We start from the raw sequence: 69,190 nt of genomic DNA, 5'->3' as shown, positions 1-69,190 counted from the left end.
TGCACCACAATCTCTACTTTCAGCAGAAAAAAAAATATATAGAAAGTGACATTTTGGAAGAAATTTTTCCATCTGATTGTGCAGCTCTAGAGTGGAATCGTGATGAGATTTGGATATATTGGCTGTGGAACAGGAAGCGCCCCTAAAACAAAAGGCTCCTTTTTATGATGTTCCATGCAGGAGGGGCTGGGGGGGGACACCTGTCACGAGTGTTTCCAGGATTGCTGTGGCTACTTGCCTACTCACAAACAGTGTGGTTTCAATCAAGCCATCTCCTCTTTGCAATTACCTGCAAGCCTTCCCCGCCCTAGTTAATTGCAGGTTAACTCCCCATATAAGCAAGGACCTTTTCGCTTGCTACTTGGGCCTAAACCCTGGATTTAGGCCTAGATGCAAGAGCTCTTGCTGGAAGCTGCAAGCAGAGCTCAGTGCAACGTCGCAGATGGGAGAAGAAGCACAGATAAGGACTCCAGACACTGTTGCAGAGAAACTCCTATGGATGCTTGCCTTTTGCTGTTTTGAAGCACGCAAGCTATCATCGGGACTGCTGTTGCTGGACATTCTTCCTCCCACACACTTCAAGCACCGTTTGCTGTTTGAACTGTTTTTACTTCAGGTGACTTTTAGCTGTGAAGTTTGTGCTGCCCCCACTTCAATTACCTTGATGATGTATCGACACCGAAGCTGCTTACCTTCATGCTAGCTTTATTCTCTTGTGAGCTGTTTCGGTATTGTGGAGAGGAATCTAGGGAGATAGCCTTGCTTCACATACCCAGATAAGACTTTGTTTTTAATGTGCTTTCTTAAAGACATAGTGCTTTTTAAATGTTTTAAAGTAAATTATATTTTTACACAAGACGCCTCTGTCAGAATTATTTCGGTCTCAGTGTGTTTGCTCATGAGCTGGTTCACGGTCCGGGGTACCCCTCAACCCCATTTCATAACAGGGCCAAAGGCTTCGGGTGGGGGGAGGGCGATGGGGAGAGGGAGGCTCAAAGGCTGAAGGGGACCTTAGAGATCTTCTAGTCCAGCCCCCCCTGGCCGAGGCAGGAGCCCTTATCCCACCCCGGACAAATGGCTCTCCAACCTCTTGAAGACCTCCAGGGATGGAGCCCCCCTCCTCCCCCCCAATTCCAGATGGGGAGGGGCTGCTGCATTGATTAATTGGTTCTCAGGTGATGCCTCCCCATCTCCTCCCCTGGGACTTCCAAGGGGGGGGTGTCTGAGTTCAGCCATGAGGCTGCCAAGGGGGGCTCCAGGGAGAAGAGGGAAATTGTCCCTAATTGACTTAATTAGGGGGTTAATCAAAGGGGAGGCCTCCCTCCCTCCCTCCCTCCAGAGGTTTCCTATTGAGCAAGAGGAAGATGGGGCGGCCATGGGGGAGGCAGCAAAGGGGGGAGCCAGAAATGCCACAAGGAAAAGGGGGGGACAGGAAGGGCAATTTAGAGCCTGCAGTGCTCCCTCCCCCTCCCCCCCTTCCCTCCTGCAGCATCCCAGAACCTGGAGGAAGTTTTCGTGCTTTGTGTGTGTCTGTTTTGGTGTTTGAGGGCACCTCATGGTGGAGTTTTGCGTAAGGAAAATCTGAAATTTCAAGGCTTTCCTTCGTCTGGAGCAATGAGGCCAGGCAGAGTGGTTCAATTTGTTTAGAAAGAATTTTTCTTTTTTAAAAAAGGAAGAATTAAAGGATTTTTAGAAACTGGGGGGAGGGGGAGGGGTTCAGGTGAGGGAGGAAGAGGAGAAACTCACCTTCAGGAGGTTGGACGGGAGTTGCTGGAAGGAGAAAAAAGAGCCAATCAGGAGCCTTCATTGGGCTGGGGGAGTCAGGGGAGCCCCCTCCCCATCGATAGATCCCATGACGTTTCCTGATGGGAGGAAGCTCTCCAAATAGATTTCTCCCCACGGCTTCCTACCTATCCAGACAGGCTGGATCCCTCCATCATGTGAAGAAGGGATCATCCAGATCACACCCAGCCCTTCAAGATCAGACTTTGCCCTGCAGGTGTTAGAGAGCGGCTCCCCTCCAGAGGTTGTGGCTGCTCCATCCCTGGAGGCTTTGAGGGGGAAACTGGGCAGCCCTTAGACCAGGACATAAGCTCTCCTGCTTGAACAGGGGGTTGGACTGGATGACCTCCAAGGTCCCTCCCAACTCTGTTATTCTGGATCCCGTGTGTTGCATTTCCAGGTGTCAGAAAAATCCCCCAATACATTTCTCCACCCTGACCTCGACCTACCTAGGCAGGGTGGATCTCCCGGGGGTCAGACTTCCTGGCCCAACAAGACCTTCCTCCACCAGAGGACCCCCTTCCTCTCCAGCCCCACAGACTCCCCTTTCCTGCCCTTCAGGGTGAGGGTCAGGCATTGACCAAATCCCCCTCAGTCAATTGCGGAAGGCAGCTCTGCTTGCAACTGCTGAAATCCCGCCAGGAGGAGACCTTTGGCGCCATCAAACTCCCACCTCCGCCTCTCCCGGGTCCTCGGAAGGGCTCGATGGGCGGACACAAAGGCCAAATCCAGGCTGAACAGCTGAACATCCCCCGGCCCCTCCGAGAACCATCCCCTCCAACGGACCCCTCGGAGGCTCCTCTGCCTGGAGACGGATGACGCTCCCAAAGCTCCATTTTTCATTGGGTGGGACGGACGTTCGACTTTCTGGAAGTCAGAAAGAGAATTCCGCAGCGCTCCGTTCCCCCCTCTTGATTTCCCCTCCCCCTCTCCCCCCTCGCTTTTCCCCTCCCCCTCACTCTCTTCGCTCCCCCTAACTCTCCTCCCTCCCTCGGCCCTCCACTCCTCATCCCTCCCCCTCACTCTTCCCCCTGGCTCCCTCCCCACTCCCTCCCACCCCCAGTTCTCCCTCCTGCTCTGCGTGGGCAGCCTTTCCTCCCTCCTGACGAAAGACTGGGGGTCGGGCTTCCCTAACCCTAACCCTAACCCTGCACCTGAGACCGGCAGGAAAGGGGGGACGGTTCCCGGGGGAGGAGCGTAAAGAGGGGCTTGGAGACCCCCAATTTCCTCACTTGGGCCCTGAACCTTCGGAAAATGGGAAAGGCTAAAAGGCTATTGTATTTAGAGGTGGGGGCAAGGACCAAGGAAGGTGAGACCCCCACTCATTTTAACCTTGTCCCCTCTCTCTGGACAAGGGGAATTGGGTTCCCACGAGGTCTTCCAAACGGCAGGAACTGAGAAAGGGGGGAGGGGGAGAGTTCCAGGGAGAGGAAAGGGAAGTGAATCTTTTGAGGGAGGGGAGTTCGAGGAGGACCTGAAGCTTCTCCCTCCTTGTCTTGGAGGAGTTTCAGCCTATACAGCAGCCCAGAGGCTTCCTGGTGGTCTCCCATCCTAACCAGGCTGATCTCTCTCAGCTGGGTGAGGGCATCGGAGGCTGGGCAGCTGCCAGCTGTTGAGGGCTGAGGATCAAATGCCAGCTAATGGTTGGTGATGCCAGATCAGAGCCCCCACCCTCTCCCAGCTGCAGCAGGCAGACATCCCACAGGGCGCCTATCCTGAGGTGGCCTGGATCCTCTCCTGGGACGGGGGGAGGGGCTGGAGGGGTCAAACTCCACCCTGGCCCAGTACCAGCCTCAGCAGGCCAGAACTGGGTCCCTCCTGCGGCTGAAGGAGGCGGCAGAGTCCGAACCTGCCCCACAATTGTGTGTTTGGACACAGCCAGTCACACAAAATTGGCCCCAGATCCAGAGAGACTCTGGTGGGATCCCATCGCTCTCCTGATCAAAGCAGAACTTCTGGGCTCTTTTCAGGTTTCCCCTCCCCCACAAGACTTTGATTGAGTTCTTCCTGACACCCCCCCCACGCCCCTCCCCCACAGAGCAGCCCTTCCTTCTCCAGCCCCCAAGAGCTGCAGAGGCGCTTGGGCTTCGCTTCCCCAGCCTGAAGCTCTGGGCTCCTCCGAAGCGGAACTGAGGAACTGGCCAGGATCCAGCAGGCAACAAGCCTCCATTCTCCCTCAGGGCAGCTCAGGGACTCCCCTCCTCCTCCTCCTCCGCCCCATGGCTGAGTCTGCAGGTGGGGCAGCCACAAGGTCCTCTGCCCCATTGGAGGCGGCTGAAGGGGCCCTTCCCCCCACAACCTCATTATACCTCTCTAGTCCTTTTCTCCCTCAGTTAAAGCCCATTGAAGAAAGGAGTCCCTGACTTATAACGGTTCATTTAGTGACCGTTCAAAGTTACAATGGCACTGAGAAATTGACCCTTCGCCTAACATTCCTTCTTTTTAAAATATTTTTTATTTTTGAAGAGTCACTATCTCCTCGTAGATCCTCCATGGCTTCTGCCGGCCACAGCCTCCCTAGTTCTCTCCTGGGTCCTCTCTGATGAACCTTAAAGGCTTCTCTGCTGACCGGAGCCTCCCAGAGAGAGGATCGGAGGGGCCAGGAGGAGGGGGAGGGGCGGCCTCAAAGGCTCCCTGGGGGTTGGAGAAGGCCCCGTCCAGGGTCTCCCCTCCCCTGGTGGCAAAGGCCCCGTATGGGGGGAAAGGAGGGGGGGCTGCTTTCAAGGCGGCCTCTGGTCTGCTGGGTTTCCCAGGAGCCTCTTTCCTCTTCCACCAGGCGCAGAACCTGCCTCCCAGGTGAGGCCAGGGGAGTCCAAGCCCCCCAGGACTCTTGGGGGGAGCTTCCTCCGGGCCTCGGCTAAGTAACGGAAACTTCCATCTCTTTCCTCTGGTTGGTTGGGAGGCTCAGAATATTCCCCCATCCCTCTTTCCCCCCCTTTTATTTCAACCCAAATGCATTGAAGGAGGTTTTTGTCTTTCTTCTGTTGAGTTCTGTGGGTTATTTCTTACAATTATTTTTCCTGTGGTGGCCCCAAGACCCCAGATGAGGAAGGGGAGGGGGAAATTCTGCCCCGGTGATGGAGTCCACGAGTCCTGCAGAGTCAGTCTGGATGACCTCTGGAGAGGGCGAGGCTCAGTTGGAGGGCTGCCTAGGGGCATCTAGAGGTGATGAGGAGAAGGGAGGGGTCTTCCACTCAGGGCTGCCCCATTGAACTCCCCCCCCCTTTTCCCACAGAGCAGGTCTTCCCCTCCGTGGCAATGTCTTCTGCACCAGGAATGGCTTCAGATGGATTCCTTGGAGGTCATCTAGTCCAACCTCCTTCTCTTTTTTTTTATTGAAAAAGTTTTTCAAATACAAATTTTCCCCCCTTTCCCCCCCCACCCTAACCCCCCTCCCCCTCCCCTCCCCCTGTGGCTTCTCCAAAATAAAACCCAAATTAATAACAGATTATATAATACTTTACCATCCTTTTGTACCACCCCCCATATACTAACCCTTTCTTTCTAACAATATTATTATATCCCCCTTATACTATACATTTCAAAAACAACATTCAACTATAAAATTATATAATAAATTCTAATTTAGCAATTTCATCTATTCAACTGATAATCTATCCTTCTAACAATATCATTATGTCCCCCCTATACTATACATTTCAAAGCAACATTCAAAGCAACTTTTGGCTGTAAAACTATATAATAAATCCTAATTTAACAATTTCAACTCATAATCTATCCATTTCCTCCTCCCCCATACATATATCTCTTAATTCGAATCTCTTACGTATATTGATATAACATAACATCCCTTCTCCTAAACTAAACAATCAGTAAACTAATCTGTCTCCACCCACTTTCCTATAGGTCTACATACATAATATTTTCAATATCTTTATTCTTCTGCCCATTCCACTAAAAAAAAAAATTATTTACATATATATATAAAATCCTCAATTGACTTTAAGTTTGTAATCCATATGATATCTTCTGTAATGTCTCTCAACTGGATTGTTAATTCCATTACCCATGTTAGGGTAACATCACATCCTAATGTTCGGTATCTTCAATTACCATCTGCCTTCATCAATAGTAAATATTTTCATATATAAAAAAAACCACCCGAGTGACTTTATATTTATATTCCATATAGTGTCGTCTATAATGTCTTCCATCTAGATTATTAATTCCAACCACTGTGTTGGGGTAACAGCCAGATCTTCTGCATGCCCCAGTCCCATAGTTCTCTTGCCTTATAGCTTAGCATAAACGTAATCCATTTGTCAAAGAATCCAAAATAGAAAATTCCAATCCACTCAATTTATGGCCATCTTCACATCCCAAGAGTACAGCACTACAGAGATCTGTCACTCTCCTCAGGATAATATAAACCAATACTTTGCCTCAACTAAATTTCTAAATATTCAATCAGCTCTTAAGTAACTGGCATTACACTGTTGTTTGGTCTAAAAATTTTATTTTTGTAGGACCTGCTTCTTCTTTTCTTAACTTTTTGTGGCTTAAATCTCCATCCTGGTTTCCTTTCTATGAGTTGTATATCAACTGTTTGGTTTCCATGCTGGTCTGTAGCTTGATAAGTCATCACATTAGAATCCAAAGCCGCCTCTCTTGTATTTATAGGTAATCCAACTATAACCTCTGAAGGAGAATCCAGAAGCGGCTCATCCACAAAAGCCTCTGTAACTTGTTGTTTTTCCGTTACCTCCACCTCCATCTGCTTAGCCTGAATTTCAATCTCTTGTTGATTTTGCTTTTCTTTATTCCCCTTGTGTATTATACGTGGAGATGTTAAACCCATTTTGAAAACCTTATAGTAAAATTCTTCCGCTTTTTCAACAGTATTTAGTTGATATCGTTCTCCTTGATATCTCAATATTATACCAACTGGGACATCCCACCTGAATGGGATGTTTTGTTTCTTTAGTTCAGTCACCAAAAATCCAAAATCCTTTCTATGTTTTAACATCTTGGGCGGTAGTTCTTTAAATATCCAGATCTTCCTTCCATGCATTTCAAGAGTGGAGTTGAAAGACTTTTGCACAATATCATTTCTTATTTCTTTATCAGTAAAGTAAATCACCACATCTCTAGGCAGCTGCCTTTGCTTTGCCACCCAAGAATTAACTCTGTAGACTTCCGGTTTGCTGCTTGTCCCCGCTGGACGCTCCTCCGGGATCGTCGAACCCACTGCCTGTAAGAGCCGCCTTTTTCAGCGGAATGGCGGCTCGAAAAAACTCCGTTTCCATTAGGAAACGGAGATAGAGCCGGCTGGGGTGGGTAGAGTCCTCTGCCTAATCCCAAAAGTTTTTTATTTACTTTTGGGAGGGAGCGGAAGAGACTCCCCGTATCCCCAGCCGATGCTCCGGGCGCTGGGAAATCTCTGCTACACGCAGAGCTAGGGGGCAAAAGCAAGCCTGTAAATCTGTCAAATAATTAATTAAAGAAGATATGAGCTGGACCTCTGATCCTGAAGCGCAAGTATTCTTTTTATTCTATTTTGCCTAAGAAGTGAAGTGAAGGGGAAAAAGTTTTTTTTTTAAAATGGCGATTGCTGCTGCGGCTTGAAGAGAGGCTGAAAGGGAAACTCCTTCCGTTTTCAATTACAAAGTAGCGGAATGAATACTTTTGGCTGTAACTGAAGGCAAAATCTCACTCTCACTTCTGTTTTTTTTTTCTTTTTTTTTTCTCTTTGAGGATTTGATATTGATCTTGGTTGGAAAAACGTTTTTTTTTCTTTCTTTTCCAGTAAATTTTGTCTGCGTGGAAAAATGGCACTGAGACTTATAAAACTAGACAAACAGGCAGTGGGGGGGGATTCCCCCATTAATAAATTACATCAACAAGTTTTAACTCTCCAGTCTCAGAAACCTGACTTTAATATAATAGAATTTCTTCTTGAGGAGATTGTAAGAAGGGATGAGATTGTGAATCAGCAACTTGAAAAATTTAAGTTGGAAATCAAAGAAATTGGTGAATTGGTGAAATCTAAGTTTGGCTTTTTGGATCGAAAGATTTTAAAAGTAGCTAAGGGCTTAGCAGACTTTATGACTCAGTTGGAAGCAAATACTAACTCTAAAATGAAAGAAACTGAGGAGAATTTGGATGACAAGATTCAAAAAATTAAAAAGGATTTGGCAAACATTCAGGATAATAGTTCAGAAGACAAACTTAAAATGGAGGCTGATCCAAAGACTGTTAATGAAGAAAATGTACAACAGAGGATTGAAAGAGAAGTTTTAATGATCCAATACAATTTTACAGAATATGCAATTAGACTGAGAGGTTTGCAGGAAGATGACAGAGATGATTTAAGGAAGATATCTTCTGAAATTCTGGCTGGGATTTTAAAGGTTCAACCTGATGAAGTGTTTTGCAGGATTGACAGAATTTATAGAATAAACTCCTGGTTGGCAAAACAAAGGCAATTGCCTAGAGATGTGGTGATTTATTTTACAGACAAAGAAATTAGAAATAACATTGTTCAGAATTCTTATGATTCTGCTTTGCAATTTCGTGGAAGAAAGATTTGGATTTTTAAGGAACTCCCACCCAAGATGTTAATGGAGAGGAAGAAATTTGGTTTTCTAGTGAATGAGTTAAAGAAAAGGAATATTCTATTTAGGTGGGACGTCCCAGTTGGTTTAATATTGAGACACCAAGGAGTAAGATACCAACTGAATACTGTCGAAAAAGCGGAAGAATTTTATCAAAAAATTTTAAAAATAAATTTAACATCTTTAGGCATAACACAGGACAAGCAAAAGGAGTTGGAAATAAAGGGAAAACATCAAATTACAGAGGCTGTGGTAGATAAACTGTCTTTGGACTCCTTGGATACCCCAGCTGGACTGTCTATAAATTTGAGAGCAGTGTCATCTGATTCTAATGTGATGAACTATCAACTTACAGACAAGTGCGTAAATCAACCAGTTGATATACAAGTGATGGAAAAGACATACGAGATAATAAAACAAAACCAACAAGATCAACTTACAAAGCAGAATGACAACCGATCAGCTGATACACAACTTGTAGGAAGAAAATCTGGATGGAAATGCAACCCGCAAAAGAAAAAGAAAAGAAACAGATCTCGTAGAAATAGTAGTTTCTAAACCAAGCAACAGTGAAGCCAGGGATTTTTAAAAAAATAAATGAATATGTGAAAAGATATTGGAGGCGAATTATCGTTTAATACTATCTTGAGGAAAGTGGCAGATCTCTGCAATGCCGTGATTTTGGGATGTGGAATTAATAATTATAATTATATTCCATATAGTTGTAATTGTGGTTTTCATCAGGATTATAAATCCCCCCCCCCAAAAAAAAAAAAAAAATTTGGGGATTTATAATCCTGATGAAAACCACAATTACAACTATATGGAATATAATTATAATGTCACTTGGGTGGTTGTTTTTACTTTTATATATATATGAGGATATTCATTATCGATGGGGGCAGAAGATGACTGAAGATTTTGAATAAACTGTTGCACCAGGATGCTATGTTACCCTATTATGGATGATGGATTAAACAATCTAGTGGAAAGACATCAAAGAAGATACTAAATGAATTATAAATTTAAAGTTATTGTCTTTTCTCTTTTAATAAAATGGAATGTATATATAGACATATGTATATTTTAGCAGAGTGGGCAGTGGATTATATTTAGAATTGTAGTGCATGGTAATCTTGCAGGAAACTGGGTTGAAATAGGCTAGTTTAGTGATTGATTAGTTTAAGAAAAAGGATTTTTAAGTCATATATTTTGGGGAGTGGAAGAATTGGATAGAATTGAATAAATGTTAAATTTGGAGAAGGCTGCTTTGAAATGTTAAATTAATATATATAAAAGTAAAGGTTATGTTGTTGTAATAATAATAATATTTTATAAGTTTGGGGGAGGAGAAAAAGGGTAGATTGTGATAAGCGGAGAAAAGCGGAGTTATAAGAATACTATGCTAAGGGTCAGTACTTTGAGGAGTGAGTAAGGGCATGGTAAAATATTATGTAATTAATTATGAATTAGCTTATTGTTGTGAAGAAGAAGTCACAGGGGGGGATGGGTGGTGAGGGGGGGTTAGGGAAGAAGGGAGGAAAAGGGGGAAAAACTTGTATTTGAAAAACTTTTTCAATAAAAAAAAAAGAATTAACTCTGTAGGCCTTATCAATCTTGCAGGATACCTCTTCAGAACTAACCTTTAAAATCCCAGCCAAACTTCAGCAGACATCTTTCTCAAATCTTCTCTTTTATTTTCCTGTATTCCCCTAATTCTGACTGCAAATTCCATGAATCTGAATTGCATTATTGTGGCTTCATTTTCAATCCTTTGTTTTATATTATCTACATTGTGAGTCTTATAGTCAGCTTCCTTTATTTTTTTAAACTCTACTTCTGAGCTTTTTTCTTGAATCCTTATTAAATCATTTTCAATTCTTTGTATTTTATTATCCAAATTATAAATCTTATCATCAACTTCCTTAGTGTCTATTTTTGAATTTATAATTTCATCCATCTTCAGAATTATTTCTATAAAACTTTTCATATGTTGCTTCAGAATATCATACTTTTGTTGAATCAACTCTTTAATTTCCTGTCTAAAAATTTCAAGATTCAAATTCACAGTCTTATCATGTCTTGCCATCTCCTCCAGTAAAAATTTCTTTAGGTCTATGAAACCATTCTTCTGCATCTGCAAACTCTCAACTTGTTCATACGATTTATAAATGGGAGAGCCCCCCCCTCTCCCCCACCATGGCTTGGTTATCTGGCTTTGTCAGTTTTAGCGCCATCCTGCCGCACAACAGATTTTTTTTCCCTTTTTCCTTTTAAAGAAAAAGACTTCTCTCCAAACAATATCAATAACAAGTCTCTAAGAAGGAAGAAACATGAGATAAGAATTTTTTCTCTTCACTTCTAACCAGCACTTTTGCTAGATACTTTGTAACTTTGTAACGTTATAAGCTATTCAAACGGAAGGACTTTCACTTTCAGCTTTTCTCAAGCCTCAGTCAGTCGCCATTTTAAACTCTCCTTTTTCCTCCTTTCACTCTTCTTTAACTTTAAAATCAGTCTTGGGGTTAGAATACTTGCAGTTTAGGATCCCCGATCCGAATTTCATCCTGCTTATTCAGATGATCTGTTAATTTCGTTGATTGGTCCGGTCCCAGCGCCTGGCTCTGCAAAAAGGCAGAGTTCTCCCGAAGCCCGGAGCAGCGGCAAGTGGAAATAGGGAGCCACAACCTGCTTCGTCCCCAAGAGTAAAAAAAGAACTCTGGGGACTTCACAGAGGGCTCTACCTGCCCTTGCCAGCTCTGTCTCACATTTCCTTTAGGAAATGGAGTTTTTCGAGCCGCCTTTCATTTGTAAAGGCGGCTCTTTACAGGCAACGGGGCTGGCGGTCTCAGAGGACCGTCTGGCGGCAACGGAAGCCAGACCGGAAGCCTAGTCCAACCTCCTTCTCAAGCTTACACCATTTATACCATCGAGCAGGAGGCTCTATACCATTTGAATCTGAGCCCCAAAGAGGGAGGGAGCCATTGGGTGCCCAAATGGGGCAGGACCCTCCAGTTGTGAAGGGGGAAAATGGATGAAATGGCTGGGTGAATGTAGGGGAGTCTTGGGTGCCCCCCAATGGCTCCCCACAAATGCACAGGGAGGACCGTGCCTGCTGCCATTCTGCTCCTCCAAAGGGGGCTTGAGGGGAAGCAGAGCAAGGGGGCCTCTGAGCAGAAAGGGGGGTCCTGCCCCTTCGCCTCCCTGGATCTGCCCACCCTCCTCCTGAACCAGTTCTGGCTTCCGACCCAAAATAGCCTGGATGGTGGATCCAGAGGCAGCGGAGGGAGGAGCCTCCTGCGGGGGCAGCAAAGAGGAAGAGGAGGAAGAGGAAGGAAGGATTCCAGGGTTTTCTTACATCTGAAGTTTATTCTTTTATAGCAAAGCGAAGGGAAGGGAAGAGAGTGGGAGGAAGACTAATGTAGATGAAGCTGCTGTGGGTTCAAAGCCAGGAGAGTTGAGGGATCTAGAGTGACAGGTCCACCTAGCATCCGTGGGGACAGTCTAGATGGTCTCCACCCCTCCCTCACAAGGAAGAGAGGCCCTGAAAGGAAGCTGGGGTGTATATGTGTGTCTCAGCAGGAGAAGGTCCAGGCTGCCATTCTCCTCCTCCCCCCAAACTGCCACCTTCAGCCTCCATTTCTCAGAGGTTGCAAACAGGACAAAGAGTCATCAGCTGTTAAATAAAAAATATGCTTTTGCATCGGAGAGCAGGATTAATTCATGAGTGCTGTAGAAAAAGAGATGGGGGAGAAAATCAGAATATAAAGAGACACTTTTCCTGTAAATAATATATTCTTCTTCCCTTTCATCCCCCACCCCCAAGGCAGACCCACACTGCAGGGGGGTGGTTGACAGGCAGGGACACAGAGAGAGAGAATCCGCCCATTTCAGGGAGGAAAAGGCTGGGATGCTTCATAGGAAGAGAGAAGACGGGGCTACGATGGGGGTGGCAGCAAAGCGGGGAGCCTGGGCTCACTTGGCCAGAAATTGTGGGAATTCTCACAAGGAGAAGGGGGGTCAGGAAGAAGAGCCTGTCCAGGTTCCAACTAATGAACCCAAAGGAGTCTGCATGGGGTGCCAAGAAGGATCCTCTCGGACCGGAGGGTGGGGTGCAGTTCAGGGAGAAGTTTTGGAGGGAGTTCATTAAGTTGATAGGTTCATCTCAAGGACTCAGCTCCACCTCCCACCCGAGGACGAACGGAGGTATAGAACGAGCGAACGCAATGATAGAACAATACCTGAGATGCTATGTTCATTATCAGCAATTTAGCTGGGCAGATCTCCTGCCATTTGCTGAAGTGGCCTACAATATCACAGTGCACAGTAGGATGGGACTCCCCCAGTGGTGAAATGTAAAATTTGTTATTACCAGTTCTGTGGGCTTGGCTTGGGGGGGGGGGTAATGTGACTGGGTGGGCATTGCCAACTTTCTTTTTTTTAACTTTTCAAACATTTTTTGCTACAACCTCTTCGGCCGAATCAGACAACTTCCAATCAGGCAACACAGCTGGGATTGTCAGACGCTTTTCAAAGCATTCAAAACCTCTATGGCTTCGAAGAGGTGGTTTTAAAAAATGCTTTTAAAAGCCTCTGATGATCCCAGCTGAGTCACACAATCATCAGAGGCTTTTTTTTTTACTTTTAAAAGCATTTTTTCAGCCAAAGAGGTTGTAGAAAAAATGCTTTTAAAAATTAAAAAAAAGCCTCTGATGATTGCGCGGCTCAGCTGGGCATAGGGCGGGGGCAGGGATTTTTGCTACCGGTTCTCTGAACCACCCACCGTCATCGCTACAGGATTAGGCGATCCGGATCGAACCAGGAGCATTTCACCCCTGGTGACACCAATTTTCCTCATGCCTGAATACCCTCAGGAACCCCCCTCCACAGTGAGCCTAACAGAATGGGTAGGTTGCTTACAAAATACGTGTGGGAATATAAACCTGGGGTGCTCCCTCCCCAAGGAGGAAATGGGAAGGAATGGCCCCCTCCTTCCCTTCCCTTTGGCAATTTCTCAAAATGTGGAAAAATTCTGAAAAAATTCTTCAGGAAGTGAGGGGAGCCGAATGTCAAGTGGCAAATCATCCCTGGCCTGCTCTCGAGTTGCCATAAGCAAAGGGGATGAGAAACCGATGAAACGGCATGGCAGCCAAAGACAGATGCACATTCCAGACTTATCTCTCTCAAGGCTGCATCCCAGGGTTACCCACAGCGGTGGGAGGGGAGTGATCTCTACAACCCCAAAATTGCTCCGTTGGCAGATGTGATTGATGACACACCCTTGGGAGAGGGGGGAAACAGGGTCGTGATTGGGGCGTAAATTATGTAGGGTCAGAGCTGTCTTCACTTGGGAACGTGCGGACATGAAGCTCCTAATAAATAACTGGATTTCTTTGGAAGCTTGGCTCGTGGCTCATGATTTAATTGGGCATCCGTCAGAACCCTGAGACTCTCCTCTTTTGCAATTTCCCAATACTTGGAAAAATTCTGGGCAAGATTTTAGCGTTTGTGTGTGTGCTTTTGTTTTTGATTGCAATACTTTTTCAGGTCTCTGTAAGGAAAAGCTGCCCAAAATCCAAAAATTGTTTTTTTTTTTTTAAAAAAAAGAACAATTAAAGAATTTTAAAAAACCACCTATAACTCTTAAGAGAGGTTGAGATGAGGGAAGAAGAGGAGAAACTCACCTGCAGTAGGTTGGATGGGAATTGCTGGAAGGAGAAAAAGACCCAATCAGAACCCTTCATGGGCTGGAGGACACAGGGGACCCCCTCCCCATCGATAGCCCATAATAGGTTGTGTGACCTTCACTTAATAACCGCTTGAGGAACAGAAGTTCCCACAAATATTCCCCAAGGGGCCCCTCTTGGCCACTTGCTAAGCTTGATGAGAGGCCTCCCCTAGAGGGTCCCCTCCCCACAACCTCTCCTCCAGCCCCCCAGACTCACCTTTCTTGCTCTTCAGGTAGGAGAAGAGCCCCACAGCCAGGAAGGCCACTCCTATCACGGCCCCCATGATCCCCGTCCAGAGTTTGCTCCTGGCAGAGCTGGAGGAACGGGGCTCTGGGGAAGGAGAAGGAGCCTCACCTGAGCAGGAGGATCAGGCCCACCTTCCCCCACAGGGAGGGTGTTTCTCCCTTCTCAGGGCAAGATGCGGTCCACAGACCAGGAGGGGAGGGGCTTACCCCACTGGACGGTGATGGGGGCCTCCAGGCTGGCATGCCCCACCTTGCAAGTGTAGATGTCCCCCCGTTGGGGCTGGGTCTCCAACATCACCTGGAGCTGGTAGGTCCAGTCTCCGTTCTGGAGCTCCTCCCCAAAGGCCACGCCCTCCTCCTCCAGCCGCCCGTTCTTCAGCCACTGGACCTCGATCTCCATGGGGTAAAAGCCGGTCGCGGTGCAGAGGAGGATGGTGTTGGGGGAAGAGGGCTCCATCTTGGTGGGGGAGATGGAGACGGTGGGCTTGGCTGGAGGGAAGGAGGAGAAGGAGGCACATGAGAGACACAACAGGAAAGAAACGACGCAGAAGTTGGGAAGGACAGACGCAGCACGAGTCGGATGATTCTTGGGATCTCGTTGAAAATGAAACCAGACTTTTAATTAGGTGCAATACCACAACATTTGTTTGTTTGTTTAGTAAGTTTAGTTATTTATTAAATTTATTTGCCAAAGTGGCCACAACTAACCCAAAGTCTTACAGACACTCTCCTAGCCGTGACTGCCACCTGCTCTCCGGGAGTCCAGGAGAATCTCCAGAATTGCCAACTGGGTCTCTGGGACAATGCAGCTCCACCCAGAAGGAAGTTGGTTAAAGTCCCCCATCTTGCCATCTTGGGGCTCCCAACACCCAAAGCCCTTTGGCCTTTCCAGGGTTCAGCCGAAGCCCCTAATCCCCCACTCAGCCCCTCCCCCCACAGCCTCCAGGACCCTCGAGGGGGCAGCCTCAGCATCTCCTGGGTCCCCAGAGGTGGAGATGAAACCTTATCACATCAGCAGACGGAGGAGACCTCCAGCCTCCCTCAATTTTAGGCAGCCTCAACAGAAAGAGGCATTTTGAAGGAAAGGGCAAAGGAGCCCAATGGGGGGCAGCCCTTTGCTCCCCATAACTGCCAGAATCCCCTGAAGGAAAAGTTTCTCCCCCATTGAAGATGAGAGACCCTGAATCCCCCCTTCAGAGCAGGAAGGACAGAAGAGGTTTTGGGGGATCTCAAGGATCTCTCTCAAGGATCCTTCCTGGGGGGTCTTTGGGGGGATTCAGAGGGAGACCCCCCACTCAGACCAGGCTCTGCCTGCACCCAGCCGGCCTCCTTCCCAGCCGCAGGGACCGACCATTCCTGGGGAAGGAGGTGGGGAGCGGTCCCTCTGACTCCCTCAGGGAAGCTTCTGCCCTGGATGAGGGGGGCAGGGAGTGGGGAAGGGATTCAGAGGGGATCTTGGATCTTGATCTCCTCCTTCAGCAAATGCTCCAACTGGCACAACTCTTGGATGGATTAATGGGGGGGGGTTAGCCTGGATGAGCCCCCCAAGAGAGTTGACCATAGATCCATTCCAGCCCAGAGTCCTTTGCTAACCATTTTTTTTTCTTATTGAGGGATTTTCTTATTAACAGTAAATTCTATAATGCTTAAATGCTCCAAGAGGCTTTTCTCTCTTAGGATCTGGAGGTTTTCCTCTTATGGAAGAAGGATCTTATTGGATTCTATGGTGAGACGTTAATTATTGGAGAATCTCTGGAGTTACAATGGGAACATTAAACTTAACCAGTTTTTAAGTGAAGATGCTTTCAAGACTTCTCTGATTCTAAGAAATGAATATAATTTCCCTGGAAAGGCCGAATGGCAACAAGGGCAGCTAAAATCCTTGATTGGCCTCTGAAACCCCATCAGTCGGTAGAAATATAGAAGATTTTTATTAGGGAAAGAAATAAAAGGAGAAAAGGAAATGTAGGCAACATTGAAGGAATCTGGAAGAGAGAAGGAAAGAATCTGAGGCTTCAGGGCTGAATGGAGGCCCAATTTCTTTCTTATGACCCCAAATTCAGTTTTAAGGTTTGTGGGTGTTTTTGGATTCTCCCCCCAAATCAGGAGCCTCCCCAGGAAGGAAGACGGAAGAGATCAGGATTCCTGTTATTGGGGTTTTTACATCTTGGTTTAAGCATTGAATCATGATGACAAATTCTAGGCTGCTTCCGTTACTCATTTCTTTCTTTATTGGATTTAAAAACTGCTGGACTGGAAATGACTCTGAATGAATAAAGAGAAAAAGAAGCAGAAGATCCATAGAAAAGGGTCGACAGGTGAAAAAGTGTCCACTAATTCTTTTTTTTTATTTTGGGTGAAAAATAAGTTTTTATCCCAAAGTGCCAAAAACAGCATTTCTGGAGCAGAGGAAGAGAGGGAGGGGCTTCTGGGTGGGAAGAGGGAGGGAGACGGGAGGTTCCTGAATAGGATAGAAATGAATCAGTGATAGAGAGAAATATATATGTAGATACAGGGAGTCCTCGACTTAGGACCACAATTGAGCCCAAGATTTCTGTTGCTAAGTGAGACGTTTGTTCAATGAATTTTGCCTCATGTTACGACTTTTTTGCCACAGTCATTAAGTGAATCACTGCAGTTGTTAAATGAGTAACAGGGTTGTTAAGTGAATCCAGCTTCCCCACGGACTTTGCTTATCGGAAGGTTGCAAAAGGGGATCACGTGACTCCGGGACGCTGTGACCGTCACAAGTACGAATGTGTTGCCAAGCATCTGGATTTGGATCACGTGACCCTGGGGAGGCTGCAACGGTTGTAAGTGTGAAAAAGAGTCATATATCATTTGTTTTCACTGCTGTTGTAACTTTCAACGGTCACTAAACAAACTGTTGTTAAGTGGAGGACTGCCAGTATTGAGCAGGAGAGAGAGAGACCTGGCTGGATTCCCCTCCCCCACCCCTACCCAAAAAAACCCTTATCTGGATGGATTTTCTTGTGGGGGGGAAATGGATCGAAGGGATCCCAGATTCCAGGCAGGAGGAGAGTTTGGAGCCTGGGAAGAAGATTTTGTCCATCTGAGAGTGCAGAATAAATAAATAAATGAGGAGTAAAACCTCCATCCGGGAGGATCCCAAGGAATGAAAGGAATGAAAGGAAAGGGGGGTCCCCTCCCAGGGAAGAGCCCCCCTCCCCCAGACTCACCTCTCCGGCCAATCAGGCACTCCTGGTAGTTGTACACTGTTGTATAAATTCTATCTGGATTGATTGATTGATTTTATTGTTTAGTTTATTTATTGCTATGATTAGTTTATTATTTATTCTATTATTTAGTTTATTATTTATTAAATTTATTTTATTATTTAGTTAATTTATTATTATTCTTTCTTTCTTTAGTTTATTTTATTAGTTATTTGTTTTATTTATTAGTTATTTATTTATTGATTTAGCTTTTCATTTATTGATTCTTCATTTATTTATTTCATTTTATATATTTGTTTATTTTACTTACTTATTTATTTATTGGATTGAAAAGATGCGGGAGTGGAAATGACTCAGAATAAAGAATAGAGAGAAGGGAGACCTGGAGAGAAAGGATTTTGTGGATTCTCTTTGAAGATTCTTTTTTTTTTTAATCCTAAAATCCCAAAGGTCCCAGAGGGGGAGGGAGACCCCCCTTATTGGCCTCCTGGAAAGGGCTCCCAAGGGGGCTCTGGGGCTTTGCTGGGGGGGGCAGAGAGGGGGAGGCAGCCTGAATCCCCTGAAGCCTTTTGATTCGTCTCTTCATGAATTAATTCATTGATTTTTCCACTGAATTGGAGTCATCCTTGCTTTTGAAACAACCACTGAATCTTCACCCGGGAGAGTCTCTATCAAGGGAAGGAAAAGGGGGTCCCCTGCCCCAAACTCTCCCCCAAACTCTCCCCCCCCCCACGAACTCACCTCTCCGGCCAATGGCGCGCTCCTCCCTCTTGGGCGCCTGGTAGCTGTTCACCCCGTAGTTGTACCGGCAGAAGCGATCCACGGAGTCCTTCTCGTACTGCAGGAGCTGCTCATCCCTGTTCCACTTGTCCGCACTCGCCTTCCCCAACTCCGTGACGGCCACGTGCTTCCCGAGGTCGCTGTCGAAGCGGGCGAATTCCTGCCGGTCGTAGAAGTAGCGGTCCAGGAACCTCACCCGCTGCGTCCCGTTGAGGAAGCGGCACTCGCACTTATGCTGGTAGAGGAAATGGGCTGCGAGGGGGAGGAAGGTCGTCAGGAGGGACTCCAGGGCCCATCGTTCCCAGCCACTGGGAGAGGAGGGGGGGTCTACACGGGATTGGGGAGGGGCGGGGGACTTTTCTTGGAGGTCCTGGCGGAAGATGCCCCCTGGAGGAGGGAGCGGGAACTCTCAGTCCCAGAGAGGAAGGGAGGCTTCCTGGGGGGTCTGAAGGGGGGAGGGGAGGAAAGAGGGGGAGGGGTGGAAAAAGGCAGGCAGAAGCTCAACCGGTTCACCGATCCCATTCAGTCTCTGCAGGGAAGGTGGGATCTCAAGGGGCAGGAAGGATGGGGGAGGGGCTGGAGGGAAAGTAGCTTCCATCCCCCCCCCACTCACTCTTCCTTTGGGAGGGGATCTGGGGAGGGGCCACATTGAGGACATCTAGACTGACTCTCTTGGGATCTCCCTGCCGTTCAAGCCTCACCTTCCCTTCCTCTCTCCTCCCTTTTCTCCTTCCCCCCAATCTTCAGCCCAGTTCCCTCCCTTTGGAGGACTGTGGAGGATCACCCCTCTTTCCTCTCCCCCTCCCCAAAAAGACCCTGCAGTGCAGCCCCCCCGAAGAGCCTCTCAAAGGGAGGGTCTCCCGCCCCCTCCTTCTCCCTCCCTTCCCCCTCCCCTCCAGGGGGATTATGGGGATCTGGGTCTCCTCCCCCAATTCAGGGGCTCCCCCAGAAGGGCCCGAAGCCCCCCTCTTGCCTGACCTTCAGAGCCTCCAATCTGAAATTCAGAAGAAAAAGTGAAGTTTCTGAAGAAGCCCAAAGACTTTTGCTCAAATGCCTCTTTTCCCTTCTGGGGATTCAGGGCTGAAAATGCCTCAGTTTCCCTTTCACTTTCGCTTTCCCCCCCACTTCCTCTTTCCCTGCAGCCCCCTCCCACCCAGGCACAGGAGAGGCTGCGACCCCCACTTGGCTACATGGGGGGAGGGTTAGGATTAGGGTCCCTCTCCGTCCTCCTGGGGGGGGGCTGTGGGGAGGAAGGGGGAGGAGACCACGCAGAGATGGAGGCTGGTGGAGGCTCTGGGGACCCATCGGCTTCCTTCCCCATTCCCAGCCCCCTCCTCCCCCGCCCAGCCCCCTCCTTACCGGGGATCTCCTTCCCCCCTTCGCTCCCGGGGATCCGGGCCAGCGCCCCCAGCAGCAGCATCAGGGGGAGCCCAGCCAAAGCCATGGAGGCTCCCCACAAGCGCCCCAAAGGGGGGAGAAAGACGCTCCCAGCCCCAGAGGAGGAATCGGAGGGTCTGGAGGGGGGGAGGAGTTTTCCTGGGACTTCGGAAGAGGGAGAGTCCAGAAAGAGCAGGAGGACCAATGGGAATCCTCCCTTCTGCAGCGTCATCGGTCTCCGGGCAGAGCCTCCCTTGACTTCGTCCGATGCAGGAGATAGTTCGGCGCAGAGAGAGAAGCGGAGAAAGTGGGGGAGGGGATCCCTTCAGTCTTGGGGGGCTGCAATCTGGGGGGTCTTTCATGCCAGCTCCGGAGGAGAATCTCCTCTTCCTTTTGCCCCCCCCCCCCCGTGATTCTCATCCTTTCTCTGTGCACCTGGACTGGAGGGGCGGACTAGATGCCCTTTGAGTTTCCAGAGTGACCAAAAGGAGCCTAAGCTGGAGCTGCGGAGAGTCCAGAAGGGCAAAATGGATCCAGAGCTCGAGGGGTCCTTCGGGGCTCAGTCTGGGAGGAGGGAGCCCCCAGCAGCTGCCCTGGATGACAAGGGGGGAGGGGCAGCCCCACAGCCAGCCAGGACTTGGGGGTCACACGCTCCCCCTAATCCGAAGGGAAGCCAGGAAAACCCTCAGCTGACAGTCCACGGAGGAAGAGGCGGAAGGGATCTGCAGGGATCCCTCCTAATCCAGCCGGATCTTGTGAGATCCCAAGTGAGTGAGGGAGATCCCAAGGGCAGGAGTGGTCTTCCCCTCCAGGAAGGGTCCCAAGTGGAGTTTCCCCCCACCCAGAGCCCAGCCAAGACCCCCCCATCCCCCCTTCTCTTCCGGCCCAAGCCCAGAATTCAGGGAGGTTCCCCGTCTGAGCAGCGGCTCTTCCTCCGTCCCCCCCCCCTCAATTGTCAGCCAAAGGACCCTCAAGGCACTTTTTCCTCCCTTGAAATTTTGAGGGCGTTTTTGTCCTTAATTCCCTCCAACTTTTGTACATCTTTTGAAGAGAAATATCGTTTCCACATAAATGCAGCTTTTCCCTCCTTTCCAAATCTCTGCCTTGATTTAAAATAAACCTTTAAGCTCCATAAATCTCACAAACATTTTATATTATGAAGGAGCAGATTCTCCTTTCCTCCCTTTTGTTCTTTGCCAGGGAACTCAACATTTTGCCTGCAGGGATCCTGAGAGAAAAGGGGATTTTAGGGGGAAAGGAATCAGTCCTGGGACTCCCAAGTCCTAAGAATCAGCCTCTGAGATGAATTTAGTTCTTCTGGAGGGGAGTTGGAGGAAACATTTTCCCAAAAGAAGGAGAAGAAAATCCATATCCACGGATATGATGTGTCAGAGGATCTGAGCGGATTTTCTTCCTTGGAAAAGGTTTCAGGATTATTTAGGAAGGATGGATGGAGGGACAGTATATTAAACCGAAGAATAAATTTATAATTTATAGAATAACCTGGAATTTTAATAGAAATCCTGGGGACTTCAGGGATCCTATTTCCTCCACTATAGGATTACAGCCTTTCAACCATCACAGTCTGGAAATCTCCCCCCCCCCCAAACTATCCCAAAAGGAGACCTTCTGTTTCTTCTTCTCCTCTTTCACTTCATCCATAGAAAACTTTTTTTCTAGTCTTTGCGGGAGATTCGGGTTCTGCTCAGTTACGCAAAGGCGGCTTAGAGAGATCCTGAATTCCGGATCCTGTTTCAAGAGCTTTGGGGGTCCAGAGGTGGCCTGGGTCCTTTCCAGGGATGGGGGGGCTGGAGGGGTCAAACTCCCCCCTGGCCCAGCACCAGCCTCAGCAGCCCAGAGCCAGGTCCCCCCCAGCATCTGCCCCACAGTTGTGTATCTGACACAGCCACTCACACACCGTCAGCCCCAGATCCAGGCAGCCTCTGTGGGGCCTCCCTCCCTCACCTGACCCAGGCAGAACCTCTGGGCCCCTTTCATGCTTCCCCCCCCCCAAATATTGTGCTCTTCTCCAAGTTCTCTCTTCCACACACACACACACACACACACACACACACACACACACACAGAGAGTTTCTTTCTCCAGCCCCCAAGAGCTGCAGAGGCGCTTGGGCTTCGCTTCCCCAGCCTGAAGCTCTGGGCTCCTCCGAAGCGGAACTGAGGACCTGGCCAGGATCCAGCAGGCAACAAGCCTCCATTCTCCCTCAGGGACTCTCCTCCTCCTCCGCCCCATGGCTGAGTCTGCAGGTGGGGCAGCCACAAGGTCCTCTGCCCCATTGGAAGCGGCTGAAGGGGCCCTTCCTGACCCCCGAGGAGACCCTGGAGATCCCAGGAAACAAACTGATGGAGGGCTGGAGAAATGTCACTCAAAGGACCAAATTCTCCCCCCTCCCCACAACCTCATTACAGTTCTCTAGTCCTTTTCTCCCTCAATTAAAGCCCATTGAAGAAAGGAATCCCTGACATATGACGGTTCATTTAGTGACCTTTTGAAGTTACAATGGCACTGAAAAAAGTGACTCTTTGCCTAACATTTCTTCTTTTTAAAATATTTTTTATTTTTGAAGAGACAGTATCTCCTCGTAGAGCCTCCATGGCTTCTGCCGGCCACAGCCTCCCTAGTTCTCTCCTGGGTCCTCCCTGATGAACCTTAAAGGCTTCTATGCTGAAGGGAGCCTCCCAGAGAGAGGATCGGAGGGGCCAGGAGGGGGAGGGGGAGGGGCGGCCTTCAAGGCTCCCTGGGGGTTGGAGAAGGCCCCGTCCAGGGTCTCCCCTCCCCTGGTGGCAAAGGCCCCGTATGGGGGGAAAGGAGGGGGGGCTGCTTTCAAGGCGGCCTCTGGTCTGCTGGGTTCCCCAGGAGCCTCTTTCCTCTTCCACCAGGCGCAGAACCTGCCTCCCAGGTGAGGCCAGGGGAGTCCAAGCCCCCCAGGACTCTTGGGGGGAGCTTCCTCCGGGCCTCGGCTAATTCACAGAAACTTCCATCTCTTTCCTCTGGTTGGTTGGGAGGCTCCGAATATTCCCCCATCCCTCTTTTCTCCCCTTTGATCTCAACCCAAATGCATTGAAGGAGGTTTTCGTCTTTCTTCTGTTGAGTTCTGTTGGTTATTTCTTATAATTATTTTTCCTGTGGTGGCCCCAAGACCCCAGATGAGGAAGGGGAGGGGGAAATTCTGCCTCGGTGATGGAGGCCCCTGGAGTCCTGCAGAGTCAGTCTGGATGACCTCTGGAGGGGGCGAGGCTCAGTTGGAGGGCTGCCTAGGGGCATCTAGAGGTGATGGGGAGAAGGGAGGGGTCTTCCACTTAGGGCTGCCCCATTGAACTCCCCCCCCCTTTTCCCACAGAGCAGGTCTTCCCCTCCGTGGCAATGTCTTCTGCACCAGGAATGGCTTCAGATGGATTCCTTGGAGGTCATCTAGTCCAACCTCCTGCTCAGGCCTACACCCTTTATACCATCGAGCAGGAGATTCCATACCATTGGAATCTGAGCCCCAAAGAGGGAGGGAGCCATTGGGTGCCCAAATGGGGCAGGACCCTCCAGTTGTGAAGGAGGGAAATGGCTGAAATGGCTGGGTGAATGGAGGGGAGTCTCGGGTGCCCCCCAATGGCTCCCCACAAATGCTCAGGGAGGACCGTGCCTGCTGCCATTCTGCTCCTCCAAAGGGGGCTTGAGGGGAAGCAGAGCAAGGGGGGCCTCTGAGCAGAAAGGGGGGTCCTGCCCCTTCGCCTCCCTGGATCTGCCCACCCTCCTCCTGAACCAGTTCTGGCTTCGGACCCAAAGTAGCCGGGATGGTGGATCCAGAGGCAGCGGAGGGAGGAGCCTCCTGCGGGGGCAGCAAAAAGGAAGAGGAGGAAGAGGAAGGGAGGATTCCAGGGTTTTCTTACATCTGAAGTTTATTGTTTTATAGCAAAGTGAAGGGAAGGGAAGTGAGTGGGAGGAAGAATAATATGGATGAAGCTGCTGTGGGTTCAAAGCCAGGAGAGTTGAGGGGTCTGGAGTGACAGGTCCACCCAGCATCCCTGGGGACAGTCTAGATGGTCTCCACCCCTCCCTCACAAGAAAGAGAGGCCCTGAAAGGAAGCTGGGGTGTATATGTGTCTCAGAAGAAGGTCCAGGCTGCCATTCTCCTCCTCCCCCCAAACTGCCACCTTCAGCCTCCATTTCTCAGAGGTTGCAAACAGCACAAAGAGTCATCAGCTGTTAAATAAAAAATATGCTTTTGCATCGGAGAGCAGGATTAATTCATGAGTGCTGTAGAAAAAGAGATGGGGGAGAAAATCAGAATATAAAGAGACACTTTTACCGTAAATAATAAACTCTTCTTCCCTTTCATCCCCCGCCCCCAAGGCAGACCCACACTGCAGGGGGGTGATTGACAGGCAGGGACACATAGAGAGAGAATCCGCCCATTTCAGGGAGGAAAAGGCTGGGATGCTTCATATGAAGAAAGAAGACGGGGCTACGATGGGGGTGGCAGCAAAGGGGGGAGCCTGGGCTCACTTGGCCAGAAATTGTGGGAATCCTCACAAGGAGAAGGGGGGGTCAGGAAGAAGAGCCTGTCCAGGTTCCAACTGATGAACCCAAAGGAGTCTGTATGGGGTGCCAAGAAGGATCCTCTCGGACCGGAGGGTGGGGTGCAGTTCAGGGCGAAGTTTTGGAGGGAGTTCATTAAGTTGATAGGGTCATCTCAAGGACTCAGCTCCACCTCCCACCCGAGGACGAACGGAGGTAGAGAACGAGCGAACGCAATGACAGAACAATACCTGAGATGCTATGTTCATTATCAGCAATTTAGCTGGGCAGATCTCCTGCCATTTGCTGAAGTGGCCTACAATACCGCAGTGCATAGTAGCATGGGTGTTATCGAGGGGTGAAATGTAAAATTTGTTTCTACTGGCTCTGTGGGTGTGGCTTGGTGGGGGGGTAATGTGACTGGGTGGACGTGGCCTAACAGAATGGGTGGGTTGCTTACAAAATGCGTGGGGGAATTTAAACCTGGGGTGCTCCCTCCCCAAGGGGGGAATGGGAAGGAATGATCCACCTCCTTCCCTTCCCTTCCCTTCCCTTTTGCAATTTCCCAAAACATGCAAAAATTCTGGGCAAGATTTTAGCATTTGTGTGTGCTTTTGTTTTTGATTGCAATACTTTTTCAGATCTCTGTAAAGAAACGTTGCCCAAAATCCAAAAAACTGCTCTATCCACAACAAGGAGATATTGTTCATGCAAGTTTTTTTTTAAAAAAAAGGAACAATGAAGGAATTTTAAAAGCCACCTATAACTCTTAGGAGAGGTTGAGATGAGGGGGAAGAGGAGAAACTCACCTGCAGGAGGTTGGATGGGAATTGCTGGAAGGAGAAAAAGACCCAATCAGAACCCTTCGTGGGCTGGAGGACTCAGCGGGACCCCCTCCCCATTGATAGCCCATAATAGGTTGTGTGATCTTCACTTATAGCCCCTCAAATAAGTGAATCTGCCAAAAATATTCCCCAAGGGGCCCCTCTTGGCCACCTGCTAAGCTTGATGAGAGGCCTCCCCTAGAGGGTCCCCTCCCCACAACCTCTCCTCCAGCCCCCCAGACTCACCTTTCTTGCTCTTCAGGTAGGAGAAGAGCCCCACAGCCAGGAAGGCCACTCCTATCACGGCCCCCATGATCCCCGTCCAGAGTTTGCTCCTGGCAGAGCTGGAGGAACGGGGCTCTGGGGAAGGAGAAGGAGCCTCACCTGAGCAGGAGGATCAGGCCCACCTTCCCCCAGGAGGGTCCATTATGGTTCTCCCCACAGGGAGGGTCTTTCCCCCTTCTCAGGGCAGGATATGGTCCCCAGACCAGGAGGGGAGGGAGGGGAGGGGCTTACCCCACTGGACGGTGATGGGGGCCTCCAGGCTGGCGTGCCCCACCTTGCAAGTGTAGACGTCCCCCCTCTGGGGCTGGGTCTCCAGCATCACCTGGAGCTGGTAGGTCCAGTCTCCGTTCTGGAGCTCCTCCCCAAAGGCCACGCCCTCCTCCTCCAGACGCCCGTTCTTCAGCCACTGGATCTCGATCTCCACGGGGTAAAAGCCGGTTGCGGTGCAGAGGAGGATGGTGTTGGGGGAAGAGGGCTCCATCTTGGTGGGGGAGATGGAGACGGTGGGCTTGGCTGGAGGGAAGGAGGAAAAAGAGGCACATGAGAGACACAACAGGAAAGAAACGACGCAGAAGACGGGAAGGACAGATGCAGCACGAGTCGGATGATTCTTGGGATCTCGTTGAAAATGAAACCAGATTTTTAATTAGGTCTAATACCACAACATTTGTTTGTTTAATAAACTTAGTTATTTATTAAATTTATATACAACTAACCCAAAGTGTTTTCAACACTCTCCTAGCCGTGACTGCCACCTGCTCTCCGGGAGTCCAGGAGAATCTCCAGAATTGCCAACTGGGTCTCTGGGACAATGCAGCTCCACCCAGAAGGAAGTTGGTTAAAGTCCCCCATCTTGGGGCTCCCAACACCCAAAGCCCTTTGGCCTTTCCAGGGTTCAGCCGAAGCCCCTAATCCCCCATTCAGCCCCTCCCCCCACAGCCTCCGGGACCCTCGAGGGGGCAGCCTCAGCATCTCCTGGGTCCCCAGAGGTGGAGATGAAACCTTATAACATCAGCAGACGGAGGAGACCTCCAGCCCTGGTGACGGATGGCCTCACCCAGCGGCTTCATGCGGAGGTTATAGAGGAGAGGAGAGAGGACGGAGCCAAATGCCTCTGAGCAGCCCTGAAGGTGATCAACCAAGCTTCACAAGAGAAAGAAAGAAAGAGAAAGAGAGAGAGAGAGAGAGGAGAGGAGAGGAGAGGAGAGGAGAGGAGAGGAGAGGAGAGGAGAGAAGAGAAGAGAAGAGAAGAGAAGAGAAGAGAAGAGAAGAGAAGAGAAGAGAAGAGAAGAGAAGAGAAGAGAAGAGAAGATCTTTATTTGGAGAGATAAAATTTCTCCCTCCACTTTCCTTTTTCTTCCTTTAGGATCCACAAGATACACAAGAAATCAGCAGAAGATTTCAGGGGGGAAAGTGCAAAATGTGATGTGGCTGCAAAACCCCCCAATTTTAGGCAGCCTCAACAGAAAGAGGCATTTTGAAGGAAAGGGCAAAGGAGCGTAATGGGGGGGGCAGCCCTTTGCTCCCCGTAACTGCCAGAATCCCCTGAAGGAAAAGTTTCTCCCCCATTGAAGATGAGAGACCCTGGATCCCCCCTTCAGAGCAGGAAGGGCAGAAGAGGTTTTGGGGGATCTCATGATCTCTCTCGAGGATCCTTCCTGGGGGGGCTTTGGGGGGATTCAAGGGGAGACCCTCCCTCAGACTAGGCTCTGCCTGCACCCAGCCGGCCTCCTTCCCAGCCGCAGGAACCGGCCATTCCTGGGGAAGGAGGTGGGGAGGGGTCCCCAAAATTGGACAAGAAATTCTTCGATAATTTGTATAAAATAACCACAAAATTTGTGTGGGAAGGGAAAAAATCAAGAATAAAACTAAATATATTGCAAGATGATAAAATTAGAGGCGGATTTGACTTCCTGGCATGGCAAAAATACTACAAGGCTGCAAGCTTACTTTGGATCAAAGAATGGATAACCCTGGATAATCAAAGGTTGTTAAACTTGGAGGGACATGACCTGATGAAGGGTTGGCATGCCTTTATTTGGAACACCGGGAATAAAATATATAAACACTTCAATAACCACACTATTAGGAAATCTTTAATTAATACATGGCAACAAATCCAACACAAACATGACATGAAAATTCCTGGCTGGCTATCGACAATAGAAGCAATAACCCATCCCAATGTACTATCAAAACAAAAAATATTAAGATACAGAGAAATATTAGACAGACACGGGAATCTGAAAACTAGAGAAGAATTAAAGGAACAAGGAATAACAATAGATTGGTGACCATACTCACAAATAAAGATAAGACATAGGAAAGATCAGGAGGAGGGAGGAATAGATTTAAAACAAAACCGATTAGACAAAATATTAGAATCCAAAGAAGGGAAATTAATTTCGAAAATTTATAAATATTTACTCGAATATGATCTGGCAGAAGAATTGGTTAAAGGGCAGATGATAGCCTGGGCGAGGAACATCGGACACACTATACAACTAGAAGAATGGGAAAGAGTGTGGGAAAATAACTATACCATGACAAAATCGGTGGCCTACAAAGAAAATCATTATAAAATGTGGTATCGATGGTATCTGCCCCCCGTATGGTTAGCAAAAATGTACCCAAATGTAAATCCGACCTGTTGGAAGTGTAAAAAAGCACAGGGAACTTTTTATCACGCTTGGTGGCTCTGCCCAGAAATTAAGAAATATTGGAACAAGATTAAAACATGGATAGCAGAAATAACAGATTATGAAATTGAATTAGAACCCGAATTTTTTTTATTAGGTATGATCAAAAAGAACATTAGGAATGACATAAAATATTTAATACTTCACATAATAACGGCGGCTAGTTTAGCAGTAGCACAACTTTGGAAAACAAATAGATTGCCAACTGATCAGGAGCTAATACAAAAGATATACACATGCGCAGAAATGGACAAATTAACCTTAGAGTTACAAGATAAGGAGGACTCAAAATATTTTATAATATGGAATAGATGGTACCAGTGGATAAATCAGAGGAGACCAAATGAGTTGAGATGAAATTTAGAGGAAATAATCATAATTAAAAAAAATGCACTGTCAGATAGATAGAAAATGAAATATGTCACTGTAGGTTTGTATATATGTATATATAATAATAGAAATTAGTTAGTAGTTGAAGTTGTTTATTGTATATGTATATGCAAATTTGTTTCTTGATTAAGTTAACTTTTAACTTAAACAAGCTTTTGTATGTTTTAAATGGTTTTTTAAGAATGAATAAAGTTTTGCTTTTTAAAATTAAAAAAAAAAATAAGGAAAGGGCAAAAGAGCCCAATGGGGGGCAGCCCTTTGCTCCCCATAACTGCCAGAATCCCCTGAAGGAAAAGTTTCTCCCCCATGAAGATGAGAAACCCTGAATCCCCCCTTCAGACCAGGAAGGGCAGAAGAGGTTTTGGGGGATCTCATGATCTCTCTCAAGGATCCTTCCTGGGGGGGCTTTGGGGGGATTCAGAGGGAGACCCACCCAGCCGGCCTCCTTCCCAGCCGCAGGAACCGGCCATTCCTGGGGAAGGAGGTGGGGAGGGGTCCCTCTGACTCCCAGAGGGAAGCTTCTGCACTGGATGAGGGGGGGCAGGGAGTGGGGAAGGGATCCAGAGGGGATCTGGGATCTTGATCTCCTCCTTCAGCAAATGCTCCAACTGGCACAACTCTTGGATGGATTAATGGGGGGGGGGTTTAGTCTGGATGAGCCCCCCAAGAGAGTTGACAATAGATCCATTCCAGCCCAGAGTCCTTTGCTAACCATTTTGTTTTTCTCTTGAGGGATTTTCTTATTAACAGTAAATTCTATGATGCTTAAGAAGAACCCATTTTTAAATGGTTCTTTGTAATTCCAACCTGGGATCTGGTCAGGTTTCCACACAGACAAATAGCAACATTTCAGGTGTGAGTTGTTTTTATTTTCCAGGAAAATCCCATTTGCCTCTTGGGACATTAAAGGCCTTTGTGGAATTGCTAAAAGAAGGCAGAGGCTTTACAAACTGAGAATGGCCTTTTTTTTTTCAACAGGAAATGCAAATTTTGGATGAGAAAAAAAGTCTTTTAGCAAGAAAATGGAAGGATCAGATTTTAAAGCTGCAATTTGGTATTTTTCCATGTTTATTTTTATAGCCCATCCCAAACCTCCTTATTTACAAGACTGCCGTGTGAAGATTTTGGGGTTCCAATTTGGCCAGATGGGAGTTGCTGGAGATTTTAATTGGATTGGAAAAAGATATTTTTTTTTCCTTTTAAATACCTACCGAGAGACACAACTTTCTCCCTCGGCCCATCCAGGAATACAGTTTAATAGACAAATAGAGACCTCTTGATTTAAAACAGCAGGAGGACAAAGTACATTTTATCTGCCCCACATCATGTCATTCAAGATTTATTTTTGATATCAAGCTCGATGCCTAATGTAGTAAAATAGGAGACAGATATAAATCAGAGTTTCTTGTAAAAATCAAATCCAGAAAGCACCCACAGGCAGACTGATTCAGCAGGATTCATTAAGTTCTTTATATACATATATATAATTTTGGGGAGAGTTGAGGGAAGGTTGAGAGCCTCTCTTGGTGGCCAGAGAAAAGCTTTGGCCTCTCGGGGGAAGGAGACGCCCGGATCTCTCTGGAGAGAAAAGTCAGCTCAGAAGTCAAAGAAAAAGGAAGAGAAAATTCCCCCAAGAGACTCAAGAAACATCCAGTGATTTCAGGTCTCCTAAACTGGAGCCGCACCAACAATTGGCTTTAAATACACGGAATTTAATGAATATTCCTGTTCTTTCAATAAATGGAGAATTATTGGCCTCTTGTCTGAAGTATTTTCATGGAAGTAAAAATAATACTTTTGATGAAGAAGAAATTATATGAATCACAATGAAATTCAGGATCACTATTTTGGATTTATAATAAAAATGCATTCTATTTATGTGGATGAAGCTTGGGAGCAGCTAAAGGTTTTTCACAAACCAACCAGAGATTTTGGTCCTGTCCCTGAACCAGAGGAAGGAAGGAAGGAGGGAAGGAGGGGAGGGAGGAAAAGAGGAGGGGAGGATGGGCTTTGGAGTCTTTGGGCAGCTGATGAAGCTCCTTTCCCTGAAGGGAAAATCCCCCCAGAGACCCCCAAAAGGAGGGAGGAGGGAGGGAGGCCCTGAGAGGCCCACAAAAGAGACACACTCACAACACCAACACAATTGGCACTTGGGGCACTTTCAGAGGTTATCAAAAATCATTAGATAAATTAATCAAAGTGGTGAAATTTCTATATTAAATATTATTGGAATGAGAATTATTTCAAGTACTGTGCCAGATGACAAGAATGTTGGGCTGTTTGTAGGGGGAAAATAAACATTAAATATCGTCCAGGAACAAATTAAACAGCTGGATATTATTATCTCCATGAAAATATCCTCTTTGGTAGTAAAAAACATTTCCAAATGCATCTTATGTGGCAGGTGAAAATCCTCCCAGGTTTGCAGGGAAGAATTTAGGAGTGAAAATGAGTTTTGCCTCCAGACTGAATCTACGGAGGACAAAATCTCTGTTGGTTCCCCTGAAATAAGAGTAGACAAAAAGAAAAAAAGGGATAAATTATCAAGAACCTTCTTCGACTTAGCGGATGAATTAAACTTAGTAGATATTTGGCAGATCTTACATCCAATCAAGAAACAATATTGAAGACATGGGTCTTCCGTCAACTCAACTGATCCGTTTGAGGGTACACTGTCATAATTTTAAACTGTTTTAATGGGGTTGCTGATTTTAATTTTATTTCATTGTGATTTGTATTGGAATTTGTCATTTTGTAAGCCGCCTTGAGTCCCCAGGGAGAAAGGCGGCATATAAATCGCAATAATAAATAAATAAATATACTTTCTATTCGAATCCCCAAAAATTGTGGTCGAGAATTGATACGATGTGGGTTAGTAGGAGCTTGGGGATGGAAATCGAATCTGCAGAAATAACACCGAACATATGGGTGGACTATAACCTTTTAGAAATAAGGTTTGTGGGTGTTTTTGGACTCTCCCCCCAAATCAGGAGCCTCCCCAGGAAGGAAGAGGGAAGCGATCAGGGTTCCTGTTATTGGGGGTTTTACATCTTGGTTTAAGCATTGAATCATGATTACAAATTCTAAACTGCTTCCGTTACTCATCTGTTTCTTTATTGGATTGAAAAGCTGCTGGACTGGAAATGACTCAAATGAAGAAGGCAGAAAAAGGAGCGAAAGATCCATATAGGAAGGGGATAACAGGTGGAAGAGACTCCATTCCTTTTTATTATTATTTCAGGTTAAAAAAAACCCACATTTTTTTTATCCCAAAGTGCCAAAAAGAGCATTTCTGGAGCAGAGGAAGAGAGGGAGGGGCTTCTGGGTGGGAAGAGGGAGGGAGACGGGAGGTTCCTGAATAGGATAGAAATGAATCAGGGATAGAGAGAAATATATATGTAGATACAGGGAGTCCTCGACTTAGGACCACAATTGAGCCCAAGATTTCTGTTGCTAAGTGAGGCGTTTGTTCAATGAATTTTGCCCCATGTTACGACCTTTCTTGCCACAGTCATTAAGTGAATCACTGCAGTTGTTAAATGAGTAGCAGGGTTGTTAAGTGAATCCAGCTTCCCCGTGGACTTTGCTTGTTGGAAGGTCGCTAAAAGATCATGTGACTCTGGGATGCTGTGACCGTCACAAGTACAAGTGTGTTACCAAGCACCTGGATTTGGATCACGTGACCCTGGGGAGGCTGCAACGGTCGTAAGTGTCAGAAACAGAAGTCATTTTTTTTCTCTGCCGTTTTAACTTTCAACGGTCACTAAAGAAACTGTTGTAAGTGGAGGACTGCCTGCATTGAGCAGGAGAGAGGGAGAGAGAGATCTGGCTGGATTCCCCTCCCCCACCCCCACCCAAAAAACCCTTATCTGGATGGATTTTCTTGTGGGGGGGCGAATGGATCAAAGGGATCCCAGATTCCAGGCAGGAGGAGAGTTTGGAGCCTGGGAAGAAGATTTTGTCCATCTGAGAGTGTAGAATAAATAAATAAATGAGGAGTAAAATCTCCATCCGGGAGGATCCCAAGGAATGAAATGAATGAAATGAAAGGGGGATCCCCTCCCAGGGAAGAGCCCCCCTCCCCCAGACTCACCTCTCCGGCCAATCAGGCGCTCCTCCGCCTTGGGCTCCTGGTAGTTGTACACTGTATAGAACTGTATACAGTTGTATACATTCTATCTGCATTGATTGATTGATTTTATTGTTTAGTTTATTTATTGCTATTGTTAGTTTATTATTTATTCTATTTAGTTAGTTTATTATTTATTAAATTTATTGTATTATTTAGTTAATTTATTATTATTCTTTCTTTCTTTAGTTTATTTTATTAGTTATTTATTTTATTTATTATTTATTTATTTATTTATTTAGCTTTTCATTTATTGATTCTTCATTTATTTATTTAATTTTACATATTTGTTTATTTTACTTACTTATTTATTAATTGGATTGAAAAGATGCCGGAATGGAAATGACTCAGAATGAAGAATAGAGAGAAGGGAGACCTGGAGAGAAAGGATTTCGTGGATTCCCTTTGAAGATTCTTTTTTTTTTTAAATCCTAAAATCCCAAAGGCCCCAGAGGGGGAGGGAGCCCCCCCCTTACTGGCCTTCTGGAAAGGGGTCCCAATGGGGCTCTGGGGCTTTGCTGGGGGGGGGCGGAGAGGGGGAGGCAGCCTGAATCCCCTGAAGCCTTTTAATTAATCTTTTCATTAATTAATTCATTGATTTTTCCACTGAATTGGAGTCATCCTTGCTTTTGAAACAACCACTTAGTCTTCATCCGGGAGAGTCTCAATCAAGGGAAGGAAAAGGGGGTCCCCTCCCCCAAACTCCCCCCCAAACTCTCCCCCCCCCCCACGAACTCACCTCTCCGGCCAACCACAGAATTCCTCTGGAGAACCCCGTAGTTGTGCCGGCAGAAGCGATCCACGGAGGCCTTCCGGTACTGCAGCTCGACCTCATCCCTGTTCCAAGCGTCCGCAGTCCCCTTCCCAAACTCCGTGACGGCCACGTACTTTCCGAGGTCGCTGTCGAAGCGCACGAACTCCTGCCGGTCGTAGAAGTTCCTGTACAGGTATCTCACCCGCTGCGTCCCGTTGAGGAAGCGGCACTCGAACTTCCACTGAGTAAGGAAATGGGCTGCGAGGGGGAGGAAGGCGGTCAGGAGGGACTCCAGGGCCCATCGTTCCCAGGGGAGGAGGGGGAGGGAGGCAGGGGACCCTCTGAGAGAGACTGGGGGAAGACGCCCCCTGGAGGAGGGAAAGGGAACTCTCTCAGTCCCAGAGAGGAAGAGAGGCTTCCTGGGGGGGTCAAAGGCAGGCAGAAGCTCAACTGGTCGGGCAGATCTCCTCTCTGCAGGGAAGGTTGGATCTCAAGGGACAGGAATTGGGGGAGGGGAGGGCCGGAGGGAAAGTAACGTCCATACCCCCCACTCTCTCTTCCTTTGGGAGGGGATATGGGGAGGGGTCCCAATGAGGACATCTAGACGGACTCTCCCGGGGTCTCCCAGCCATTCGAACCCCCACCTTCCCTGGGTCCCCCCAGCTTTTCTTCTTCCCCCCAATCTTCAACTCAATTCCCTCCCTTTGGAGGATTCTCGGGGATCACCCGTTTCCTCTCCCCCTCCCCCAAAAGACCCCCTGCAGTCCCCAGGGTCACGTCAAAGGGAGGGTCTCCAGCCCCCTTCACAAAGGGGAGCCCCCAATCTCCTTCTCCCTCAGTACTCCCCCCTCCCCTCCAGGTCCCGATAGAGCAGTGGGAGATTATGGGGGCTGGGGGCTTCTTGGTCTCCTCCCCACATTCAGAGTCTCCCCAGAAGGGCCCGAAGCCCCCCTCTTGCCTGACCTTCACAGCCTCAAAGTTGAGATTGAGGAGAAAAAGTGAAGTTTCTGAAGAAGCCCAAAGACTTTTGCTCAAATGCCTCTTTTCCCTTCTGGGGATTCAGGGCTGAAAATGCCTCAGTTTCCCCCTTTCGCTTTTCCTCCCCTTCCTCTTTCCATGCAGCCCCCTCCCACCCAGACGCTGCGGAGGGGGGGGCGAGAAAGGGGCCCGGCTGAGACCCCCACCTTGGCTACAATCGGGGAAGGGGGGAGGGGTCCTCCTGGGGGAGAGGTGGGGAGGAAGGGGGAGGAGACCACTCAGAGATCGAGGCTGTTGAAGGCTCTGGAGACACAGCAGCTTTCTTCCCCCCATCCAGGGGTCCTTCCCAGGCCCTTCCTCCCCCCAACCCCCTTCTTCCCCCAGCGCCCTCGAGCCCCCTCCTTACCGGGGGTCTCCTTCCCCCCTTCGCTTCCGGGGATCCGGGCCAGCGCCCCCAGCAGCAGCATCAGGGGGAGCCCAGCCAAAGCCATGGAGGCTCCCCACAAGCGCCCCAAAGGGGGGAGAAAGACGCTCCCAGCCCCAGAGGAGGAATCGGAGGGTCTGGAGGGGGGGAGGAGTTTTCCTCGGACTTCGGAAGAGGGAGAGTCCAGAAAGAGCAGGAGGACCAATGGGAATCCTCCCTTCTGCAGCGTCATCGGTCTCCGGGCAGAGCCTCCCTTGACTTCGCCCGATGCAGGAGATAGTTCAGCGCAGAGAGAGAAGCGGCTCCGGAGGGGAGCGTGGACTTCCTTTTCCCACCCTCCCACCCAGGATTCTCATCCAATCTCCCTTTGTGCGTCTGGAGGGGTGGACTAGATGCCCTCTGAGTTCCCACAGTGCCCAGAAGGAGCCTAAACTGGAGCTGCGGAGAGTCCAGGAGGGCAAAGTGGATCCAGAGCTCGAGGGGTCCTTCGGGGCTCAGAAGGGGAGGAGGGACCCCCAGCAGCTGCCCTGGATGACAAGGGGGGAGGGGCAGCCCCACAACCAGCCAGGACTTGGGGGTCACACGCTCCCCACAATCCGAAGGGAAGCCAGGAAAACCCTCAGCTGACACTCCAGGCAGGATCTGCAGGGATCCCTCCTAATCCAGCCGGATCTTCTCCCCAGCCCCCCCCCCCCTTCACGGGGGATTCTCCGTAGGGATCTCTTGGCTTCACAAGAGAAAAGGGCGTTTCCCTTCCATGAAACACGCGTCTCCCCTGCACCTCCTTCCGATTCCCCAACCCCAAATGTGAAGGAATCTCCCTCTTCCTTCCTTCCTTCCTTCCTTCCTTCCTTCCTTCCTTCCTTCCTTCCTTCCTTCCTTCCTTCCTTCCTTCCTTCCTTCCTTCCTTCCTTCCTTTCTTTCTGTCGGGATCCCCCTTTTCCTTGCAAAGCAGCCCCGGATGAAGATCCTGGAATGAAGTTTCGCTCCTTTCCTCGGAGAACGTCCACACCTTCGCTATAATGCACCACAATCTCTACTTTCAGCAGAAAAAAATATATAGAAAGTTACATTTTGGAAGAAATTTTGCCATCTAATTGTGCAGCTCTAGAGTGGAATCGTGATGAGATTTGGGTATTTTGGCTGTGGAACAGGAAGCACCCCTAAAACAAAAGGCTCCTTTTTATGATGTTCCATTAAGATTATAAGGGCGTGAAAGAGAAAATAAAAGTCTTAGGGAAATGGGGAAGGGAAAGAAAAGGGAAGGAGAAGTGGGGGATAAAGGGCAAAAGGAAAAAAGAGAGGAAAAACACTTCTTACCAGCACAAATAAATACAAAATGAAATTGGAGCCTCGGTTTTTATTTCTTCTGTAAGTAAATTTTAACCATTTCTACACCAACAACTTAACTTAATCAGTAAATCCCAAAAGTCCAGATTTCACTTTTTTTTCCCTGCCTCAAGCACAAAATCCAGAATTGGCTTCCAGGTAGAAAAACAGCTGGAAATCTCTTCTTTCCTCTGGTCAAAAAGTTTATTTCTCCATCTCTGCCCACTTTTCCATTCCATCCCTTCGTCCCTCCTGGAGGGTTTCTCTCCATTTTTGCATATGAGGAATTCTTGCTGCAGTCAGCAGGTCCAGTAATAAAGTCAGGAATTCATATTTCAACTTCCTTGTCCAGGAATCCCGAGAGGAAAACTTCTGGGTGTCAATAAGAGCTGTGGGGTTTTCTGACCCACCGCATAGAGGTCGGCTTCAGTTCCAGAATGGCTGCTGGTGAGCTGGGGGGGGGGGGGAGAGAATCGGGGGGGGGGGAGAATCATCCCCCTGAAGGACCGGAGGAGGGGGGCCCATCGGGGGTTCAGTCCAGCGCCAGGAGGGTCCCCGGCAGCTTCCCCTTTTAAGGAGAGTCCCAGGGTTTCTCCCCCTTCCCCCTATGCAGGAGGGGCTGGGGGGGCCGAAGGCTTCGGGTGGGGGGAGGGCCGAGGGGGAGAGGGAGACTCAAAGGCTGAAGGGGGCCTTAGAGATCTTCTAGTCCAGCCCCCCTGGCCGAGGCAGGAGCCCTTATCCCACCCCGGACAAATGGCTCTCCGACCTCTTGAAGACCTCCAGGGATGGACCCCCCCTCCTCCCCCCCTGATTCCAGATGGGGGAGGGGCTGCTGCATTGATTCATTGGTTCTCAGGTGATGCCTCCCCATCTCCTCCCCTGGGACTTCCAAGGGGGGGGGTCTGAGTTCAGCCATGAGGCTGCCAAGGGGGGCTCCAGGGAGAAGAGGGAAATTGTCCCTAATTGACTTAATTAGGGGGTTAATCAAAGGGGAGCCCTCCCTCCCTCCCTCCCTCCCTCCAGAGGTTTCCTATTGAGCAGGAGGAAGATGGGGCGGCCATGGGGGAGGCAGCAAAGGGGGGAGCCAGAAATGTCAGGAGGAAAAGGGGGGGGGACAGGAAGGGCAATTTAGAGCCTGCAGTGCTCCCTCCCCCTCCCCCAAGGACAGGGATCCTCCCCCCCTTCCCTCCTGCAGCATCCCAGAACCTGGAGGAAGTTTTCGTGCTTTGGGCGTGTCTGTTTTGGTGTTTGAGGGCACCTCATGGTGGAGTTTTGCGTAAGGAAAATCTGGCTGAAATTTCAACGCTTTCCTTCGTCTGGAGCAATGAGGCCAGGCAGGGTAGTTCAATTTGTTTAGAAAGAATTTTTCTTTTTTAAAAAAGGAAGAATTAAAGGATTTTTAAAAGCTGGGGTGGGGGAGGGGTTCAGGTGAGGGAGGAAGAGGAGAAACTCACCTGCAGGAGGTCGGATGGGAGTTGCTGGAAGGAGAAAAAAGAGCCAATCAGGGCCCTTCATTGGGCTGGGGGAGTCAGGGGAGCCCCCTCCCCATCGAGAGATCCCATGACGTTTCCTGATGGGAGGAAGCTCTCCAAATACATTTCTCCCCACGGCTTCCTACCTACCCAGGCAGGCTGGATCCCTCCGTCATGTGAAGAAGGGATCCTCCAGATCACACCCAGCCCTTACAGATCAGACTTTGCCCTGCAGGTGTTAGAGAGCGGCTCCCCTCCAGAGGTTGTGGCTGCTCCATCCCTGGAGGCTTTGAGGGGGAAACTGGGCGGCCCTTTGACCAGAAGGACATAAGCTCTCCTGCTTGAACAGGGGGTTGGACTAGATGACCTCCAGGGTCCCTCTCCACTCTGTTATTCTGGATCCCGTGTGTTGCATTTCCAGGTGTCAGAAAAATCCCCAAATACATTTCTCCACCCTGACCTCGACCTACCTAGGCAGGGTGGATCTCCCGGGGGTCAGACTTCCTGGCCCAACAAGACCTTCCTCCACCAGAGGACCCCCTTCCTCTCCAGCCCCACAGACGCCCCTTTCCTGCCCTTCAGGGTGAGGGTCAGGCATTGACCAAATTCCCCTCAGTCAATTGCGGAAGGCAGCTCTGCTTGCAACTGCTGAAATCCCGCCAGGAGGAGACCAAACTCCCACCTCCGCCTCTCCCGGGTCCTCGGAAGGGCTCGATGGGCGGACACAAAGGCCAAATCCAGGCTGAAGAGCTGAACATCCCCCGGCCCCTCCGAGAACCATCTCCTCCAAAGGACCCCTCGGAGGCGCCTCTGCCTGGAGACGGATGACGCTCACAAAGCTCCATTTTTCATTGGGTGGGACGGACGTTCGACTTTCTGGAAGTCAGAAATAGAATTCTGCAGAGCTGCTGTTCCCTCCTCTTGATTTCCCCTCCCCCTCTCCATCCTCACTTCCCCCTTGCTTTCCCCCTCCTCCTCACTCTCTTCACTCCCCCTAACTCTCCTCCCTCACTTCCTCCCCACTTCCTCCCACCCCCCGTTTTCTGTCCTGCTCTGCGTCGGCAGCCTTTCATCCCTCCTGACGCAGGACTGGGGGTCGGGCTTCCTCATGCACTGGCAGGAAAGGGGGGATGGCTCTGGGGGAGGAGCGTAAAGAGGGGCTTGGACACCCCCAATTTCCTCCCTTGCACCTGAGCCTCAGGAAGGTGGGAAAGACTAAAAGTCTACTGTGTTTAGAGGTGGGGGCAAGGATCAAGGAAGGTGAGACCCCCCCCATTGGCCCTCTTTAGGGCTTCCACTCCACTCTTGTCCCCTCTCTCTGGACAAGGGGAACTGGGTTCCCTCGAGGTCTTCCAAACGGCAGGAACTGAGAAAGGGGGGAGGGGGAGGAGAGTTCAGGGGAGATCAGGCAAGGCTGAGAGAGGAATGGGAAGTGAATCTTTTGAGGGAGGGGAGTTCGAGGAGGGCCTGAAGCTTCTCCCTCCTTGTCTTGGAGGAGTTTCAGCCTATACAGCAGCCCAGAGGCTTCCTGGTGGTCTCCCATCCTCAGGCTCACCAGGCCCATCTCTCTCAGCTGGGTGAGGGCATCGGAGGCTGGGCAGCTGCCAGCTGTTGAGGGCTGAGGATCAAATGCCAGCTAATGGTTGGTGATGCCAGATCAGAGCCCCCACCCTCTCCCAGCTGCAGCAGGCAGACATCCCACAGGGCGCCTATCCTGAGGCGGCCTGGATCCTCTCCTGGGATAGGGGGAGGGGCTGGAGGGGTCAAACTCCACCCTGGCCCAGCCCCAGATCCAGAGAGACTCTGGTGGGATCCCATCGCTCTCCTGATCAAAGCAGAACTTCTAGGCTCTTTTCAGGTTTCCCCTCCCCCACACAGACTTTGGTTCTCTCTTGAGTTCTCCCAGACACCCCGACCCCACACACACACACACACACACACACACACACACACACACACACACACAGAGCAGCCCTTCCTTCTCCAGCCCCCAAGAGCTGCAGAGGAATTTGGGCTTCGCTTCCCCAGCCTGAAGCTTTGGGCTCCTCCGAAGCGGAACTGAGGAACTGGCCAGGATCCAGCAGGCAACAAGCCTGGATTCTCTCTTTTTTTAAAAAAAAATAATATTTATTTACATTTTCCATTAAAAACAAAGGAAGAACAACACATCATATAAATAACAAACGAGACAACACAACAGCAGCAAACAAAACAAGAAAAGAAAAGAAAAAAAGCAAGAATATCTATAAGTACCTTAATAACCTCGTATTCGGTACTGTATATCTATATCATAATCCGAAGAAGACAGAACATCTGGCATATCTTTATAAAGCAATGAGGTCTATCCGACCTCACTTTACTTGTATAGTATAAATTTCTCGATAGATATAATTCCTCATCTAATTTGGGTTATATTTTCCTCTTCTCTAGCCACCTATAGAATTTTTCCCAAGATAAACATATTGGTGTCTTTTATTTTTTTAGTCAATTTATCTCCTTCCGCACAGTCTAAAATCTTCTTTATAATAGCTTCCTCGGATGGGATATTTTGATTTTTCCAAAGTTGAGCGTACGCCAATCTCGCCGCTGTGATGATGTGTAATGCAAGATACCATGAGTCTCTTCTGATATTTTCCGGTTTGGAGCCGAGCAGGCGTGTCTCTGGTCGCCATTCGATCTTCTGATTTAAAATCTCATTCAGCCATTTTTTTATTTCCCCCCAGAATTCTCCTGCTTTCGGGCACGTCCACCACGGATGGAAATAGGTGCCACGCTCACACCCACATTTCCAGCATTCCTCAGACCAACATTTTGGCTGGTCTATCGGGGGGGGGGGGAAGATGCCACCTGTATATCATCTTGTAGATGTTTCCTTTGTATGCCGTAGAGACTACGAATTTCATGTTCTCCCACCAGATCTCTTGCCATTTCTCTAAATGAATTGAGTCTCCAAAGTTTTTCCCCCAGGCGATCATTGTATCCTTAATTATCTCATCATCTAAGCCTCCATTCTCCCTCAGGGCAGCTCAGGGACTCCCCTCCTCCTCCTCCGCCCCATGGCTGAGTCTGCAGGTGGGGCAGCCCCTTGGTCCTCTGCCCCATTGGAAGCGGCTGAAGGGGCCCTTCCCCACCACCTCATTATAGCTCTCTGGTCCTTTTCTCCCATCAGTTAAAGCCCACTGAAGAAAGGAGTCCTTGACTAATGACGGTTCATTTAATGACTGTTCAAAGTTACAATGGCTCTTCGCCCAATATTCCTTCTTTTTAAAATATTTTTAATACTTTCATGTAAATACCTGTTTTTATTTTTGTTGTATGTGACCCAGAGTCACTTGTTGTGAGATGGGTGGCTACATAAATTTGATAGATAGATAGACAGATAAACAGACAGACAGACAGATATAAATAGATATGATAGATACTGCAGATACATAGGTGATATAGATACTGTAACTAGGTAGACAGACAGACAGACAGATATATACTGTAGATGGATGGATGGATAGATAACTCCAACCCTTATATTTTGAATATAAGCAGAGACAGTAGAAGCTTATTCGTTCACATCAGTGTTTTGTCCATTCGTTGCAGCCTCTTTCAATACGTTCCAATTTCTGCCCTTGAAGGAATCTCCTCGTAGAGCCTCCATGGCTTCTGCTGGCCACAGTCTCCCTAGTTCTCTACTGGGTCCTCTCTGATCCACAAAGGCTTCTATGCTGACAGGAGGATCCCAGAGAGAGGATCGGAGGGGCCAGGAGGAGGAGGAGGGGGAGGGGCAGCCTTGAAGGCTCCCTGGGGGTTGGAGAAGGCCCCGTCCAGGGTCTCCCCTCCCCTGGTGGCAAAGGCCCCGTCTGGGGGGAAAGGAGGGGGGGCTGCTTTCAAGGCGGCCTCTGGTCTGCTGGGTTTCCCAGGAGCCTCTTTCCTCTTTCACCAGGTGCAGAACCTGCCTCCCAGGTGAGGCCAGGGGAGTCCAAGCCCCCCATGACTCTTGGGGGGAGCTTCCTCCGGGCCTCGAGTAAGTAACGGAAACTTCCATCTCTTTCCTCTGGTTGGTTGGGAGGCTCAGAATATTCCCCCATCCCTCTTTTCCCCCCTTTTATGTCATCCCAAATGCATTGAAGGAGGTTTTCGTCTTTCTTCTGTTGAGTTCTGTTGGTTATTTCTTATAATTATTTTTCCTGTGGTGGCCCCAAGACCCCGGATGAGGAAGGGGAGGGGGAAATTCTGCCTCAGGGATTGAGGCCCCTGGAGTCCTGCAGAGTCAGTCTGGATGACCTCTGGAGGGGGCGAGGCTCAGTTGGAGGGCTGTCTAGGGGCATCTAGAGGTGCTGGGGAGAAGGGAGGGGTCTTCCATTTAGGGCTGCCCCATTGAACTCCCCCCCCTTTTTCCCACAGAGCAGGTCTTCCCCTCCATGGCAATGTCTTCTGCACCAGGAACGGCTTCAGATGGATTCCTTGGAGGTCATCTAGTCCAACCTCCTCCTCGGGCCTACACCATTTATACCATCGAGCAGGAGACTCTATACCATTTGAATCTGGGCCCCAAAGAGGGAGGGAGGCATTGGGTGCCAAATTGGGGCAGGACCCTCCAGTTGTGAAGGAGGGAAATGGATGAAATGGCTGGGTGAATGTAGGGGAGTCTCAGGTGCCCCCCAATGGCTCCCCACAAATGCTCAGGGAGGACCGTGCCTGCTGCCATTCTGCTCCTCCAAAGGGGGCTTGAGGGGAAGCAGAGCAAGGGGGCCTCTGAGCAGAAAGGGGGGTCCTGCCCCTTCGCCTCCCTGGATCTGCCCACCCTCCTCCTGAACCAGTTCTGGCTTCGGACACAAAGTAGCCTGGATGGTGGATCCAGAGGCAGCGGAGGGAGGAGCCTCCTGCGGGGGCAGCAAAAAGGAAGAGGAGGAAGAGGAAGGAAGGGAAGATTCCAGGGTTTTCTTACATCTGAAGTTTATTATTTTATAGCAAAGCGAAGGGAAGGGAAGTGAGTGGGAGGAAGAATAATGTAGATGAAGTTGCTGTGGGTTCAAAGCCAGGAGATTTGAGGGGTCTGGAGTGACAGGTCCACCTAGCATCCCTGGGGACGGTCTAGATGGTCTCCACCCCTCCCTCACAAGAAAGAGAGGCCCTGAAAGGAAGCTGGGGTGTATGTGTGTCTCAGCAGGAGAAGCTCCAGGCTGCCATTCTCCTCCTCCCCCCAAACTGCCACCTTCAGCCTCCATTTCTCACAGGTTGCAAACAGGACAAAGAGTCATCAGCTGTTAAATAAAAAATATGCTTTTGCATCGGAGAGCAGGATTAATTCATGAGTGCTGTAGAAAAAGAGATGGGGAAGAAAATCAGAATATAAAGAGACACTTTTCCTGTAAATAATAAATTCTTCTTCCCTTTCATCCCCCACCCCCAAGGCAGACCCACACTGCAGGGGGGTGGTTGACAGGCAGGGACACATAGAGAGAGAATCTGCCCATTTCAGGGAGGAAAAGGCTGGGATGTTTCATATGAAGAAAGAAGACGGGGCTACGATGGGGGTGGCAGCAAAGGGGGGAGCCTGGGCTCACTTGGCCAGAAATTGTGGGAATTCTCACAAGGAGAAGGGGGGTCAGGAAGAAGAGCCTGTCCAGGTTCCAACTGATGAACCCAAAGGAGTCTGCATGGGGTGCCAAGAAGGATCCTCTCGGACCGGAGGGTGGGGTGCAGTTCAGGGCGAAGTTTTGGAGGGAGTTCATTAAGTTGATAGGGTCATCTCAAGGACTTAGCTCCACCTCCCACCCGAGGACGAACGGAGGTAGAGAACGAGTTAATCCAATGACAGAACAATACCTGAGATGCTATGTTAATTATCAGCAATTTAGGTGGGCAGATCTCCTGCCATTTGCTGAAGTGGCCTACAATACCGCAGTGCATAGTAGGCGTGAAATGTAAAATTTGTTATTACTGGTTCTGTGGGCGTGGCTTGGTGGTGGTGGTGTTAATGTGACTGGGTGGGCGTGGCCTAACAGAATGGGTGGGTTGCTTACAAAATGCATGGGGGAATTTAAACCCGTGGTGCTCCCTCCCCAAGGGAGGAATGGGAAGGAATGGCCCCCTCCTTCCCTTCCCTTCCCTTCCCTTCCCTTCCCTTTTGAAAATTCCCAAAATGTGGAAAAATTCTGGGCAAGATTTTAGCATTTGTGTGTGCTTTTGTTTTTGATTGCAATACTTTTTCAGATCTCTGTAAAGAAACGTTGCCCAAAATCCAAAAAAACTGCTCTTATCCACAACCAGGAGATATTGTTCAGGCAAGGCTTTTTTTAAAAAAGGAACAATTAAGGAATTTTTAAAGGCCACCTATAACTCTTAGGAGGGGTTGAGATGAGGGGGAAGAGGAGAAACTCACCTGCAGGAGGTTGGATGGGAGTTGCTGGAAGGAGAAAAAGACCCAATCAAGACCCTTCATGGGCTGGAGGACTCAGTGGGACCCCTCCCCATCGATAGCCCATAATAGGTTGCATCGTCTTCACTTAAAGCCCCTCCAAGAACAGAAGTTCCCATAAACATTCCTCAAGGGGCCCCTCTTGGCCACCTGCTAAGCTTGAGGAGAGGCCTCCCCTAGAGGGTCCCCTCCCCACAACCTCTCCTCCAGCCCCCCAGACTCACCTTTCTTGCTCTTCAGGTAGGAGAAGAGCCCCACACCCAGGAAGGCCACTCCTATCACGGCCCCCATGATCCCCGTCCAGAGTTTGCTACTGGCAGAGCTGGAGGAACGGGGCTCTGGGGAAGGAGAAGGAGCCTCACCTGAGCAGGAGGATCAGGCCCACCTTCCCCCAGGAGGCTCCATTCCATCTCCCCTCACAGGGAGGGTCTCTCCCCCTTCTCAGGACAGGATGGGGTCCCCAGACCGGGAGGGAAGAAAGGGGAGGGGAGGGGCTTACCCCACTGGACTGTGATGGGGGCCTCCAGGCTGGCATGCCCCACCTTGCAAGTGTAGACATCCCCCCGTTGGGGCTGGGTCTCCAGCATCACCTGGAGCTGGTAGGTCCAGTCTCCGTTCTGGAGCTCCTCCCCAAAGGCCACGCCCTCCTCCTCCGGCCGCCCGTTCTTCAGCCACTGGACCTCGATCTCCACGGGGTAAAAGCCGGTCGCGGTGCAGAGGAGGATGGTGTTGGGGGAAGAGGGCTCCATCTTGGTGGGGGAGATGGAGACGGAGGGCTTGGCTGGAGGGAAGGAGGAGAAGGAGCCACATGAGAGACACAACAGGAAAGAAACGATGCAGAAGACGGGAAGGACAGACGCAGCACAAGTCGGATGATTCTTGGGATCTCGTTGAAAATGAAACCACACTTTTAATTAGATCTAATACCATAATATTTGTTTATTTGTTTGTTTAGTAAACTTAGTTATTTATTGAATTTATTTGCCAAAGTGGCCACAACTAACCCAAAGTCTCACAGACACTCTCCTAGCCGTGACTGCCACCTGCTCTCCGGGAGTCCAAGAAAGAAAGAAAAAGAGAGAGGGGAGGGGAGGGGAGGGGAAGGGCAGGGACAGAGAGAGGGGAGAGAAGAGGAGAGGAGAGAAAAGCTGATCTTTGTCCCAATTTTCTTCGGTGTTTCAATCACTTTGAAGAGAGAAAATTTCTCCTTCCACTTTCCCTTTTCTCCCTTTAGGATCCACAAGATGCAGAAATAAACAAAAAAATCAGCAAAAGATTTCAGGGGGAAAAGTGCAAAATGTGATGTGGCTGCAAACCCCCCCAATTTTAGGCAGCCTCAACAGAAAGAGGCATTTTGAAGGAAAGGGCAAAGGAGCCCAATGGGGGGGGCAGCACTTTGCTCCCCATAACTGCCAGAATCCCCTGAAGGAAAAGTTTCTCCCCCATTGAAGATGAGAGACCCTGAATCCCCCCTTCAGAGCAGGAAGGGCAGAAGAGGTTTTGGGGGATCTCATGATCTCTCTCAAGGATCCTTTCTGGGGGTGCTTTGGGGGGATTCAGAGGGAGACCCACCCCAGACCAGGCTCTGCCTGCACCCAGCCGGCCTCCTTCCCAGCTGCAGGGACCGGCCATTCCTGGGGAAGGAGGTGGGGAGGGGTCCCTCTGACTCCAAGAGGGAAGCTTCTGCCCTGGATGAGGGGGGCAGGGAGTGGGGAAGGGATCCAGAGGGGATCTGGGATCTTGATCTCCTCCTTCAGCAAATGCTCCAACTGGCACAACTCTTGGATGGATTAATGGGGGGGGGTTAGTCTGGATGAGCCCCCCAAGAGAGTTGACAATAGATCCATTCCAGCCCAGAGTCCTTTGCTAACCATTTTGTTTTCTCTTGAGGGATTTTCTTATTAACAGTAAATTATACGATGCTTAAGAAGAACCCATTTTTAAATGGTTCTTTGTAATTCCAACCTGGGATCTGGTCAGGTTTCCATGCAGACAAATATCAGCATTTCAGGTGTGAGTTGTTTTTATTTTTCAGGAAAATCCCATTTGCCTCTTGGGACATTAAAGGCCTTTGTGGAATTGCTAAAAGAAGGCAGAGGCTTTACAAACTGAGAATGGCCTTTTTTTTTTAAACAGGAAATTCAAATTTTGGATGAGAAAAAGACTTTTAGCAAGAAAATGGAAGGATCAGATTTTAAAGCTGTAATTTGGTATTTTTCCATGTTTATTTTTATAGCCCATCCCAAACCTCCTTATTTACAAGACTGCCATGTGAAGATTTTGGGGTTCCAATTTGGCCAGTTGGGAGTTGCTAGAGATTTTAATTGGATATTTTTTTTCCTTTTAAATACCTACCAAGGGACACAACTTTCTCCCTCGGCCCTTCCAGGAATCCAGTTTAATAGACAAATAGAGACCTCTTGATTTAAAACAGCAGGAGGAGGACAAAGTAGATTTTAGCTGCCCCACATCATGTGATTCAAGATTTCTTTTTGATATCAAGCTTGATGCCTAATGTAGTAAAATAGGACACAGATATAAATCAGAGTTTCTTGTAAAAATCAAATCTAGAAAGCAGCCACAGGCAGACTGATTCAGCAGGATTCTTTAAGTTCTTTATATATACATATATATAATTTTGGGGAGAGTTGAGGGAAGGTTGGGAGCCTCTCTTGGTGGCCAGAGAAAAGCTTTGGCCTCTCGGGGGAAGGAGACGCCCGGATCTCTCCGGAGAGAAAAGTCAGCTCAGAAGTCAAAGAAAAAGGAAGAGAAAATTCCCCCAAAACGACTCAAACAAACATCCTGTGATTTCAGGTCTCCTAAACTGGAGCCGCACCAACAATTGGCTTTAAATACACAGAATTTAATAAATATTCCTGTTCTTTTAATAAGGAACAGGAACCCCTGGAGAATTATTGGCCTCTTGTCTGAAGTATTTTCATGGAAGTAAAAATAATACTTTTGATGAAGAAGAAATTATATGAATCACAATGAAATTCAGGATCACCATTTTGGATTTATAATGAAAATGCATTTTATTTATGTGGATGAAGCTTGGGAGCAGCTAAAGGTTTTTCACAAACTATCCAGAGGTTTTGGTCCTGTCCCTGAACCAGAGGAAGGAAGGAAGGAGGGGAGGGAGGAAAAGAGGAGGGTAGGATGGGCTTTGGAGTCTTTGGGCAGCTGATGAAGCTCCTTTCCCTGAATGGAAAATCCCCCCAGAGACCCCCAAAAGGAGGGAGGAGGGAGGGAGGCCCTGAGAGGCCCACAAAAGAGAGAGACACACTCACAACACCAACACAATTGGCACTTGGGGCACTTTCGGAGGTTATGAAGAATGAAGAATGTTGGGCTGTTTGTAGGGGAAAAATGAACTTTAAATATCATCCAGAAACTAATTATATAGCTGAATATTATTATCTCCATGAAAATATCCTCTTTGGTAAATGCATCTTATGTGGCAGGTGAAAATCCTCCTAGATTTGCAGGGAAGAATTTAGGAGTGAAAATGAGTTTTGTCTCCAGACTGAATATGTGGAGAGCAAAATCTCTGTTGGTTCCCCTAAAATATTCAATAATTCCCGGATGGAGCAAATGCTCTAAGAGGCTTTTCTAAAATCATTGATTTGAGCAATGCTTGGCCTCTGAAACCCGATCAGTCAATAAGATTTTTATTAGACAAAGAAATAAAATGAGAAAAAGAAATGTAGGCAACATTGAAGGAATCTGGAAGAGAGAATGAAAGAATCTGAGGCTTCAGGGCTGAATGGAGGCCCAATTTCTTTCTTATGACCCCAAATTCAGTTTTAAGGTCTGTGGGTGTTTTTGGACTCTCCCCCTAAATCAGGAGCCTCCCCAGGAAGGAAGAATGGAAGAGAACAGGGTTCCTGTTATTGGGGTTTTTACATCTCGGTTTAAGCATTGAATCATGATGATAAATTCTAGGCTGCTTCCATTACTCATTTCTTTCTTTATTGGATTTCAAAGCTGCAATCCAATTCCAATCCAATGGAAATAACTCTGAATGAAGAAAGATGAAAGAAAAGCAGAAGATCCATAGAAAGGGGTCGACAGGGGAAAAAGCATCCGCTAATTCTTTTTTTTATTTTGGGTAAAATGAAACCCACATTTTTTTATCCCAAAGTGCCAAAAGCAGCATTTCTGGAGCAGAGGAAGGGAGGGAGGGGCTTCTGGGTGGGAAGAGGGAGGGAGACGGGAGGTTCCTGAATAGGATAGAAATGAATCAGGGATAGAGAGAAATATATATGTAGATACAGGGAGTCCTCGACTTAGGACCACAATTGAGCCCAAGATTTCTGTTGCTAAGTGAGACCTTTGTTCAATGAATTTTGCCCCATGTTACGACCTTTCTTGCCACAGTCATGAAGTGAATCACTGCAGTTGTTAAATGAGTAACAGGGTTGTTAAGTGAATCCGGCTTCCCCACGGACTTTAGTTTAGTTTAGTTTAGTTTATTGGATTTATATACTGACCAGCCACAAAATAAAACAAATAAATACAAAAATTTAAAAGCAGAATAAAACCGAATTAAACAATTTGGCCCAAGAACAGATTTAAAACACGCCAGTAATTTAAAACAGATTAAGATTTACATTAAAAAGAAAAAGGGGGAAGAAGATTAGGCCAGGCCAGCTTGATGGAATAGAGAGGTCTTGAGAGCGCGACGGAAGGTGCGTAGATCCGGGATCCTCCGTATCTCCGGGGGGAGCTCGTTCCAGATCGTAGGTGCCCCCACAGAGAAGGTCCTCCCCCTGGGGGCCACCAGTCGACATTGTTTGGCTGACGACTTTGCTTATCAGAAGGTCGCAAAAGGGGATCAAGTGAACCTGGGACGCTGTGACTGTCACAAGTACGAGTCCGATGCCAAGCATCTGGATTTTGATCACATGACCCTGGGGAGGCTGCAACGGTCGTAAGTGTGAAAAACAGTCATAAGTCATTTTTTCCCCACTTCTGTTGTAACTTTCAATGGTCATTAAACGAACTCTTGTTAAGTGGAGGACTGCCTCTATTGAGCAGGGGAGAGAGAGAGAGAGAGAGAGACATCTGGCTGGATTCCCCCCACCAGCCCCCCCCAAAATATATCTGGATGGATTTTCTTGTGGGGGGGTGGAAATGGATCGAAGGGATCCCAGATTCCAGGCAGGAGGAGAGTTTGGAGGCTGGGAAGAAGATTTTGTCCATCTGAGAGTGCAGAATAAATAAATAAATGAGGAGCAAAACCTCCATCTGGGAGGATCCCAAGGAATGAAAGGAAAGGAAAGGAAAGGAAAGGGGGGGGTCCTGGTGTCCCCCTCCCAGGGAAGAGCCCCCCCTCCCCCCCCCCCGAGACTCACTTCTCCGGCCAATCAGGCGCTCCTCCCTCTTGGCCGCCTCGAAGTTCAACAAGCGGTAGTTGTACCGGCAGGCGGAATCCACTTGGGCCTTCAGGTACTGCATGACCTGCTCATCCCTGTTCCACCTGTCCACATCGGGCTTCCCCAACTCCGTGACGGCCACGAACTTCCCGAGGTCGCTGTCAAAGCGGTCGGTCTCCTGCCGGTCGTAGAAGCTCCTGTACAGGTATCTCACCCGCTGCGTCCCGTTGAGGAAGCGGCACTCGGACTTCCTCTGGTACAGGAAATGGGCTGCGAGGGGGAGGGGGAGGAAGGCATTCAGGAGGGACTCCAGGGCCCATCGCTCCCAGCTGCTGGTAGAAGAGGAGGGGGCGGGGCGGGGGACCTTCCTTTGAGAGACTGACGGAAGACGCCCCCTGGAGGAGGGAGCGGAAACTCTCTCAGTCCCAGAGAGGAAGGGAGGCTTCCTGGGGGGTCTGGAGGGGGGAGGGGAGGAAAGAGGGGGAGGGGTGGGAAAAGGCAGGCAGAAGCTCAACCGGTCCAGCGATCCTGTTCAGTCTCTGCAGGGAAGGTGGGATCTCAAGGGGCAGGAATTGGGGGGAGGGCTGGAGGGAAAGTAATGCCCATCCCCCCACTCTCTCTTCCTTTGGGAGGGGATCTGGGGAGGGGCCACAACGAGGACATCTAGACCGACTCTCCCGGGGTCTCCCAGCCATTCGAATCCCCACCTTCCCTGGGTCCCCCCAGCTTCTCTTCTTCCCCCGAATCTTCAGCCCAACTCCCTCCCTTTGGAGGATTCTTGGGGATGACCCCTGTTTCCTCTCCCCCTCTCCAAAAAGACCCCCTGCCACCCCCGCACCTGAAAGGGAGGGTCTCCAGCCCCCTTCGCAAAGAGGAGCCCCCAATCTCCTTCTCCCTCAGTACTCCCCCTCCCCTCCAGGTCCCGAAAGAGCAGTGGGGTGGGGAGTGTTCTGTGTCTCCTCCCCAAATTCAGAGTCTCCCCAGAAGGCCCGAAGCCCCCCTCTCGCCTGACCTTCAAAGCCCCAAATCTGAGATTGAGGAGAAAAAGTGAAGTTTCTGAAGAAGCCCAAAGACTTTTGCTCAAATGCCTCTTTTTCCTCCTGGGGATTCAGGGCTGAAAATGCCTCAGTTTCCCTCTTTCGCTTTTCCTCCCCTCCCTCTTTCCCTGCAGCCCCCTCCCACCCAGGCACAGGAGAGGCTGCGACCCCCACCTGGCTACATGGGGGGAGGGTTAGGATTAGGGCCCCTCTCCGTCCTCCTGGGGGGGGGGCTGTGGGGAGGAAGGGGGAGGAGACCACGCAGAGATCGAGGCCGGTGGAGGCTTCCTTCCCCCTTCCCAGCCCCCTCCTCCCCCGCCCAGCCCCCTCCTTACCGGGGGTCTCCTCCCCCCCTTCGCTCCCGGGGATCCGGGCCAGCGCCCCCAGCAGCAGCATCAGGGGGAGCCCAGCCAAAGCCATGGAGGCTCCCCACAAGCGCCCCAAAGGGGGGAGAAAGACGCTCCCAGCCCCAGAGGAGGAATCGGAGGGTCTGGATGGGGGGGAGGAGGTTTCCTCGGACTTCGGAAGAGGGAGAGTCCAGAAAGAGCAGGAGGACCAATGGGAATTATCCCCTCTGCAGCGTCATCGGTCTCCGGGCAGAGCCGCCCTTGACTTCGCCCGATGCAGGAGAGAGTTCAGCGCAGAGAGAGAAGCGGCTCCGGAGGGGAGCGTGGACTTCCTTTTCCCACCCTCCCACCCAGGATTCTCATCCAATCTCCCTTTGGGCGCCTGGAGGGGCGGACTAGATGCCCTCTGAGTTCCCCCAGTGCCCAGAAGGAGCCTAAGCTGGAGCTGCGGAGAGTCCAGGAGGGCAAAGTGGATCCAGAGCTCGAGGGGTCCTTCGGGTCTCAGAAGGGGAGGAGGGACCCCCAGCAGCTGCGCTGGATGACAAGGGGGGAGGGGCAGCCCCACAGCCAGCCGGGACTTGGGGGTCACACGCTCCCCCCAATCCGAAGGGAAGCCAGGAAAACCCTCAGCTGACAGTCCACGCAGGATCTGCAGGGATCCCTCCTAATCCAGCCGGATCTTCTCCCCAGCCCCCCCCCCTTCACGGGGGGATCTCCGTAGGGATCTCTTGGCTTCACAAGAGAAAACGGCGATTTCCCTTCCTTGAAACACGCGTCTGCCCTGCACCTCATTCCGATTCCCCAACCCCAGAGGGGTAGGAATCTCCCCCTTCCTTCCTTCCTTCCTTCCTTCCTTCCTTCCTTCCTTCCTTCCTTCCTTTCTTTCTTTCTTTCTTTCTTTCTTTCTTTCTTTCTTTCTTTCTTTCTTTCTTTCTTTCTTTCTTTCTTTCTTTCTTTCTTTCTTCCTTTCTTTCTTTCTTTCTTCCTTTCTGTGGGTCGGGATCCCCCTTTTCCTTGCAAAGCAGCCCCGGATGAAGATCCCGGAATGAAGTTCGGCCGTTTCTCCTCCGCTTTCCGCTCCTTTCCTCGGAGAACGTCCACATCTTCTCCCATAATGCACCACAATCTCTACTTTCAGCAGAAAAAAATATATAGAAAGTAACATTTTGGAAGAAATTTTTGCAATCTGATTGTGCAGCTTTAGAGTGGAATCGTGATGAGATTTGGATATTTTGGCTGTGGGACAGGAAGCGCCCCTAAAACAAAAGGCTCCTTTTTATGATGTTCCACTAAGATTATAAGGGCATGAAAGAGAAAATAAAAGTCTTAGGGAAATGGGGAAGGGAAAGGAAGTCGAAGGAGAAGTGGGGGAAAAAGGGCAAAAGGAAAAAAGAGAGGAAAAAAACTTCTTCCCAGCACAATAAAATAGAAAGTGAAATTGTACCCTCGGTTTTTATTTCTTTTCTAAGTAAATATTAACCATTTCTATACCAACAACTTAACTTAATCAGTAAATCCCAAAACTCCAGATTTCCTTTTTTTCCTGCCTCAAGCACAAAGTCCAGAATTGGCTTCCAGGTAGAAAAACAGCTGGAAATCTATTCTTTCCTCTGCTCAAAAAGTTTATTTTGCCATTTCTGCCACATTTTTCATTCCATCACTTTGTCCATCCTGGGGATGGAGGTTTCTCTCCATTTTTGCATATGAGGAATTCTTGCTGCAGTCAGCATGTGCAGTAATAAAGTCATAAATTTATATTTCAAGTTCCTTGTCCAGGAATCCCGAAAGGAAAACTTCTGGTTTTCAACAGACTCAGAGAGATAAATCACATTTACACCCCATTCGAAAAAGACAAGAATAAACCTGGGAAGGGAAGAAAAAGAGACGCCTCCCCTCCAACAGCCAACAGATATGCAGGATCCATAAATCTCACAAACATTTTATATTATGAATGAGCCGGATCCTCCATTCTGGCCGTTTGTTCTTTTTTTCTAGTCTTTGGGGGAGATTTGGGTTCCTGTGAGTTACGCAAAGGCGGCTTAGAGAGATCCTGAATTCCAGATCCTGTTTCAAGAGCTTTGGGGGTCCAGAGGTGGCCTGGGTCCTTTCCAGGGATGGGGGAGCTGGAGGGGTCAAACTCCTCCCTGGCCCAGCACCAGCCTCAGCAGCCCAGAGCAAGGTCCCCCCCAGCATCTGCCCCACAGTTGTGTATCTGACACAGCCACTCACACACAGTCAGCCCCAGATCCAGGCAGAACCTCTGTGGGGCCTCCCTCCCTCACCTGACCCAGGCAGAACCTCTGGGCCCCTTTCATGCTTCCCCCCCCCCAAATATTGGGCTCTTCTCCGAGTTCCCTCTGACATCCCCAGCTACACACACACACACACACACACACACACACACACACACACACACACAGAGTTTCTTTCTCCAGCCCCCAAGAGCTGCAGAGGCGCTTGGGCTTCGCTTCCCCAGCCTGAAGCTTTGGGCTCCTCTGAAGCGGAACTGAGGACCTGGCCAGGATCCAGTAGGCAACAAGCCTCCATTCTCCCTCAGGGCAGCTCAGGGACTCTCCTCCTCCTCCTCCGCCCCATGGCTGAGTCTGCAGGTGGGGCAGCCACAAGGTCCTCTGCCCCATTGGAGGTGGCTGAAGGGGCCCTTCCTGACTCCCGAGGAGACCCTGGAGAGCCCAGGAAAGAAACCGATGGAGGGCTGGAGAAATGTCACTCAAAGGACCCACATTCTCCCCCTTGGGACCCTTTGTGGGGAGACCCTCCCTGCTCTCTGGGGAGGCTCTGTGGGAGGAAGGAAGGGAGGGAAGAGAGGAAAAGGGGACCAGCATGGAGGGGGAGGGACTCAGTGGCAGATCCATAGGGATCCTGAGCTTCTCTTCTGGGGTTGTGGCTACTCCTGCCAACTTAGCCTCAGCTGCAGATTTGACGAGTTCCCCCCTCCCCACTTGGGACTCCAGGACTCTGACTTTGTTGCTTCTGTCCTTGAGGTTTATATGGATTTTGATTGTTTCCCAGGATGATTTGATTGCTTCTTGTGCCGTATGACTGTCCCTGGGTGTTGTGCCCTGTGATTCTGGACGAATGTATCTTGCCTTTTAGAATAGAATAGAATAGAATAGAATAGAATAGAATAGAATAGAATAGAATAGAATAGAATAGAATAGAATAGAATAGAATAGAATAGTGTTAGGTTCAGCTTGTAGCTTACTCCTAACTTGTTGGTCAGGCAATATATCTGTTTCTTTAAGAAACAACTGAGCCACGTAATCAGGGTTTGCTGAACCCTGTAATTAGGCTACAGTGCATACATAAGCAGCGCAGAGAAGCGTTCTTTGTTCCTGATTGTTCCTGTTCCTGTTGCTTCCTGCGTCTTTCTGCTGATTAGTGTTAGACTGAATTGTTATATGGTACTGTATACCGAGAGTTACTAAAGTCTGTTTGCTTTGGTAAGGGAAGATACTTACTGTACTGATATTACTGTTTATGACCTTGGACTGTTTTACCTACACCGAGACTGCTTGTTATCTTGTATATAAAGTATTTTTCTCACACGAGCTGCACGTTTATCTCCTTCCCTGTGTGTTTCTGCTCTGCTCGTTGCACAAGCAACAAATACTTTTTTACACACACCCTAACAAATAGAATAGAATAGAATAGAATAGAATAGAATAGAATAGAATAGAATAGAATAGAATAGAATAGAATAGAATAGAATAGAATAGAATAGAATAGAATAGAATAGAATTCTTTATTGGCCAAGTGTGATTGGACACACAAGGAATTTGTCTTTGGTGCATACGCTCTCAGTGTACATAAAAGAAAAGATACATTCGCCAAGAATCATAAAGTACAACACTTAATGATAGTCACAGAGAACAAATAAGCAATCAGGAAACAATATCAATATAAATCGTAAGGATACAAGCAACAAGTTACAGTCATACAGTCATACATATGGGAGTAATGAGTGCTGGGAACGATGAGAAGATTAATAGTAGTGCAGATTTAGTAAATAGTTTGACAGTGTTGAGGGAATCATTTGTTGAGCAGAGTGATGGAGTTGGGGAAAAAACTGTCCTTGTGTCTAGTTGTTCTGGTGTGCAGTGCTCTATAGCATCATTTTGAGGGTAGGAGTTGAAAGAGTTTATGTCCAGGATGTGAGGGGTCTGTAGATATTTTCCCAGCCCTCTTTTTGACTCATGCAGGATACAGGTCCTCCATGGAAGGCAGGTTGGTAGCAATTATTTGTGGAATTGGCATCGCTTGGCTCGGCCCCTGGGATCTCTTGCTGCATCTGGGTGGCCTCTGGCTGCCAGGGTGTAGCTGGATGGAAACCCCCTTCAATGTTTTCCATCGTTGATTCAGGCTGGGGCTGCTGTGAAGTTCTCCTCCGTTGGAGGCCTCTGGTCACAACAGGGGAGCTTCTCTCACAGGTTATTTTGGAGGGCATCTCGCCTTTTCAACAGCTCCTGGAGTGGAGTTCTGCTACCATTCCTCTGCTACCAATTCTCTGCAAATTGGGATCGTAGAAACACCCAGGAGCATAGAAGAGTTCAGAGGCAGATGCATGAATAAATGTCTTAAACATATTTATTCATATGATAAATGATATTAACGATGTACAACAGAGATCAAGTCTCATGAGGAACAAACATGAAGTGAGAGTGATGGAGAGAGAGCGAGGTGGAAAAGGTTGGAGCGGGTTTTATACTCCGGGTAAGCCCCTCCTTTCCACATGGGGTGGAGACACTCTCTGTCTCCACTGGTGTCTATATGACACGTGTGCCAATGGCTTGCAAATACTTGACATTGTTTTTTCCGCAGTTCTAATCATCCTCTGAAGTCCGTGTCTGTCTTGTTGGGTTGCAGAGCCAAACCAGACAGTTATGGAGGTGCAGATGACAGACTCAATAGTTCCTCTGTAGAACTGGATCAGCAGCTCCTTGGGCAGTTTGAGCTTTTCTGAGGGGGAGGAGCTCCAGAGGGTGGGGCACACATTGGTCTGTTGGGGACCCCCAGGACATGAAGTGGGGGGGCCCTCAGCAGCACCCTAGGTTGTGCAGGAGTCCTGGAGTCTCCGCTGCCCAGAGGACCCAAAGGCAGGGAGGACTGTGGGGCGGCCGTGGGGCTGAGTGGGGAGTCCTGGAAAAGGCCTCTCAGGTGACTGAAGGGTCTTCATTGCTGCTTCTTCAAGGAGAGTCTCTCCTCTGTGTGTGTGTGTGTGTGTGTGTGTGAAGACCTGCGTGCCTGTTCAGCAGAGCCTTTGCTGGGATACAAATATGGGGAGGGGGGGCTGAGTTTTCCTCCCCCTCCCCCTCGATGGCTTCTCTGCCCTCCCAGCGTCTCTCAAGGGACCCATTTTCTGCTCCTCCTCCCCAGAGTGAGGGGAGTTGTGTGGTTTTTGGGGGGGCTCATAAAGGTTGTGGGGAAGCTGCTGACCAGGCTGGGTCACCTCTCAAGAATGGGGGATCCCAGGCTGGCTGAAGATCCCTGAATCCTCTGGGATCTCCGTGGATCTGGTGGCCTTGGCTAAGGGCAAGGGGGCTTTCGGCTGGAGGGTCGCAGCCGTGGCTGTGAGGGGGGGGTCTCTGCTGGTTGGGGGGTCCGGGGCGACAGGCAAGCCTGGGCCAGACTAGATGGCCTCCACTACCCCCTCCCTCAGAAGAAAGAGAGGAGGCCGGGGAGGCTCAGCAGGAGAAGCTCCATCCGTCATTCTTCTCACCCACCTGCCAGGTGGAGCCTCCGTCTTTCAAAGGTTGCAGGAAAAGCCAGAAATTCATCAGCTACACAAAAACCAAAATCCTTTTGCATCCAATAACTGGATTAACCTTCCGCCGCGAATTGAAGACGTGGCTTTTTCACCAAATGGGCTGAATCCATAAGGGTGATTTAAATAATTTTAATTAATTTTTAATTAATTTTAACTAATTTTAAATTGATTTTAATGTAATTTTTGTTCCTTTTTCTAAGCCACCCTGAGTCCTTCGGGAGAAGGGCGGCATATAAATTACATAACTAAATAAAATAAATAACTCCTAAGTGCTGTGGGGGGGAAAAGAAGATGAGGAAGAAAATTAGAATATGAAATAAAATCTTTGGTGTAAATGTTTCTGAAGAATCTATGGGGGAAAACGGACCCCTTCCCTTTCAGTTTCCCCTCCCCCCCATGAAGGCCTACACTGCAGGGGGGAGGTTGATGGGCAGGGACCGGAGGGAGGGAGGGAGGCTCCGCCCCTTTCAGGGAGGAGAAGGCTGGGAGGGGCCAGATGACGCCTCTCCATCTCCTCCCCTGGGACTTCCAAGGGAGGGGGCTGAGTTCAGCCGTGGGGCTGCAAAGGGGGGCTCCTCCCCCCTGGAGAGGTTTCATATTGAGCAGGAAGATGGGGCGGCCATGGGGGAGGCAGCAAAGGGGGGAGCCTGGAACCGAGTCCTAATAATTCCTTCTTCTCTTAATTGCTCCATTGGTTTTAATTGTAATCTGACTCCTTCCTTATAAAGGAGTTCCTTATATGTAATCTTATCTTGCTTTTGCTCAAAGGTGAATCTTTTGAGGGAGGGGAGTTCGAGGAGGGCCTGAAGCTTCTCCCTCCTTGTCTTGGAGGAGATTCAGCCTATACAGCAGCCCAGAGGCTTCCTGGTGGTCTCCGATCCTCAGGCTCACCAGGCCCATCTCTCTCAGCTGGGTGAGGGCATCGGAGGCTGGGCAGCTGCCAGCTGTTGAGGGCTGAGGATCAAATGCCAGCTAATGGTTGGTGATGCCAGATCAGAGCCCCCACCCTCTCCCAGCTGCAGCAGGCAGACATCCCACAGGGCGCCTATCCTGAGGCGGCCTGGATCCTCTCCTGGGATGGGGGGAGGGGCAGCACCAGCCTCAGCAGGCCAGAACTGGGTCCCCTCCTGCGGCTGAAGGAGGCGGCAGAGTCCGAACCTGCCCCACAATTGTGTGTTTGGACACAGCCAGTCACCCAAAATTGGCCCCAGATCCAGAGAGACTCTGGTGGGATCCCATCGCTCTCCTGATCGAAGCAGAACTTTCCCCTCCCCCACAAGACTTTGATTCTCTCTGAGTTCTTCCTGACATCACATAAACACACACACACACACACACACACAGAGCAGCCCTTCCTTCTCCAGCCCCCAAGAGCTGCAGAGGAATTTGGGCTTCGCTTCCCCAGCCTGAAGCTTTGGGCTCCTCCGAAGCGGAACTGAGGACCTGGCCAGGATCCAGCAGGCAACAAGCCTCCATTCTCCCTCAGGGACTCCCCTCCTCCTCCTCCACCCCATGGCTGAGTCTGCAGGTGGGGCAGCCACAAGGTCCTCTGCCCCATTGGAAGCGGCTGAAGGGGCCCCTCCCCACAACCTCATTATAGCTCTCTGGTCCTTTTCTCCCTCAGTTAAAGCCCATTGAAGAAAGGAGTCCCTGACATATGATGGTTCATTTAGTGACCGTTCGAAGTTACAATGGCTCTTCGCCCAATATTCCTTCTTTTTAAAATATTTTTAATACTTTCATGTAAATACCTGTTTTTATTTTTGTTGTATGTGACCCAGAGTCACTTGTTGTGAGATGGGTGGCTACATAAATTTGATAGATAGATAGATAGATAGATAGATAGATAGATAGATAGATAGATAGATAGATAGACAGACAGACAGACAGACAGATATAAATAGGTGATAGATACTGCAGATACATAGGTGATATATAGATACTGTAACTAGGTAGATAGACAGACATATATATACTGTAGATGGATGAATGGATAGATAACTCCAACCCTTATATTTTGAATATAAGCAGAGACAGTAGAAGCTTATTCGTTCCCATCAGTGTGTTGTCCATTCGTTGCAGCCTCTTTAAATACGTTCCAATTTGTGCCCTTGAAGGAATCTCCTCGTAGAGCCTCCACGGCTTCTGCCGGCCACAGCCTCCCTAGTTCTCTCCTGGGTCCTCTCTGATGAACCTTAAAGGCTTCTCTGCTGACCGGAGCCTCCCAGAGAGAGGATCGGAGGGGCCAGGAGGGGGAGGGGGAGGGGCGGCCTTCAAGGCTCCCTGGGGGTTGGAGAAGGCCCCGTCCAGGGTCTCCCCTCCCCTGGTGGCAAAGGCCCCGTATGGGGGGAAAGGAGGGGGGGCTGCTTTCAAGGCGGCCTCTGGTCTGCTGGGTTTCCCAGGAGCCTCTTTCCTCTTCCACCAGGCGCAGAACCTGCCTCCCAGGTGAGGCCAGGGGAGTCCAAGCCCCCCGTGACTCTTGGGGGGAGCTTCCTCCAGGCCTCAGCTAAGTAACAGAAACTTCCATCTCTTTCCTCTGGTTGGTTGGGAGGCTCCGAATATTCCCCCATCCCTCTTTTCTCCCCTTTTATCTCAACCCAAATGCATTGAAGGAGGTTTTTCTTTCTTCTGTTGCGTTTCTAGATCAGTTTGTTTATTTTTTATATATATAGTGCAACTCCACCTCCTCTTTTATTGGGTCTGTTTCTTTGGAGCACTTTAAATGTGAAGATATTAAATGTTGATAGCAGGAACAGGACACCCCGTTGTGGCTGAGTGCGTGCAGGCGATCTGAGGTGATCTGCGCTCTGATTGGTTGCTGTGGGTGGAAAGGGGGAGTTTCCCTTTTTCCCGCCTTTTTCTTCCATGGGCTCAGAATGCTGTTTGAGATTTACCTCACAATCTCCCGGCATTCCCGACTCTCTTGTCTGCTGTGAATGTAGATGTGAAATACATTTATTTACATAAAACTACAAGTTTGTGTCCGTGTCTCCCACTTCCTTTGGACAGCTGCTGCCTGATTCCTCCGCATTAAATCTCTTTAGTTGCACCTCCCAATTTTGGGTTTCATCCCATGAAGTTTTGGTGATTGCAACAATGTCACACCTGCCTTTGGGCTCCACCTTCACCCCATTAATTCCTCGTACTATGAACATCCGTGCAGAGGCATCTGAGTCCCTTTTTGACTGACCCCATATTTGCTTTCTACATCTCCTGCTCTGTCTCCGAGTTTCCATTCTTTCTCTCCATTCGGTTGATTCCCCTGAGATTTGAGCTTGGAATTTGCTTCTAAAACTTTGTCTCCCTCTCACTTCGGTCTCACTTTCAAGCCCTTCGGATGAGGGGAGCCGGTTGGTGTCCAAAGCCGACCTTCTGCGTTCTTGTGAGGGCAGCTCATCCCCTGCCAGAAGCCCCCCATGTGGGTGTTGTGGACCATGGTCCAAGAATCCCAATTTCCCTCGAGAGAACCATCCCCTAAGCCAGGCTTGACTTCCCTCCTTGGATGGTTCCCTTTATTGGGAGAGTGGAAGAGAAATCCCCCTGTGCCCCCAACTCTTTGGCTCCCTTGCCCACCTGCTCCCAGTCTCTCGGCATCGTTTCCAGGGACTTTTTCATTCCTCCCAGCATGAAAGAGGAAAAAGGGATAAGAATCTGTGGGCTTCATTATTTCTGTAAGCCCCTCAGTCACGTCTTTGATAGCTGCTCCTGGGAAACAACCAACCCCCTTAGTCTGATTGTCCGTCTTAGAAACGGCTGTTTCAGTTCCCCTAAAGAATGAATCAACACAAGACTTTCTTTCTTTCTTAAGGAGGTCCGGTCTAATTTTTCACCCCTCTGCCATTGGTACATTTGGTGTTGTTCCTTCTCCAGGTTCTTGCACACTGTCTTGCAAGGGGAGGCATTGCTCAAAGGAGCCCAAATCTTCTCAGGCAATTTCAGACAATTCCTACAATCACACTCCGACCTGTTTTTCCCCTGGTGGCCCCAAGACCCCAGATGATGAAGGGGAGGGGGAAATTCTGCCTTGGTGATGGAGGCCACTGGAGTCCTGCAGAGTCAGTCTGGATGACCTCTGGAGGGGGCGAGGCTCAGTTGGAGGGCTGTCTAGGGGCATCTAGAGGTGATGGGGAGAAGGGAGGGGTCTTCCACTCAGGGCTGCCCCATTGAATTCCCCCCCCCTTTTTCCCAGAGAGCAGGTCTTCCCCTCCATGGCAATGTCTTCTACACCAATAACAGCTACAGATGGATTCCTTGGAGGTCATCTAGTCCAACCTCCTGCTCAGGCCTACACCATTTATACCATCGAGCAGGAGACTCTATACCATTGGAATCTGGGCCCCAAAGAGGGAGGGAGCCATTGGGTGCCAAAGTGGGGCAGGACCCTCCAGTTGTGAAGGAGGGAAATGGCTGAAATGGCTGGGTGAATGGAGGGGAGTCTCGGGTGCCCCCCAATGGCTCCCCACAAATGCTCAGGGAGGACTGTGCCTGCTGCCCTTCTGCTCCTCCAAAGGGGGCTTGAGGGGAAGCAGAGCAAGGGGCCTCTGAGCAGAAAGGGGGGTCCTGCCCCTTCGCCTCCCTGGATCTGCCCACCCTCCTCCTGAACCAGTTCTGGCTTCGGACCCAAAGTAGCCTGGATGGTGGATCCAGAGGCAGCGGAGGGAGGAGCCTCCTGCGGGGGCAGCAAAAAGGAAGAGGAGGAAGAGGAAGAGGAAGGGAGGATTCCAGGGTTTTCTTACATCTGAAGTTTATTCTTTCATAGCAAAGCGAAGGGAAGGGAAGTGAGTGGGAGGAAGAATAATGTGGATGAAGCTGCTGTGGGTTCAAAGCCAGGAGAGTTGAGGGGTCTGGAGTGACAGGTCCACCTAGCATCCCTGGGGACAGTCTAGATGGTCTCCACCCCTCCCTTAGAAGAAAGAGAGGCCCTGAAAGGAAGCTGGGGTGTATATATGTGTCTCAGCAGGAAAAGGTCCAGGCTGCCATTCTCCTCCTCCCCCCAAACTGCCACCTTCAGCCTCCATTTCTCACAGGTTGCAAAGAGGACAAAGAGTCATCAGCTGTTAAATAAAAAATATGCTTTTGCATCGGAGAGCAGGATTAATTCATGAGTGCTGTAGAAAAAGAGATGGGGAAGAAAATCAGAATATAAAGAGAAACTTTTCCTGTAAATAATATATTCTTCTTCCATTTCATTCCTCCCCACCATGCCCAGCTGAGCCGCACGATCATCAGAGGCTTTTTTTTTTACTTTTAAAAGCATTTTATTGGCGGAAGAGGTTGTAGGAAAAATGCTTTTAAAAGTTAAAAAAAAAGCCTCTGTTGATCGTGCGGCTCAGCTGGGCATGGTGGGGAGGGAGCCGCAGGGATTTTTGCTACCAGTTCTCCAAACCACCCGCCACCATCCCTACTGGATTGGGCGATCTGGTCTGAACTGGGAGCATTTCACCCCTTTTGAAACAGCCACAGGAGTGGAATTTTCCTCATGCCTGGATACCCTCAGGAACCCCCCTCCACAGTGAGCCTAACAGAATGGGTGGGGTGCTTACAAAATGCATGGGGGAATTTAAACCTGGGGTGCTCCCTCCCCAAGGGAGGAATGGGAAGGAATGGCCCCCACCTTCCCTTCCCTTCCCTTCCCTTCCCTTCCCTTCCCTTTTGCAATTTCCCAAAACAAGGAAAAATTCTGGGCAAGATTTTAGCATTTTTGTGTGCTTTTCTTTTTGATTGCAATACTTTTTCAGATCTCTGTAAAGAAACATTGCCCAAAATCCAAAAAACTGCTCTATCCACAACAAGGAAGTTTTGTTCAGGCAAGTTTTTTTTTAAAAAAGGAACAATTAAGGAATTTTTAAAGGCCACCTAAAACTCTTAGGAGAGGTTGAGATGAGGGGGAAGAGGAGAAACTCACCTGCAGGAGGTTGGATGGGAGTTGCTGGAAGGAGAAAAAGACCCAATCAGGACCCTTCGTGGGCTGGAGGACTCAGCGGGACCCCTCCCCATTGATAGCCCATAATAGGTTGCATTATCTTCACTTATAGCCCCTCAAACAACAGAAGCTGCCAAAAATATTCCCCAAGGGGCCCCTCTTGGCCACCTGCTAAGCTTGAGGAGAGGCCTCCCCCAGAGGGTCCCCTCCCCACAACCTCCCCTCCAGCCCCCCAGACTCACCTTTCTTGCTCTTCAGGTAGGAGAAGAGCCCCACAGCCAGGAAGGCCACTCCTATCACGGCCCCCATGATCCCCGTCCAGAGTTTGCTCCTGGCAGAGCTGGAGGAACGGGGCTCTGGGGAAGGAGAAGGAGCCTCACCTGAGCAGGAGGATCAGGCCCACCTTCCCCCAGGAGGGTCCATTCCAGCTCTCCCCATAGGGTGAGTCTCTCCCCTTTCTCAGGGCAGGATGGGGTCCACAGACTAGGAGGGGAGGGGCTTACCCCACTGGACGGTGATGGGGGCCTCCAGGCTGGCATGCCCCACCTTGCAAGTGTAGACATCCCCCCGTTGGGGCTGGGTCTCCAGCATCACCTGGAGCTGATAGGTCCAGTCTCCGTTCTGGAGCTCCTCCCCAAAGGCCACGCCCTCCTCCTCCGGCCGCCCGTTCTTCAGCCACTCAACCTCGATCTCCATGGGGTAAAAGCCGGTCGCGGTGCAGAGGAGGATGGTGTTGGGGGAAGAGGGCTCCGTCTTGGTGGGGGAGATGGAGACGGTGGGCTTGGCTGGAGGGAAGGAGGAGAAGGAGCCACATGAGAGACACAACAGGAAAGAAACGATGCAGAAGACGGGAAGGACAGACGCAGCACGAGTCGGATGATTCTTGGGATCTCGTTGAAAATGAAACCAGATTTTTAATTAGGTCTAATAACACAACATTTATTTGTTTGTTGCTTAGTAAACTTAGTTATTTATTAAATTTATTTCCCAAAGTGGCCACAACTAACCCAAAGTCTTACAGACTCTCTCCTAGCCGTGACTGCCACCTGCTCTCCGGGAGTCCAGGAGAGTCTCCAGAATTGCCAACTGGGTCTCTGGGACAATGCAGCTCCACCCAGAAGGAAGTTGGTTAAAGTCCCCCATCTTGGGGCTCCCAACACCCAAAGCCCTTTGGCCTTTCCAGGGTTCAGCCGAAGCCCCTAATCCCCCTTTCAGCCCCTCCCCCCACAGCCTCCAGGACCCTCGAGGGGGCAGCCTCAGCATCTCCTGGGTCCCCAGAGGTGGAGATGAAACCTTATCACATCAGCAGACGGAGGAGACCTCCAGCCCTGGTGACGGATGGCCTCACCCAGCGGCTTCATGCGGAGGTTATAGAGGAGAGGAGAGAGGACGGAGCCAAATGCCTCTGGGCAGCCCTGAAGGTGATCAACCAAGCTTGCCAAGAGAAAGAAAGAAAGAGAAAGAGAAAGAGAAAGAGAAAGAGAAAGAGAAAGAGAAAGAGAAAGAGAAAGAGAAAGAGAAAGAGAAAGCGAGAGGAGGGGAGGGGAGGGGAGGAGAGGAGAGGAGAGGAGAGGAGAGGAGAGAAGAGAAGAGAAGAGAAGAGAAGAGAAGAGAAGAGAAGAGAAGAGAAGAGAAGAGAAGAGAAGAGAAGAGAAGAGAAGAGAAGAGAAGAGGATCTTTGTCCTAATTTTCTTTGGTGTTTCAATCACTTTTCAAAAAGTTTTATTTGGAGAGAGAAAATTTATCCTTCCACTTTCCCTTTTCTCCCTTTAGGATCCACAAGATACACAAAAAAATCAGCAAAAGATTTCAGGGGAAAAAGTGCAAAATGTGATGTGGCTGCAAAACCCCCCAATTTTAGGCAGCCTCAACAGAAAGAGGCATTTTGAAGGAAAGGGCAAAGGAGCCCAATGGGGGGGGGGCAGCCCTTTGCTCCCCATAACTGCCAGAATCCCCTGAAGGAAAAGTTTCTCCCCCACTGAAGATGAGAGACCCTGAATCCCCCCTTCAGAGCAGGAAGGATGGAAGAGGTTTTGAGGGATCTCATGATCTCTCTCAAGTTTCCTTCCTGGGGGGGCTTTGGGGGGATTCAGAGGGAGACCCACCCGAGACCAGGCTCTGCCTGCACCCAGCCGGCCTCCTTCCCAGCCGCAGGAACCGGCCATTCCTGGGGAAGGAGGTGGGGAGGGGTCCCTCTGACTCCCTCAGGGAAGCTTCTGCCCTGGATGAGGGGGGCAGGGAGTGGGGAAGGGATCCAGAGGGGATCTTGGATCTTGATCTCCTCCTTCAGCAAATGCTCCAACTGGCACAACTCTTGGATGGATTAATGGGGGGGGGGGGTTTAGTCTGGATGAGCCCCCCAAGGGAGTTGACAATAGATCCATTCCAGCCCAGAGTCCTTTGCTAACCATTTTGTTTTTCTCTTGAGGGATTTTCTTATTAACAGTAAATTCTATGATGCTTAAGAAGAACCCATTTTTAAATGGTTATTTGTAATTCCAACCTGGGATCTGGTCAGGTTTCCACACAGACAAATAGCAACATTTCAGGTGTGAGTTGTTTTTATTTTCCAGGAAAATCCCATTTGCCTCTTGGGACATTAAAGGCCTTTGTGGAATTGCTAAAAGAAGGCAGAGGCTTTACAAACTGAAAATGGCCTTTTTTTTTTAACAGGAAATGCAAATTTTGGATGAGAAAATGTCTTTTAGCAAGAAAATGGAAGGATCAGATTTTAAAGCTGCAATTTGGTATTTTTCCATGTTTATTTTTATAGCCCATCCGAAACCTCTTTATTTACAAGACTGCCGTGTGAAGATTTTGGGGTTCCTATTTGGCCAGATGGAAGTTGCTGGAGATTTTAACTGGATCAGAAAAAGGTATTTTTTTTCCTTTTAAATACCTCCCAAGGGACACAACTTTCTCCCTCGGCCCATCCAGGAATCCAATTTATTTGTCTATTAAATACCTCTTGATTTAAAACAGCAGGAGGACAAAGTACATTTTAGCTGCCCCACATCATGTCATTCAAGATTTCTTTTTGATATCGAGCTTGATGCCTAATGTAGTAAAATAGGACACAGATCTACTTTTTATTTCTGATCAGGCACCCATAGATTTGATGCTTATTTTGGATTTTGGATAAAAATATTAGCAAAGGATGGGAAGTTGATGCTCCTTTGTTGCAGTCCATTGAACAAGAAACAAGACTCAGATATAAGTTTTCCCAGAGAAATGGAGGCTGAATTGATTCTGGGGAGAGTTCAGGGAAGGTTGGGAGCCTCTCTTGGTGGCCAGAGAAAAAGAAGGAAAAAACCCATATAAAGGGGAGAACAGGCGAAAGAGACTCCACTAATTCTTTTTTTAAATTTTGGTACAAAACCACATTTTTTTTATCCCAAAGTGCCAAAAACAGCATTTCTGGAGCAGAGGAAAAGAGGGAGGGGCTTCTGGGTGGGAAGAGGGAGGGAGACGGGAGGTTCCTGAATAAGATAGAAATGAATCAGGGATAGAGAGAAATATATATGTAGATACAGGGAGGCCTCGACTTAGGACCACAATTGAGTCCAAGATTTCTGTTGCTAAATGAGACGTTTGTTCAATGAATGTTGCCCCATGTTACGACCTTTCTTGCCACAGTCATTAAGTGAATCACTGCAGTTGTTAAATGAGTAACACGGTTGTTAAGTGAATCTGGTTTCCCCATGGACTTTGCTTATGGGAAGGTCGCAAAAGGGAATCACTTGACCCCAGGATGCTGCGACTGTCAGGAGTATGAGTCAGTTTGCAAACATCTGAATTTGGATCACGTGACCCTGGGGAGGCTGCAACAGTCGTAAGTGTGAAAAACAGTCATGCTGTTTTTTTCAGTGCCGTTGTAACTTTGAACAGTCACTAAATGAACTGTTGTTAAGTGGAGGACAGCCTGCATTGAGCAAGAGAGAGAGAGCTTGTTGGATTCCCCTCCCGCACAAAAAACCTATCTGGATGGATTTTCTTGTGGGGGGGGGGGAAATGGATCGAAGGGATCCCAGATTCCAGACAGGAGGAGAGTTTGGAGCCTGGGAAGAAGATTTTGTCCATCTGCGAGTGCAGAATAAATAAATAATAAATGAGGAGTAAAACCTCCATCCGGGAGGATCCTAATGAGTGAAATGAAATGAGGGGGGAGGTCCTGGCATCCCCCTCCCAGGGAAGAGCTCCCCCCCCAGACTCACCTCTCCGGCCAATCAGGCGCTCCTCCCTCTTGGACGCCTCATAGTTGTACACCCCGTAGTTGTGCCGGCAGAAGCGATCCACGTCAGCTTTTGCACTCTGCAGGGTGAATTTATCCCTGTTCCACTTGTCCGCATCCGGCTGCCCCAACGAAGTGACGGCCACGAACTCCCCGCGGTCGCTGTCGAAGCGCACGAACTCCTGCCGGTCATAGAACCACCTGGCCAGGAACTGCAGCCGCTGCGTCCCGTTGAGGAAGTGGCACTCGCACTTCACCTGGTGCAGGAAATGGGCTGCGTGGAGGGGGAGGAGGAAGGCCGTCAGAAGGGACTCCAGGGCCCATCGTTCCCAGCCGCTGGGAGAGGAGAAGGGACCCATGTGGGAAGGGGGAGTTGCAGGGGACCTTCGTTGGAGGTACTGGCAGAAGACGCCCCCTGGAGGAGGGAGTGGGAACTCTCTCAGTCCCAGAGAGGAAGGCAGACTCGCTGGGGGGTCTGGAGTGGGGAGGGAAGAAAGAGGGGGAGGGGAAGAGCCTCCTCCATCCTCCCAGGGTGGGAAAAGGCAGGCAGAAGCTCAACTGGTCCAGCAATCTGATTCAATCTCTGCAAGAAACGTTGGATCTAAAGGGGCAGGAATTAGGGGGGGGGGCAGGAGGGAAAGTAACGTCCATACCCCCCACTCTCTCTTCCTTTGGAAGGGAATATGTGGAGGGGCCACAATGAGGACATCTAGACCGACTCTCCCGGGCTCTCCCAGCCCTTAAACCCCCACCTTCCCTGGGTCCCCCCACCTTTTCTTCTTCCCCCGAATCTTCAGCCCAACTCCCTCCCTTTGGAGGATTCTCGGGGATCCCACCTGTTTCCCCTCCCCCTCCCCCAGTGGTGGATTAAGGCTCACTGGTGCCCTAAGGACTGGTGCCCCAAGATTCTTTCTTTTTTTTTCTTTTTTTTACAAATCTTCATTTTTTTTTTTATTTTTCAACTTTGTGGTTCCCCCTTTGGGCCTGGTGCCCTAAGCATGTGCTTAGTTTGCCCTCCCCAAAAAGACCCCCTGCAGCCCCCCCAAGAGCATCTCACAGGGAGGGTCTCCAGCCCCCCTCACCAATATCCTCCTCTCTCAGCTTCTCCTCCCCTCCAGGTCCCAAATGAGCAATGGCGGATTAGGGGGGGGGGGTTCTGGGTCTCCTCCCCAAATTTGGAGGGTTCCCCAGAAGGGACGGAAGCCCCCCTCTTGCCTGACCTTCAAAGTCCCAAATCTGAGATTCAGAAGAAAAAGTTAAGTTTCTGAAGAAGCCAAAAGACTTTTGCTCAAATGCCTCTTTTTCCTTTTGTGGATTCAGGGCTGAAAATGCCTGAGTTTCCCTCTTTCACTTTTGCTTTTCCTTCCCTTCCTCCTTCGATTCAGCCGACTCCAGCCGACTCCGACCCAGACACTGGGGGTGGGTGGGTGAGAGAGGGGCCCAATTGAGATCCCCATCTCCGCTACAATTGGGGAAGAGGTCCCTCTCCGTCCTCCTGGGGTGGGGGGAGGAGACCACGCAGAGATTGAGGCTGTTGCAGGCTCTGGAGTCCCAGCAGCTTTCTTTCCCCCTCCAGGGGTCTTTCTCCACAACCCCCTCCTCCCCCAACCGCCTCGTCCGCCGCCCAGCCCCCTCCTTACCGGGGGTCTCCTTCCCCCCTTCGCTTCCGGGGATCCGGGCCAGCGCCCCCACCAACAGCATCAGGGGGAGCCCAGCCAAAGCCATGGAGGCTGCCCCACAAGCGCCCCCAAAGAGAAGAGAAAGACGCTCCCAGCCCCAGAGGCAGAATCGGAGGGTCTGGATTGAGGGGGGGAGGAGTTTTCTTCCAATTTCGGACTTGGGAGTGTCCAGAAAGAGCAGGAGGACTAATGGGAACTCTCCCTTCTGCAGCGTCATCGGTCTCCGGGCAGAGCCTCCCTTGACTTCGTCGCAAGAGAAGATAGTTGCGAGCAGAGAGAGAAGCGGAGAAAGTGGTGGGTGGAATCCCTTCAGTATTCTAGGGGGTGTTTTATGCCAGTTCCGGAGGTGAATGTGGACTTCTTTTTGCACACACACACACACACACACACACACACACACACACACACACACACACGATTCTCAACCAGTCTCCCTTTTTCTGTGCGCCTGGACTGGAGGGGCGGACTAGATGCCCTTTTAGTTCCCACAGTGCCCAGAAGGAGCCTAAACTGGATCAGCTGAGACTCCAGAAGGGCAAAATGGATCCAGAGCTCAAGGGGTCCTTCGGGCTCCCCCCCCCGCTCAGTATGGAAGGAGGAAGCCCCACAGCCAGCCAGGACTTGGGGATCACACACTCACCCCAATCTGAAGGGAAGACAGGAAAACCCTCAGCTGACAATCCATGCAGGAAGAGGCGGCGGGGATCTGCAGGAATCCCTCCTAATCCAGCAGGATCCTCTCCCCAGCCCCCCCTCCCCTTCACGAGGGAATTTCCATAGGGATACCTTGACTTTACAAGAGAAAATTACATTTCCCTTCCTTGAAACACGTGTCTCTGTTGTTCAGAACATCTGGACAAACCAGCTCCTTCCAATTCTCCACCTCTGAACCCCAAATGCT

General features: G+C 49.4%; 3 protein-coding genes and 1 pseudogene across 3 annotated transcripts; all 4 read right to left on the bottom strand.

Annotated features, from left to right (window-relative positions):
* Positions 1 to 11,723: 11,723 nt before the first annotated feature.
* Positions 11,724 to 19,917, bottom strand: LOC139311713 (rano class II histocompatibility antigen, A beta chain-like). Its single transcript, XM_070936198.1, has 6 exons — positions 19,668 to 19,917; positions 18,270 to 18,560; positions 14,539 to 14,820; positions 14,303 to 14,416; positions 14,042 to 14,065; positions 11,724 to 12,087 (listed from the first exon to the last, which is right to left on the bottom strand). Exons 1-6 carry the CDS (start codon positions 19,915 to 19,917, stop codon positions 12,074 to 12,076), a joined length of 975 nt encoding a protein of 324 aa, XP_070792299.1. The 3' UTR covers positions 11,724 to 12,073.
* A 3,709-nt stretch (positions 19,918 to 23,626) lies between these two features.
* On the bottom strand, positions 23,627 to 34,928 carry LOC139311712 (H-2 class II histocompatibility antigen, E-S beta chain-like). Its single transcript, XM_070936197.1, has 6 exons — positions 34,679 to 34,928; positions 33,280 to 33,552; positions 25,554 to 25,835; positions 25,284 to 25,397; positions 25,023 to 25,046; positions 23,627 to 23,952 (listed from the first exon to the last, which is right to left on the bottom strand). The coding sequence occupies exons 1-6, from the start codon at positions 34,926 to 34,928 to the stop codon at positions 23,939 to 23,941; spliced, it is 957 nt and encodes a 318-aa protein (XP_070792298.1). The 3' UTR covers positions 23,627 to 23,938.
* Positions 34,929 to 42,446: 7,518 nt separating this feature from the next.
* Positions 42,447 to 50,910, bottom strand: LOC139311714 (H-2 class II histocompatibility antigen, E-S beta chain-like; annotated as a pseudogene).
* Positions 50,911 to 61,067: 10,157 nt separating this feature from the next.
* On the bottom strand, positions 61,068 to 68,506 carry LOC139311710 (H-2 class II histocompatibility antigen, E-S beta chain-like). Its single transcript, XM_070936195.1, is given in 8 exon segments — positions 61,068 to 61,564; positions 62,362 to 62,385; positions 62,622 to 62,735; positions 62,883 to 63,164; positions 66,594 to 66,884; positions 68,251 to 68,373; positions 68,376 to 68,407; positions 68,409 to 68,506. Coding segments are annotated over 8 exon segments (978 nt in total). The 3' UTR covers positions 61,068 to 61,550.
* Positions 68,507 to 69,190: the final 684 nt, after the last annotated feature.

This window comes from Pituophis catenifer, unplaced genomic scaffold (genome assembly GCF_029215685.1).
Source record: "Pituophis catenifer annectens isolate HBS135680 unplaced genomic scaffold, rPitCat1.0.hap2 SCAF_2, whole genome shotgun sequence".
Lineage (NCBI taxonomy): Eukaryota > Metazoa > Chordata > Lepidosauria > Squamata > Colubridae > Pituophis > Pituophis catenifer.
The sequence above is the reverse complement of the archived record's forward strand: the minus strand, read 5'-3'. Positions and strand labels throughout refer to the sequence as shown.

Bases quoted from the DNA above. Each gene is read 5' to 3' on its own strand.
- LOC139311713 (XM_070936198.1), bottom strand. From the start codon at position 19,917: ATGACGCTGCAGAAGGGAGGATTCCCATTGGTCCTCCTGCTCTTTCTG. The intron at 14,417-14,538 runs GTAAGCCCCTCC...CTCCTTCCCCAG, and splicing joins CCCCATCACCGTCCAGTGGG to AGCCCCGTTCCTCCAGCTCT. The intron at 14,066-14,302 runs GTGAGTCTGGGG...TTCTCCTTCCAG, and splicing joins CTACCTGAAGAGCAAGAAAG to CAATTCCCATCCAACCTACT.
- LOC139311712 (XM_070936197.1), bottom strand. From the start codon at position 34,928: ATGACGCTGCAGAAGGGAGGATTCCCATTGGTCCTCCTGCTCTTTCTG. The intron at 33,553-34,678 runs GTAAGGAGGGGG...TCCCCCTCGCAG, and splicing joins AGGGGGGAAGGAGACCCCCG to CCCATTTCCTTACTCAGTGG. The intron at 25,398-25,553 runs GTAAGCCCCTCC...CTCCTTCCCCAG, and splicing joins CCCCATCACCGTCCAGTGGG to AGCCCCGTTCCTCCAGCTCT.